The sequence below is a fragment of the Crocodylus siamensis genome, chromosome 2 (genome assembly GCF_052110815.1).
Source record: "Crocodylus siamensis isolate JL-2025a chromosome 2, ASM5211081v1, whole genome shotgun sequence".
Classification (NCBI taxonomy): domain Eukaryota; kingdom Metazoa; phylum Chordata; order Crocodylia; family Crocodylidae; genus Crocodylus; species Crocodylus siamensis.
The window spans coordinates 265408837-265480925 of NC_143396.1; the positions used below are offsets into that span (position 1 = coordinate 265408837).

Consider the following 72089-nt stretch of genomic DNA (forward strand, 5'->3'; position numbering starts at 1 on the left):
AACCCAGAGACTTTCAACAGGCTTATTTTGAGTTTCAGACTAGAGCTCTGAGCAATCATATGGCTTTTACATAGTGCTCCTCTTCTCCTCTGCCTGTCTTTCCTGAAGTTTGTACCCATCCATGATAGTGCTCCAGTCATGTGAGCTATCAAATCTCTGTTATTCCAGTCATGTCATAGTTTCCTGTTTGACTGTGAGGACTTCCAATTCTTTCTGCTTGTTTCTCAGGCTCTATGCATTTGTGTACAGGCACCTGAAGTAAAGTAGTTAATTGGCCTGATTTCTCAGAAGTATGAAAACACCTTCCTGTTGCACCCTCCCGCTTCCCCACTTACCTCAGGGTTTGGTCTCCAACCCCTGGTGAACCTAATTTAAAGCTCTCTTCACTAGGTAAGCAAGCCTATCTACGAAGATGCTCTTCCTCCCTCTTCATTAGGTGGGCCCAACTCTTCCAAGCAATCATTCTTCTTGGCATCCCATAGTCAAAGAAGCTAAATCCTTGCTGGCGACAACACTTGTGCAGCCACGTTTCATAGTTGGTAGGGTTGGAAGGGACCTGAGCAGTTCATCGCGTCCGACACACTGCCATGGCAGGAAAGAGTATTGGGGTCATACGACCTCGGTGAGGTGTTCATCCAGCCTCCTCTTAAAGACCCCCAGAGTCCACTTCACTTGGAAGTTGGTTCCAGATCCTAGCCACCCTGACTGTGAAGTAGCGCCTCCTGATATCTAGCCTGAATCTACTCTGCCAGCTTGTGACCATTATTTCGTTGCTCCTGATAGTGCTCTGGGAAACAGGGACTTCCCCAGTGCCTGCTGGTCCCCCCGACCAGTTTGTAAATGGCCACTAGATCCCCCCTCAGCCTTCTCTTGTGGAGGCTGAACAGGTTCAGGCCCCTTAACCTCTCCTTGTAGGTCCTGCCCTGCTGCCCCCTGATCATGCGAGTGGCCCCCTCTGGACCCTCTCCATGTTGTCCGCATCCCTCCTGAAGCACGGAGCCCAGAACTGGACGCAGTACTACAACTGCAGCCTGACCAGTGCCGCAGAGGGGAAGGATCACCTCCTTGGACCTGCCTGAGACGCATCTCTGGATGCATGACAAGGTGTGGCTGGCCTTCCTGACTGCATCCCCACACTGCCAGCCCGTTCATCTTGGCATCAGTGATGACTCCAACATCCTTTTCTACCTCTGCACTGACAAGAAGGGAGTTCCCCAGCCTGTAGGTATGGTGCTGGATCTTTCTCCCCAAGTGCAGTACCTTGAACTTGTCAGTGTTGAAACCCATTCCTGTTCTCATCTACCCACCCCTGTAACCTGTCCAGATCCAATTGCAGCCTGCCCCTCCCATCTAGCATGCCTTCTCCCCACATCTTAGTGTCGTCTGCGAATTTGAACAGAATGCTTTTTACCCCCTTGTCCAAGTCACTGATGAAGATGTTGAACAATGCAGGCCCAAGGACCGAGCCCTGAGGAACCCCACTGCCCACATCCCTCCAGGTCGAAAATGACCCGTCCACCACCACTCTCTGGGTGCGGCCCTCCAGCCAGTTAGTGACCCATTTGACTGTGTAGGTGTTGACACCACAGTCCCCTAGTTTTTTAATGAGAATGGGGTGAGAGATCATGTTGAACGCCTTCCTAAAGTCCAGAAAGACTACATCCACTGCTACACCTGTATCTAAGGACTTTGTGACCTGGTCATAGAAGGCCACCAGGTTGGACTGACAGGACCTGCCTCTGATGAACTTGTCTTGGTTGCCCCCAAGCATGATCTCCCCTGCTGGCCCCTCACGGACATGCGCCAGGATAATTCCCTCAAAAAGCTTACCCAGGACCGAGGTAAGACTGACTGGCCTACAGTTTCCTGGGTCCTCCTTTCTCCCTTTTTTGAGGATGAGAACCACACTGGCCCTCTTCCAGTCCTCTGGCACCTTGCCAGAGCACCATGAGTGCTCGTAAATCCATGCCAGGAATCCCGCTATGACCTCTGCTAATTCCCTCAGCATTTTGGAGTGGAAATCGTCAGGACCTGCCAATTTAAATACGTCCAGTCCCTCCAGAAGTTCCCTGACTAGGTCCTCTCTGACCCTAGACCTGGGTGCGCCTCCCCTGGGACCTACACGGGTCTCAGTGGTGGGGGTGACCTGGTCCCTGCTCAGAAAAATGGAGACAAAGAAATTGTTAAAATAGGTTAGCTTTTCTGTCTGGTGTGATGACCAGATTTCCTAGTGTGTCCTGCAGAGGCCTCACATTACCTGGTACCTTCTTTTTACCCCTTATGTATTTAAAAAAGGACTTCTTATTGTCCTTGATCTGGGTAGCTAGTCCCAGTTCCACCTCTGCCTTGTCCTTCCTGACTGCCCCCCTACAGCCCCGAGCAACTGAGGTATAGACCTCCCTGGTGATGGCCCCTCCCTTCTATTGGATGCGCACCTCCTTTTTAGCTAGGAGACGTTCCCGTATGCTTTTGGTGAGCTATGGGGGCTTTTGCGCCCTCTTGCCCCCTTTGATCCGCGTTAGGATTACCTCCCTACGGACTTGGAGGATCGTCTCAAGGAATGACCACTTTTCCTGGACACCCGACTCCCCTCCCCTCCAGGACCTCAGTGCCTCCCAAACTATTCTCCTTACCTCATTGAAATCCGCCCTCTTGAAGTCCAGGGTTGCTGCAGGTCTTTGCCACCCTATGCTGGATGGTGAATTCCAGCTGGCGATGATCACTGTTGCCCAGGTGGTTGAGCACCTGCAGACCCCTCACCAGGTCATCACCTGTGGCAAGGACCAGATCCAAAGTGTTTTTCTGCAGGATGCCCCTCTTCCTGCCTGGGCCCTTTCTTCTGACTGGATTGAAGAGAACATAGCCTAAGCCCCAGATTCCTTCACCCTTGCACCCAGAGCCCTATAGTCACTTTTGATCTGCTCAGGGTCTCCCCTAGCAGTATTGCTGGTACTGAGCAGCATGGGGTAGTCAGAGAGCCAGCTGAGTCTCAGTAATCCCTCCATGACATCTCAGATCCAGGCAAGCAGCAGACTTCCCAAGACAACAGGTCAGGTAAACAGATGGCTCCTTCTGTCCCCCACAGAAGGGTCACTTCTTCTTGGTGGCAGTTGTTTCTATCCTTCCCACCTTGATGAGGCCTGGCCTGTCTTCCTCCACCAATGGAACATGCTCCTCCCTCTCTCCTGCTAGGGCCATGCATCTGTTCTCAAAATGAACTGCTGCAGGTGGAAGTGAAGATTCCTGCTTGCTGCCAGAGGTCACAAGCTTCCATCTTCCACCCCTTGGGAGTCCATGTCCTCTCTCTTCTCTAGCACTGCCTCTGGCAGTTCTTCCTCCAGTCCTGGAGGTCTTCAGCATTGAATCAATAAACTCCACCAGAGGATGCTGGGAAGCAGCAGACAATGGAAAGAGCAGGGCACAACTAAGTGAGGTCCTACCTTCACTTAGTTCTGCCCTTAACTTCTACCCTCCTGCCCTTAAGTGGCCACAGCTAGATGAGTGATCCTCTTCTTTTTTAGCCTCAAGGCCCCCATACCTTTTCTGAATTTAGATCTAGATCCGTAACTCTCAACAAGGGTGCTGCAAAATTCATAAAAGTTATGGAGAAGGGTCTTTAGACTAAAAAGATTAGAGAGAATCACTGATATGGAGACTAATTCTATGCTTACAGAAAGATATATTTGGTGTCATTCTTTTAAAAGTACATCTCACAGCACTGGTCTGATTTCCTCTGGCACGGAAATAAAATCGGTTGTTTTGAAACATGCACAGGCACACATACATACATGCCCTTTTTAGGCACAAGAGTGACGTGGACTCCCAGAAAAAAGTATACCCTGGGTATCAAAAGCTCAGGAACCACTGTTCAAGAAGCATCTTGCATATACCTGTTCTTGGACCAACGCAATTCAATCTCCTATCAATGAGGAAGGAAATATAAAATCGTTGCTTCTGAAGTTTGCAGATGACACAGAAGTTGGAACATAAGTTAAATAAGGACAGATAAGTTTCACAGAGCAATCTATATTTCATAGTAACCTGAGCTTATTTTAATAAGTGTTTTAATAATGTATCAATGCAAATATCTGCAGAAATGTGAAGAGCAAGCTAACACTAGCCACATTTACAACAAGAGGAACAGTATCCCAGAAAGCAACTGCATTGAAACTGCACTGAAAGTTCTATTGCTACATAGAACTTGTAGCAGTCAGTTGCATGTGACCTAGTACCGCAGTGCTATGGCTAAGAGGTCCAATCTGCCTGCAAAGCAGGAAGATATTAAGTAAGACTGAGTAAGTGGTTTTAAGTAGTTTTATCACTGTATACAACTCTGTTCAGTAAATATATGGAGACAACAAGATGAAAACACAGATCCTGACCACTTGCAGTCTGAAGGATGTTAAACTCAGCATCTTTTCATTGTTTAGTTCTTTCCACCTACCTAAGTTCCCTATTCACATTCACGTGAAATGAGTTTGCTTTTTTATTTCCCATCCTAAACAAATACGTATGTTGCACTATTGTTAATACTGAATGTAGCAACAATTTGTGCCAGTCTGTAAAGCACACTGTTATCCTTGGATAAGAGCTACTATCAAACAACCACACAGTCTTAACTTGACTATTCACCTTAGAGATAAACATCTTAAAACAGAACAGACCATTATGTCTGTGAACATACATGATTACACAATATGTATATGAGGCCAATGAGGCAAGATAATTAAAATAGCTTGTGTATTTTAAAAAAACTGTTAAAAAAGTGATATGTAATAACAGTGAAGTTGTATGTTCCATCACAGGTACCTTAAGAATCAAAAAGAATCCAAGGCCCAACCAAATTAAAAAGTGTCCAATATATTTTTCATGAATATTTACATTGGAACAGTCATTTATCAACATGTACAAATGCAAATCCAAAACTGTTTCATCAAACAAAGTTTCAGCTAATTGTTGTTTGAGTGGTGGTGGCAACTGCCACGTGAGCTCCCCCCCGCCACATCTAGCTAGCCAAAAATTCCAGTTAGCCGAGTGTACTGGTTACTAAAATGCTGATTAATACAGCCTTTACTGTACTGTATGTGGATCTTATATACATGCACATCATGTTGCTATTGACTGCTTGTTGACTGCACCAGATTGTAAAAGACATGTTCAGCAGATGTTACTTCCTGCGTTGCCTGGCAAGCTGCAGTAGGCATGTAGTGACTACTGAATTCTGGGAAATGTCATTTTAAACAGTAATGTAAGCAATGCAGAAGAACCCCAACAGCAAATTAGGTCTCAATAGTCTCATTTTCTGGATGCCACTGCACTTTGCAGAAAAACAGAAGTTTTTACATATGCAACAAAGAGCACCACAAGATACTTACAGCAGGATTACTGCACAGCAGCAGCAAAAGTTTAGCTAATTATTCTTACTGAAAAAGTATGTGCATAGTATATTAAAGACCCAGGTTCGAATTGGCCTCTCACATCTTTCCCATGTGTTTCACTGTTGTACAAATTTATTTTAAACTTCTAGTAGCAGCTCCAGCTCTTCTATTGGCACCCGGACCCTTAATTCTTTTTCAGTCATTAAGTCGAGCATCTCTTGCAGCTGATCTGAAAGATATTCTACCGCATCCATATACAGCACCTGTGAGAGCAAATTCAAAATGAACATTCATTCTGACATCCTTCTGTTATAGCAGGAAAAAAACTGGACAAAGAGAAACAGCCATCTAGTACATACAACCAACAAGGAATATTACTACAAAAAGTAAAAATGGGACCAGCATTCCTGTAGTGACAAGACTATGGACTATAAACGATTAACTATATCATTCCCATTAGCCTGACTTCTATCCTGGGGAAGATCTTAGAAAAGTTTATTAAGGAGGCCATCCTTGAGGGACTGGCCCAGGCTAACATCCTAAGGGATAGCCAGCACGGGTTTGTTGCGGGTAGGTCTTGTTTGACCAATCTCATTTCCTTCTATGACCAGGTGACCTATCACCTGGACAAGGGAGAAGAGATTGATGTCATATATCTTGACTTCAAAAAAGCCTTTGATCTGGTATCCCACGATCACCTCTTGGCCAAACTGGCCAGTTGTGGCCTTGGCTCCACCACGATCTGCTGGCTGGGAAACTGGCTCCGTGGTCGGACCCAGAGGGTTGTAATCAATGGCAGTCACTCATCATGGTGCCCTGTGACCAGTGGGGTCCCTCAAGGCTCTGTCCTGGGACCCATCCTGTTCAACCTCTTCATTAATGATGTGGACATTGGAGTCAGGAGTGGACGGCCAAGTTCACCGATGACACCAAACTTTGGGGCAAAGCATCTACGCCAGAAGACAGGCGGGTGATCCAGGCTGACCTGGACAAGCTCAGCAAATGAGCAGACGAGAACCTCATGGTGTTCAACACCGAAAAATGCAAGGTTCTCCACCGTGGGAGGAAAAACCTGCAGCACCCTTATAGGCTCGGCAGTGCTACGTTGGATAGCACTACAGAAGAAAGAGACTTGGGGGTCATCATTGACCACAAGATGAACATGAGCCTCCAATGCGATGCTGCGGCTAGTAAAGCGACCAAAATGATGGCTTGCATCCATAGATGCTTCTCGAGCAAATCCTGGGACGTCATTCTCCCCTTGTACTCGGCCTTGGTGAGGCCGCAGCTGGAGTACTGTGTCCAGTTTTGGGCTCCACAATTCAAAAAGGATGTGGAGAAGCTTGAGAGAGTCCAGAGGAGAGCGCATGATCAGAGTTCAGGAAAACAGATCTTACGACGACAGGCTGAGAGCCATGGGACTCTTTAGCCTGGAAAAGTGCAGGCTCAGGGGTGATCTGATGGTCACCTATAAGTTTATCAGGGTGACCACCAGGATCTGGGGGAACGTTTGTTCACCAGAGCGCCCCAAGGGATGACGAGGTCGAACGGTCACAGACTCCTGCAAGACCGTTTCAGGCTGGACATAAGGAAGAATTTCTTTACTGTCCGAGCCCCCAAGGTCTGGAACAGTCTGCCAGCGGAGGTGGTTCAAGCACCTACATTGAACACCTTCAAGAGTAAATTGGATGCTTATCTTGCTGGGATCCTATGACCCCAGCTGACTTCCTGCCCTTTGGGCAGGGGGCTGGACTTGATGATCTCCCGAGGTCCCTTCCAGCCCTAATGTCTATGAAATCTATGAATTCCACATCAACCTACAACCAAGTAGAGGGGCTGAAGATTGTTGGATCTCCTATCAACAGTGGGTGAGAGTTGCAGGTGCTCCCTAATTCATTTTTTCTAGTCTCTGAATTCCCTTTATTTCATCTATATATGTCTCTTACTGAAGTGATTACAGCATTCAAGGCAATATCACTCCAGGGCTACATAGAAGAAAAATTTCATTTCTCTCTCTTTTTTTTTTTTAAAACTTATTTGCCCTGAAAATTCATTTCTCATTTGCAGTTAACCTTGGAAACCTTTTCACAGTAAAGCTTCTCCTAATTTTGATTTCATTTCCACACAAGTAGTAACAGGACAACTTATATTCAAAGCTTCCCCAATATTCTATTTCTAAAAAAACATCATTCTTTATGACTGGTTTAATTTTTTAACCTACCTTTGCCCAAGGACAGTTTTGAATGGCTTTATAAAATACTCCTTTGCTTCTTTCTTTATTTCCTAGAGAAACCTGTGAAAGGATAAAAAACCATATTTCAAATAAATTGTGGGTCCTGAAGCTATAAAAATTATCTGCAATTTTTATTTTCCTTGAGGCAGAAAAGCTACCATTAAAAAGTTCACATCAATAGTTTCCTTGGTGAAGAGTCCTTATGACCAATCACTGTACCAGACATATAATTTAGTATCTTACACTGACAGTAGACTCTGTAGTACAATACCTTTAGAAGTTACACGGTAACCTTTTATAACTCGCAAGCAGCAGAGGAGCAATGACTGGCAAAAAGACCCTCTGTTTAACATTTCACTTGAAAAACAGCATCAGTCTAGTACTAAATGACACGACTGAACAAGAGCACAAATCAGAGTGCAGAACTGAAACCCACAATTCTGAAGCAAGTATACTATCATCTGAGCTATACTAACTTTGGCTATAAATCTCTTGGTTCAGGAGATTGTGGCTCTGCTTTCTCTTTAAAGAGTTATAAATACCTAGTCATTTCATTTCCACAGTTCCACCATTGGCAAATTTTTAGAAAAACTACTCTCCATTTGTGCATGCAGTTGCAGTATATCTAAAACATTACTGTATGTAATGTTTTATTTACAAGCATAAAACATTTTATTCTATAAAAGGTTTATATGCACGTTTTTTCACCTGTATACAATGCACAATATGGCACAAAAATTGTGTCCAAGCAATTGTGCACTTAAAAATTAAATATACAAAGGAAAGATGGGTGAGGGCTTTTGGAAACCTGCCTCCTTGTATCTCCATAAATCTACATAATTGAGTTAGTATATACCTGAAAGTAGTAAAATCTTCTTCCTACAAATGCCAGCTGGGATTTCTGATGACTGACGCAAGTACAGAACATTCCAGCTATAATGAGCTTTAAAATCAGGAGGATTAAACAGGTAAAGATTTTAATGATTTCTACTGAAAGAAATCTTTTAATTGGACAGGTTTAAAAAGAGCTCATGTGAAGGCAATTCTATGGCAAGCCTGACCTAAGCAGTGTCTTCATGCAGAACAGCAGTTCTGAAATGCCTTGCAGTGTTCTGGGAAGAGGAGATTCTTCAAAAGCAAGTGACTTCATGTTTTTTCTTGGTCTCACTGTATTAATATTGGGACTAAAATCAGCAGCACCCCTTGCTAAGTGCAGAACTACTTTGTTACATGGTGAAACATTACTTGTAAATACTTGTACCTCTTTGGCTTCACTGAATCCTTGGTATTTCATGATAAAATTATTTTCCATTGCTGAACAAAAACACATTTTGCTTAGTGGAATCCTCTCTCAGAACCAAGCACTAAAATGTATGCCTCTTCTGGTTCTTCAAAGAATTCTCAGTTTCACTGTCTAATAATTTCCTGAGGAATAACGGGATTTTAGGGGAAAGGGATTACTGATTAAAAAATATACATAACAAGATGGAGATGGGCTTTGTCCAAAATATTTAAGATCAAGTATCTAAAAATACATCATAATAAATGGTGGCAAGATCTACCAGCTTTTGGCCAGACATTAAAACATGGCAATCATGACTTCACATAAGTGTTTATTATCTATATATAGTGCTGCATGCTTTGGCCACTCTGCAGAAACTTTTCAGGGCTGTTGATGCTAGGGAAAACAATTTTTGTGTTTTATTCTTCTATGATATCTGCCTTCTCACCTTGGTGAAAATTAAGTTACTGACAATGGCAAATGTACTTGGAAGATTTTTGCTTTTGCATTTATGTGAAAATAAATCTCTCAGCTTGTACAATACAATGGTGATTAAATTTAGCTGTCGGCTGCTATATATCCAAAAAAACATTAAATAATTCTTTTATGAGCTAATGGTATGGTTATAAAGATTAATAGTCCTGGACAAGATGTCTTCTTACGTACAAGGGGCATTATTTATTTTTTCTACTAGTACTTCTACGAGTGGCTTTTCAAGACACTAACAGGATGTATAATGTGGTAGAAAAGGTTCCACTTTAGACAAATTCTAAGAATTATTCTGTGCTTTCATGCATCTGTTTTTTTTCCAGTCATGTTAACAGGGGTGTACCAGGTCTGGCTGTCTTGCAGTGCTTATGGAGTTGACTTTATGCATTTTTAAGGTAAGATACAGACCAGTAAACAACACAGCGATTTTTTTATTGACATTTTTGGATATTGTTATTTAGTATAACTTTTACAAATATCTGTGCATTAACATTTTCATGACAAAATTTCAAAGGGAAAAGCAGCTAATGTTTCATGGCAAGCTGCCAAATATACAGCTTTTTACATGTCTTCTCTTTTACTAACCCAGCTTTTTCTTCACCAAGTGAAATCTTGTTAGTCTCTCCACACCACCTGCACTTCTCATTTTGTCCGTTTCCTCTTCTACTTATCCGTGCACTTCCGATTGATACCAGGCTACCGTTTTTTTCCCAGCCTACTGTTTTTATTCCACTTAAGATGTCAATTCCCTTACTCTGTATTTCTTATTTAATATTGTGCCAGATACCTTGCTTCCCCTTCTACAGTATGGTTCATGTTTCATAACGTTGTAAAGGGAAACAATATAGAATACCAGACAGTAGTATAATGTGGGATGGACAAGTAGGGTACATGCCCTGGATACCACCTAAGGGGAGAGGAGCCAGAAGGGTTGAGGAGAGGTGGGGGGGAAAGATGATGAGAGAAAGGCACATATTTTCTATGCTGTAACTCTGGTGGGAAGGAACAGTAAAGAAGAAACTATTTGAGGAGAGCAGATCAGACAGTTCCAATGTTTGCAGTTTCTTATTCTACCACTAGCAATTCACCCACAAACAAATGCATCAAGGCTCTGTCCCTGTGTCACTCATAATCCAGACATGAGTGATCTAAATGCCAAACAGATACTTATATAGAGCAGACTGAATATTAACGTCACAATAAAAAATACACTCAAATATTTTCCTTTTCTGAATGATCTATAGAATGGATTTCCCAGCCCATTGTGGCTGCCATAGAATACATATCTATTTTGACTCTGCCCACATAAAATTCAACAATACCAAAGAGCACGTCCGATACCCAGTCAAGCAGCTGCAGTTAAATCTAAGTCGTCAGTGGACTCTCATCCACTGTATTGTCTAAAACAGGGGTGTCAAGCTCATCCAGCCCCATAGGTTGGATGAGGGTTGTGGGGTCAGCATACAGGGCCGGTCCAGCATGGGCTGCTCATGCAGCAAACACCCTGGATCAGTCTTCCGTGCCACATGCAGCACGCATGTCAGGTTCAAGCCATATGTGCCTCACAGCAGTATGGGGGCTTGTGCTACATGTGGCACATGGGGCCAGCATGGGGCACATACTGTATACACTGCCTGCACCAAACTATGTGCTGGCCCTATGAGCTGGCCCCAGAGCCAGACTGCACGGCTGGTCCACTGCAATCAGGGGCAGGGCCAGGGCCAGCACATGCTGCATGGGTCAGTCCAAGATCTACTGGTCAGATACTAGGGCTCTACAGGCTAGATCTGGCCACCCTGGTTTAAACTGAACAAAGTTGAATTGTGTATAAAAGTTTCTGTTTGCTTTCTGTCTTCTCTATCTGCCCCAATATCCTTATAACAAATGACTATCTACTTTAAGTTTTTCAGATACAGTGTATTTTTCCTCTACCTTTCATTCACCCACTGATAGTCTTTCTGGGATTCCATATTCTTGAACAAAGGAAACCTTAATATGGTTATAAAGCTTACTATGGAAGGGAATGAGGAATAACTAGGTAGTATAATTAATAATGAGAAGTATAGATTAGGGGTAAGCAATTAAATATTTATCCATTCCTGGATGCTTAAGAAGTGTTTACCACATGATGACCACTGCTATGTGAAGTCACTGTTTTCCCAAGAGAAACCACAATCATACAGATGTTCAGACTTTTTCTCTCAGAGTAAAAATGGCTGCTTCAGGAGAAAAATAACCAGGGAACAGCCAGGGTTAAATCACTAACCAGGAGAGTTTCTCCTGAGAGAACAAATGTCTGTACATGCTGTATGCTGCTAAGATATTACCAAACCTAACAATTAAAATCAACAATTCCAAATACAGTAAATATAAAGTCTGGTCTCATCTCACCAGAAAGTTCAAATACATTCTCCACAGCAATGGACAATGGGCACCATTTTCACTCTGAACTGCATGATCAAATAAAGCTATGATCCGATTTGTTAATCCAGTTTCAGGAATGGTTGAATATATTTCTCCAATATTTGCCCTGAAACAGAAAAGCAGACAATACAGACATCAGCTGAACAATTGTGTTCTGATGAAGAAAGCAGTTATTTCCCTGTTGATCTTCCCCAGAAAATAGCACAAATGTATTATAGGAGAAACACATAATTCTTTTTGTGAATATAAAAATCTCAGTGAGGAAACTAGAATGGAATATCTGCTTATCCAGTTAGTAATTTTTAAAACATAAATAAGTTAAAAAAAGGTCAATGAAATATTTATTTTTACTTGTGGAAATGATCTCTGGCAAACTGAAGAACTTATACTAAATAATGCAGAGCTGAGAAAGCAATTCCTTCTGGGTCATTCTTTCTGACTAGAATATAACCTGAAGACACTAGTCTTCAATCATGTTATAGTGCTATTTTTCTAACATTTTAGCTTCTGTATAGAACTAAATAAACAGAGCAAAATAAAAAAAGTTTTTAACTTGAACAAAAATCAAATACTCTCAAGACTGGGCAACACATTTAAATTGTCGAATGCACATGCTGTGCTCTACCCAGCAACAAACTAAAGAATGAATAACTTAACAATTCTGAATTTTCATAGGAAAAACAAAGTGCAAAGCCATCAGTGGTTAGAGAGAAAATATTTTGGGCATTTAAAGAAACACTGCTGTTTTCACCTTCTGTCAACTGTCACTACAGTCCCAAGAATGAATCCCAACAAAGTTTCCTTTGATAGCAGGCTTAGCCTTGGGAAAGAATATCCCATTTTACCTTTGATGGAGTCAGGCACTATCATCTTTAATCCTCTGAAAGTACGTCTGAAGCTGATTTATCTGAACCTTTGCTTTAACTTTTTCCATTTAGCTCATTAACAAGCTCTTACAGCCTACTTTAAAATTAACCACATGCATTCTGCCAGGCACTAATACAGAACTCAACAGGGACACTAAGCCACTCACAATATTCATAGAAGATTCTACACAGTTTCTCAGAAATATTTGTAATATTTTATACATGATTAATTAGCTATCTGTATATTTGTGCTGCAATAGTTTCATAAAGAATGGGCTATTTTCACATTTAAAATCAGTTACTAAAGATTAATTTAAGTATTTATGATAATTTGTCATCAAGCATTTTAGAATCATGTTCAAATATCAATAGTTAAAGTCTAAGTGTCAGGCTGTAGCCAAGAGCGAATCATAAATTACAATATGCCTGGCTCCCTATACATTTTGCGGCCCGCAGGATTTTCATTACAATCTATGACTGCATTATATTGACAAGGCACAGCTCATGGGCATCACTGTCACTAGTGTACCAAGATCTTGAGGAAAGAGAATGGGACGATAACCAGGACACCCACCTTCTATTCAGAACTCTGCAGCTGCTTCAATGGGTGGTCTTGAACAAAACCAGATAGTTTCCCTATCTATGCAATAAACATAATACAAGTACCCAGGCTCCTTTGTAAAGTGATTTGATAGCTACAGAGGAAGCCAGACAGTATTACTTCTCTCAGAAGTTGTAAGATATTATTACCTCTGGACATTCTCCACAAGCTTTTTTCTCATTTCCTCGGCTTGAATTGCAAATAGCCATGGCTCTAGCGACTCTGTGGATCTTGTGACAGCATGAAAAAATCTTCGTGCTTTGCTAGCATTGTGAGACTTCCTTTGGATTTGGACATATGACTGCCAAAGAGCCTGGTTGCTAGGATACAGCTTCAAAGCCTCTGTTAGTACCTCTCGCAGAGGATTCAAAGGGTAAACGCTAATTTTCATGTGATATTGGAGTAAATTTGTGTGCATCATTGTGACAGCCTCAAGAGGAGTGGCGAAATTCTGAATGCCAAGATTTTCTCCAACACGTTCACATTTCTGCAGACCAAGACCTTTCAGTTTTTCAGAAATCTGTTTATATATTAGTACAGCAGCATCGATTCCAACAGTCAAATACTGAAAGAGTGCATAGCAACCAACCAAACTAACCATTTGGCTACAACTATTGGCTTGACCCTGGCTAGAAATTGGTGTTATACTTAAACAGTCTTGTAGTGCATGCTCATATATCTTTCGAGCTTTCAAGATGTTCATAGATAATGCTTGCCCACTATATGGTACATATGGCCCACTTTCAACCAGTTTGGTTAATATATGAACAGCACGTGACATGGCCATTCCTTCTAGACTTTCCAGCAGCTCAACTTCCAGTTGAGCATAAAGAAGACTCAAATTACAGAGTTGGGAATCTCTCATCCCTTCAGTTCGTGCCATGCAAAGAGCTGCATCAAATACTTTTCTAGCGTCATCCGTGTTGCCAAGCAGCCACTCCAGGTAGGCATACAGTTTCCAGAGGGAAAGGTTGTTTCGGTTCTCAGATGCCTTAAGGAGATTCTTGGCTAGCCTTTTGCTCTTCTTTCCCTGTATCTTTAATTTCTTCTTGTTTTTTGCTTGGAGGCACTGAATGATCTACATGGAGATAGATGGAATAAAATTTGAAAAAAAAATTATTATGGCTATCTCCGCATTGTTCAGCTTCATTAACCCATTAATAATTTCTAAATCAACAGCACTTGTCACATGCCCAACTACTAAAGGAAAGAAGCCCTCATCCTCTTAGTTTCTCTTTTGCCCCAAATAAATTAATCCCCTCTCCTCTTCTCCTAACACTGTGCCATGAGAAACTGTATGTTATGTTCTTAATATAGCTAATGGACACATGGAAGAGAGCATCAACATGCATTAATTGTGGCCTGGTCCATACCATGATTTTTAGCTGCTAGTGCAGTTACAACAATGTAGCTGCACCACTGCAAATGCCAAGAATGTACTCAGTGTCCTACTTTTACTAGGCAGACAAGGTTCTTTGCATGACTGATATCTCTTATTAGACCAACTTAAATAAATGGAAAACAATTATTGATCAAGCAAGCTTTCAGGTTCAAAAACCCTTCATCAGGCTAAGGAAGTTTCAGCAGTTGGTGTGTGCTCTTCCTGGATGGAATGAAAAGTAAAGCCAGAGGCTGGGCTGGTACGCATACAAGACAGGTAGTTAGTGAAAATGTAGACTGAGTCAATGGGGGTGGGGGGGGAGGGAGAGCCACTCGGATACCGCATAAAGAACTGCTGCAGTAGAGAAGAAAAACCCCCACAAATCACACACCGCTGGTTATGACATAATCACCCCTCCCTCAAACCTGTACGGAAAATCCTCAAACAACTGCAACCCATACTAGAAAGAGACCCTACTCTAAAAAAGATCTTCCCAGAGCCACTCATCCTAGCCTTCAAACAAGCACCACACCTTGCGAACTTCATCACCAGAAGCAAACTTCCTCAAGCCCAGAACACACCAAAAGGATCCAGACCATGTCATGACAAGAAAGGCAAAACCTGCCAACACATCTCCACGCCCCCCCACAATTACTACACCCCACAACAGAGCCATCAGCATTCCTGGATCTTACAGCTGCACCTCCAGAAATGTAATGCATCTCATCCAATGCACCAAATGCCCCGATGGAAAATACATAGGAGAGACCAAACAACAACTGTGCACCAGAATAATTACTCACCGGAAATCTATCAAAGACAGGAATACCTAATTACCTGTGGGGGCACATTTCTCTCTCCAACCTCTCAGTCCTGATCCTCAAAGGAAACTTACAAAACACTTCCCAGAGATGAGCCCATGAACTCCACTTCATCGACTTCCTGGATACTAAAAATCGTGGACTAAATCTAGACACTGGATTTATGACACATTATAACCTGCCTGACAGCTGACTCCCTAGGTCTCTCTCCACTTTTCATCCCCCTTCTCTCTCTCCCCTCCCCCCCTCCTTTCTCTCACCCACTGACCCCTCAATCTACATTTTCACGCCTACCTGTCTTGTATGCATACCGGACCAGCCTCTGGCTTCTTTACTTTTCATTCCATCCAGGAAGAACACACACCAACTGCTGAAACTTCCTCAGCCTGACGAAGGGTTTTTGAACCCAAAAGCTTGCTTAATAATTAAGTTGGTCTAATAAAAGATATCAGATTCATGCAAAGAACCTTGTCTGCCTAGGTCCTTAGACCAACACGGCTACAACCTACACCCCTGTAGCTTTTTACTAATGCATTTTAATCTGGTTTGAAATTGGAACAAGATGCACCATGAAACATATCTATACCACCAGCTACACCAGTGCAGCTATACTAATGGGTAAACCCCTCTGTGTAAGCAAGGCATGAATAAGACTGAATTCTCCAATGGTCAGATCTCTTTGTCATAGCTGAGCACTTCTGCTTCCTGTGGTGCCTCCATATGCTTCCTCTATTTCCCCAACTTTGGTAACAACAGGCAGTGGGAGTGGATGTCTTAAAAGCGCTACAAACATGACAATCTAAAGCCGAGATCTCACTCCCCCTTCCAAAGCATTCTCTGTCACCGCCTTGAAATACACACAGATTACACCTGTTTACCATTGTTATCATTTATACTTTTACTATAAAAGTAAAAGAAAGAGCAAAACTGTAAGTGCAAAAAGATTTTTACTTTAAATAAGGAATTTGTCGGGCTGAAGAGTTTGAGCAACATTTTCCTGTAGAGCCAAACAGTGCTGGCAAACAGAATTAAACATCAAAGTAAGATTCCACAATGTAGAATATTTTGACAGAGAAATGTGAGGGTTGGGTGGGAAAGCCATATTGGGACTTCTTACCTGGGTCCCACTGCCTGTTCTTACTAAGGTTAGGGAGAGTCTGGGTAGGAGAGGGAGGGGGGCTTACAGGTACTGTGCTGCATAAAGAAAATAAAACACTGACAAGCTGAGCTCTCAAGTTCAAGAAATGACAAAGTTAGAACTGGGTATGCATTACAATAGTCTTTACTTAAATAATCAGTTTGTACGTATCAAATTATAGCACACTATACTGTTCAATAGTATTATAGTTGCATGTTGTAAAATACACCAAAAGTTTCCTTGCAAGGTCCTCATATATCACAGTGATGAGCCTTTTATGTACTGCCTTAGTTGTTTAGATTTGGATTCACTCCACATGGGCTCATTCATTGCATCTCATGTAAAAATTATTTTCGAAGACTATCCAGCCTTCACAACAGTGGATGGTATTAACATGCATCTGAAACTGTATGCAAAAGATTGCATGAAATATTTTATTGTTGGAAAAACATATTACAGAACCAGAAATTACTGCGATGCACATAGCCTGCACTAGTATTTTCCAACTTTAAAGTGTTTCAGCCATACAAATGTTAATTTGGTTTAATGAAATACAAAACACAAATAGCCAACAGAACGAAAACCACATACGTAAAAGAGAATATACAAATCCTTATTTACCTTTGAGATTTCATATAGCAACCAACACTCAGAAAGGTTAATCTTCTCTTTTCCTGAAAACAATGGCAGTATTACGTGAAACAGATTCTGTATGAACTCCTCCCCCTCCTTACAATGACCAATGTGCTGTCTCCTCCTGATCATTGTGTCCATGTGGCCAATGCTGCTAACTCCAGCAAGTGATGAATAAAAGGAGGTCAATGGCCTTTCATCCAGCTGCCCACTGTCAAATATATTGTTTTCATCCATAGCTACATAAAGACTTGAAGGAAAGAGACTGCACCCACAGGGAACTCCCAAAAATTGCAGAAATGAGTACAACAGCTGAATCTGAAGATCTGGATTAGAAAGTTTGATTAATGATGGCCCAAGATCATCAGATAATACCTAAAAAAAAGAACGAAACATTTATTTAAATTACAATTCAATCAAATAGCTTAGCAAGTTCAGTAATCAAAGAAGCTTTCCAAATTCAATAAAGATTTTTGTGAATGGGTATGAAATGGTGATGGAATTTGACTGAAATTAAGATGACAAAATAGATAAGTAATGGCCCCCTTACAGTAAGACTGCAGGTTTGACTTGATGATAATGGATTTAAATTTTCCAGTTCTACACTACTAAATGTGTGTAGCATCAGCAATGGTAATCTCTTCCAGAAACTTATAAACCAGGAGTCTAAAAGAAATAGTTAAAAAATGATGCCTCTGGCTGTTTTACTCACCAACTTTCACATTGATGCTAATGTTGGAGCACTTACTATCACTGTATTCCAACTGCCTCTCTCCTCATTTGCATGGGTTTAGTTTACTTATCTGTCCAAATTCCAGGACAGCATTTTTATTATTTATATTATAGTAGCACTTAAAGAGGTCAGAACCCTGCTATGCTAGTCAATGCACAAGTAGTTAATCACCACCCACGGTCTTATTGAGTCACAGTGACCTGTCTTTCTGGGTCTTCACAATCTTCTTCAGTCTGCTTCTTTGTTTTGTCAGGCCGCCAAGGGACCCAATGCCTGGCTTCACGGGAACCTTCAACATCCAGCCAAATTTCCCATTTGGGTAGAGTTTTATCCTTTATTTCTTGATCTTCTTCTATATCTTCCTCATCATCATCATCTTGGGGGGGAAAAATGCACCAGAATTTATAGGAACCCCACCAAAGACTGAAATTTGTTAAATGTAAAATGCTTTAAATATATAAACAAATGCCACATTACTAGACCAGACACTTCTAGGTTCTAATATGCCTAATACACAAATATATAATCCTGGTTCTGATACCAACATTCTCGTGCAGCCTAGAGTAAACTATTGCTTGCCGATATACCTCATTTGTATGTTGTGATAATTAGCATAAGTAATGTGTTTTAAAAATGAAAAGCCATACAAGTACACAAAGTATTATTATGGTATTAAATGTCACAAGTTACACTTGCTACTGCTGCTTTAAATGGGCTGATATTTTCACTAACTAAATTTACGTGCAAAGGATCACAGCAATGTAGTTAAATGCTCATAAAATAACCACGTGTTGAAACTAGATTACGATTTACAACCTGATTTGTATGTTAGAAGCATAATACTATTTATTAATTACCTAACCACAAACACCTGCACTGCTACTGTTTTCTAAATTCAAGGAAAGAGAATCACTGCTTGCCTGAACTTCTGGTCTTTGGGCCAGATCTACTTTATCAAATAAGCATCTAAAAACGGTCAAGAAATACCACAATTTGCACAGAACAATGAAAACAAACATAGAACTATTTTTAAAAACATTTTCTAGGGGACCAACCCTTGTGCTTTATTCCAAAGGGGATGTTCTGCCATTATCCTGATAACGGAAACACCTGCCTCAAGTACAGGCTGGGCCTATCATACACTCGAAAACTGCAGCATATCATGTTTAAATTCATACATTCCACCCGGCAGGCTTTACTTAAAATGTGCAACAGTGAGGTGTATCATGGCAAATGGATCAGGATCCAGGACTGGACTGAAAACTGGTACTGAAATATTAATAAAAAAAGTTTCCTGAGCTCCTGAGTTTTCAGTTGTTCTAATTGTTAAGTATTATTAAAAGGGGAATGTGTTTCAGCTTTAACTCCATCTTGGTACAGATTTTTGGGAGCAGCTTTAATTGTAGTTTGCAGTTGATTTTCCTTCTCCTACATGATTTATCTAAGACACTTCAGTATTTATGATGTCCCCTAAGGTTTTCAGGATCTGGCAGGAGGCAGGAAAGCAAAAACATGTAAAACAAAATAAATAAAAAGTTAAAGTAACAATGTGCTTACCAGGCTTACTGACAACAATCCAGCCACCCTTTTCTTGTTGATGCATCCATGCTTTCCAGCCTTTTGCTCCTTTTTCTCCAATCCGAGGCTCTCCACTGTCCCAAAATGGTTCAAAGAACTCCACCTATTATTGAGGATAAAAAACCCACCACATAATCTTGACTTCACCATTGTACAATCTTTTAAAAACAACTAAGTGGTCAGTCATTTTGAGTTATATGGAAACATAAGAAGTTTTAAAGGTGCACTTTTAACAGGAATCAGTAGGCTGTAAGCTGTGCAAGAGTAGGAGGTTTTTGGAAACCTAAAACCTGGTGGAAGAGGGACAGCTTATTTAGTCACCATCCATCTTTTGACAGACAAACATTTTGTAAAACATCTGTGTGGTAATAACAGTTCTAGAAATAAATACAAAGTGGGTCACTGTACTATTCCAGCATAATTTTGATGGGAACCTGGAAACTGATCAGCCGTTTCAAATAATTCTGAGTTGCATATCCTGAATCCTTATTTTGGTGTTACACAGGTATATCCATATACCATAGACTTCATAGACGTAAGAGCTGGAAGGGATCTCAGAAGATTGAGTACAGCCCCCCGCCCAAAGGGCAGGAAGTCAGCTGGGGTCATAGGATCCCAGCAAGATAAGCATCCAATTTGTTCTTGAAGGTGTTCAATGTAGGTGTTCAAACCACCTCTGATGGCAGGCTGTTCCAGACCTTGGGGGCTCAGAGAGTAAAGAAATTCTTCCTTACGTCCAGCCTGAAACCGTCTTGCAGTAGTTTATGACCATTAGACCTAATCATCCCTTGGGATGCTATGGTGAACAAATGTTCCCCCAGATCCTGGTGGTCATCTCTGATAAACTCATAGGTGGCCATCAGATCACCCCTGAGCCTGTGCTTTTCCAGGCTGAAGAGCCCCATGGCTCTCAGCCTGTCATCGTACGGTCTGTTTTCCTGACCTCTGATCATGCCTGTGGCTCTTTTCTGGACTCTCTCAAGCTCCTCCGCATCCTTTTTGAATTGTGGAGCCCAAAACTGGACGCAGTACTCCAGCTGCGGCCTCACCAAGGCCGAGTACAAGGGGAGAATGATGTCCTGGGATTTGTTGGAGAAGCATCTATGGATGAAAGCCAGCGTTTTGGTCGCTTTACTAGCTGCAGCATCACAGTGCAGGCTCATGTTCATCTTGTGGTCAATGACGACCCCCATCCATATCCATATACTAAAAACCTCTTTAATTAGCAGATCTCACAACTCAATAGAATTCGGTAGTTTCACAATTCTTCTTACTGTATGACAGAGGTAGGCATGAATGGTTCAGTTCATATGGATGGAGGAAATAGCCTCACGCTACCATTCAAAGGCACAGAGGGAAGAAGAGTCAGAGCCCTCACAAGGTGAAGCTTAGGGCAGCAGCAAATACCAAAGTGCTGTGATGCTCTTTTCACAAAGTTCATTTTTAAATTAAGTTGAATAGGACTTTAAACAAAAGAAAAAAGTAAAAGCAACTTGTGTATGCAATGGTAGCATCACTCCCTCACCAAATTTGCATTCTCATTATCTTAGTAGACTTCCAGTGCCATAACAGAGGCTGCTACCATTTAAGCTACGGGATTTACTGTAGCAGTTGGCATCTGCAAAAGCCTGTTATCCCAGAGAAAGGGAACAAAATGCTGGGGACTGAGATCAACTGTTGGGATGGTGTGGGTGAGATGGAGAGTGAAAGCAGAGAACCTGGCCCAGTTTTTGTCCCACACAATGGCCTTAGGGGAGGCGTAAACCACGTGTACAACAGGCTCCACTCCCACTACAGAATTTTCTGTCAACTCCCTAAAGCACTTCTGGAGCATGAAGGCATTCCTACTACTGAATATCAAAGGTGTGTTAAAATAATGGAGGTACAAGGACTTCTCAATAAAGACTGTAAAAATGGGAAGTGTCTATGATCACTGCCAGCTCCCTATGTAAATAATATGTAATAAACGTCATAGCACTATTCAAACTAGGAAAAAGGATACAGAAAGTTCTAACAACAGGTCTGGAAAACTAGACCTTAGTTAGTTAACTACTTTTGTTGACACACTTCCTATTTTAACTGGGGAGAAGCAGGACCTGCTACAGCTGGGGACAGAACTTCTACATAAGCTAAAGCAACAAAGCTGAAAAAAGGGGGTAGTTGCATAATTCTATTGCATTTGTATATGCTTGTAGCAGCAAGACAGCCTTTTCTAACTGTGGGAAATGGCAGGGCAACTTTGAAGAACTAAAAAATAAATAGGCAATGCAAAATCCAAGTAACATCTTTAAATTCACATATATTTTCACATACATTTAAGTCATGATGCTGAAGTTCCAGTGTTCACACATCACATAAGATAAAGTAAAAAAAAAAAAAAAAATCTAAATGGAAGTTGCTACCTGTCCTCTTGTTGGGAGACCTTTTACACTGTCAGGTTTAAAGAAGGTGAAGTCAATCAGAGCCTGGAACAAAGACACAGCTTTCTCCGAATGACCTGCCTGTCTTAGAAAATGGCACTGCTGAAGAAAAATAGCTGGAAAACAAAACGGGAAAAATGCATAATGATTATTTAAATAGTGTTTACTACCAAATACTGGATTCTAGAACACAGCTATAAAAAGACCTATCTCCTGTGCCTTCCAGAGCTCTGGAGATTTATCCCAAACAAGGACATTTCTGAAAAATACTGAACTGAAATTTTTTTGGCAAGTCATAGATTTACATCAAAATTAGCATAGTTTAGTTACGCTAAAGATATCCTTTCTAGATGTGCATTGAATGCATGTTCCCTTGAGATCAGCACATACAGTTACTGTATTCACCAGCTGGCACTCCATTTATAATTAAAACCATTACCTATTTAAGGCAAGGATTGCTTCTGCATTATGTGTTTATATAGTAGCTAACACAACGAGACTATGGGCAACTTACAACACAAACAGTATAAGAATTTGGTTGTTGGTCTCTTATTTTTTATCATGTATTATCGTCAAACACATTCACATACTTTTCTTTGCATACTGGCAAATAGCTTTTTCTATGTTATCTTGCCTTAAGCAATGGGTTAAATGTGAAAAAACAGACTTTCACAGACTTCTTTCATAAATCACAAGGAAGTGACTTAAATACTCTCTGCCTCAGGTCCAAACCTGAAAACAGGGCTGTACATTTCCTTTTCTCAATCAATGTATCTATAAAATTCTGAGATCCTTACAAGTGAAGTGGTGAAGAAACGCTAAATTGTATCACCAGTATATCCACTACCATAACATTTTCAGAAAGATTCCATTTATTATTGCAAACTAGATGAATATCAGCCTGGTTTGATTTAAAAATAAAATTGATTTACTGATTTTTAACTGACAGAAAAAAGACATACGGATTTAAATAGCAAAGTTTAATTTTATTTTACACCTGTACCTTTTAGTTATTTTCATAAAGAAAGGTTCTTAACAGTTGATATAACCATTAAATGTTTTTATTGGCAACTAAATACAAGCTCTACTTTTAATTTGATACTTCTCTTCACTAACCAGGAAGGCAAACTATATACATGTCTTTAAGCAACTGCTAGTAAACATACATTGATTTAGATTACTTATATTTTTATTCTGTTATAGTGAATGATTTATTCATCACTAACTAGGTTTTCTTAATTGGGATTTGTGTCATTCTGGTTTTTCATGGAAATTAGAATTCAATCAAAAGTGTACAGTTACAGCATAACTAGGGCAAATGTAAATCATCATAAATGGGCTGGATACATAATGAGCGGACTAACTGATCATGTTTTACTTTCAAAACAAACTGATTTTACAAACAAAGAAACCAAGCTTTGTTGGTGAATTAACAGACCGTTTCTGGTCATCATAGATGGCCCAGATTGTCAAGGACAATTAGGCCTAAAAGAAGCATGTCAGAATTTAGAAGGATTTTCAGAATGTCTTTAGTAAGGCACCTATCTCCCATTAATTTCAGTACCTGGCTGCTAAAGCAGGATTTATGCCTTACCAAGTCTTTTTCAGTGCTTGTTTAGGAAACTGACTTGAACAAATGCAAGAGATGAAAGATCTCTACAGCAAATGGTAATCCAGCACTGAAATCTTGAAATCAAGACTAGGTGCCGAATATACTTGAGCACTTTTGAAAATATGACTTGATATTTATCATATTTACCTGAATTCAAGATAATCCCCCCCAGTAATTAAATTCAATACATGGAAAATTTATAAATGTTATAATTTACCAAGTACAGAATCTAATTATTGGAGGGTTGTCTTAAATTTGTCTCAACTGCCCCCACCACTGCAACAGGGAAAGCAGTGCCAGGAGGGCAGGTGGTGGGGAAGCAGGCAGGTCAAGCAGCTTGACAGCTGCCACTTGCCCCCCACACACACACGCTGCCTACCACCTGTCATGCCTACCACTTGCGCACCCCCACTGCCTCCTGTGACTCAACTCCCCATCTCTGCCTCCCTTGCAGCCTCTGCATCCCCACCTGATCCCCCTATCCCACCCCCACCCAGCACTTACCCTTGCTCCAGCTCCAGCAGGCTATGGCCCCACTCTAGTCTGAAGCATGCGCTTGTTCCAGCCCCAGCCCTACTGCAGCCTAGTAGCAGGAGCAATGTCATAACAGCTCCAGTCCTGAGGCTGTTGGGAAATGGGGACAGAGGGAGGGAAGGAGGGAATAGGGACCAACACTAGGCTGGGGCCAAAGCTGGAGCTGCAGCAGCTGCCTGACTCCTCAAACACCTTGTACTCAAATCCAAAGACAAGGAGGTTTTTTCCCCACAATATATGGACAATGGGGGAAATCTTGGCGTGGATTTGAGTCAACACAGTATCTGCATCTTTTGGCATACTTTTGAAGAACTGGCTCCATATTTTTCATCTGTTGCATCCATATCAGACTATATTTTATTCATAGACTAGAAAAACAGGATTAAGATAGGCTGCCATTTAAAATTCAAAACCAGTTTATTATTAAAAGGAAAATGGAAAAAAGGAAAACGTACATAATAAAAAATATTTCAATGACTTATATTTTAATAGCAATTAATATCTATCCTGACAAAAATCATTACTAACCTTTTAAAATTCCTACCTATATCCAAGAAGCAAGGGTGGTGGTTTAAGGAGGTTTTTTTGTGTGTGTTTTTACTCGATCAACTGTATAATTGGCGAGATGGTAGACAAAGCATTTGCGCGCAATGTGCCCTTTTTAAGTACAAGCTCTTTGTGCCTGAAAGCTTTGTCTGCCATCTCTCCCAACTATACAGTGTATCCAATAAAAGATATCACCAAAAAATCCTTGCAGCTCACATATGAAATCTGGAGCATCACAGCAATGATATTACTTTCAATAAGCCAGCAATATAGTCAAGTGAACACTGGGTGGCATAATTCACCAGCGTTTTTGCTCTATTCCTCTACTATATTTGTCACTGAAAATGATGAAGGTCAAGGGCTGAAGACAAGTGTCTGGCATACATCTATAGTATTTGCTACATCTTAAAAATCAGGTTATATGAAAAGTTGGGTTTATTCATCATGATTGACATTTAGTAATTTTTCCTAATAAGCAAAAAAGACATCTCCCAGTCAAATTTAGCCCAAGATACAGGCCTGGTTATAAGAAGCATTCACAAAAACTGATATCAATAAAATCATGCTAACAGAAGAATTTCCAAGTATAACATAAACAACATTTTTCTTCAGTGTTTGCCACCAAAAACTATATTGTGCTCACAGACAATAACTATAAACTTAAAGTGACCAGAAACAAAAGGACATTTGATTTCACTTTCATTATCAATAAACAAAAAAACCATAGCAAGTTTAGCAGTATCCACTGAAGTATCGCAAAGTATCTGGAGAAGAACTGATGCCCAGCAAACTGCCAACAAGATTCAGAATACTGAAATGTATTCGGCAAGAAAAAAAGAAAAAGGATTTGAAGGTTAAAAAATAAGAAACGTGCGTTTAAACGCAGAGAAACAACACCCCCTGCAATGGGTGTAGGAGGTGGCTAAAGTGTCAGACATCGGAGATGAAAATGCTAGTAGAGGCTATCAGGTGGTCCAATACACACCTGCCAAGGCAAAATTTGTTCCAGCTATTTTCCAGCACTGCAGCCAAGCTAATTTAAACAAACAATGTAAAAGAATCAAGTATGCAAAGCTAATTGGTAATCCTGCACCAAAGTCTTTAAATCAAGGCTGGGTATCTTTCTTTATGTTTTTATTATTATAAGACTATATTGTACACATAATTCGCATCTTTATTATTATAAGACTATATATTTCAGCATCATATTAAATGAACTTGGGTTTGTGAAAGCTTTGCCTTAAGAGATATATTTTACCAAGTCTATCAAGGTGCATATCTATGCTGCCTTCTATATATAAAGACATCATTACAGCTCAAACAAAAATGAAAGGGCTTGATGCAAAAATAACCAGGTGAGGTTCCACAGACAGTGCCACACATGCAGAAGGTCAGACTAGATGAAGAAAATGGTCTTTTTTGTCTTTAAAAGTCATTAACCCAGAAGGTTGCTCTGTTAAAGACCAAGATTATTTTCTCCCTGTTTTTCCACCCCCCCCCGGTGTTTATGGATTTATCCCTACAATATCTAAGCTAGGTAAGGAAGTATTTCTACCTCCATTTTGTAAATGAGGAGCTGAAAGAGGCACACAGAAAGACTGTGTTAGATTTGGGAACTGAACCCAATATTCTGTATCAAATCCAGTGTCCAGATTATGTGAGCATCCTTCCTCCCAGTGTGTATCCCAAGAGTCTCAAACTAAAAATCCTGCTCCTTAGATTTCCTATTATCCTTCTCTTTTCCCCAGGAATTAGAAGTTTTTCAAAAGTTTCACCCTTAACTAATAATATACTAGTAACCACTATTTGTTGCACAAGGCAGAATTGTTATAAAGGCCATGCCACACCTATTTTCTGTTTGCTATGGTTCTCTTTACTTGAAATTTACACTCTAAACGTTTTAGTACATCAGGAATGTACTAGATCTTACATCACATGCTCTCTCAGCAGATGCTTTCCTTTCCTGTATTCATACTGAGTTAATATTTGCTTTTACTATCACCTGGAGAGACAGCACACCAGGTATGGTCACTCAGCTGTTTATAAAAGAACAAACAAATTGTCATAGTACAGAGTAAAATCCCTTTTTTGGAATAGACATATTCAATCATTGTGTAACTTTTAATGGCTATAAAATGAAGTACAAAGACAGTGCCTTCTTACCTAACATAGTTTCCTCCGTGCCAGGCAGTATAGGATGCGATACCATGCTGCCATCCTGTACAGCTGCCAAAGTGCTCAAGCATTTGCCATATAAACCATGGACTTTTGAAACTGAAAAGGTGCTGAACTGGCTTTGACAGAACAAGAGATATTTTTGCCACAGCCCTGGATTATTGGGATGCAAAAAAACCAATTTTTGCCATTCTTTGATGAGGGTTGATGGTTCCCAGAATTCTGTACATAGCTTCAGTTTCGCAAGTTTCAGATCAACAATATTTGGATTGCTTTCAATAGCTCTTTCTAAAATGGCCAGTTTCTTTTCAAGGATTAGCTTGAGTGATTTCCTCCTTACTTCCTGCTCTCCCTCATTGACAGAATAAGGGCTGGATCCTCTCATTAGTTCATCCTTAAAAACAAAAGGGAAAAAATCAACTTACAATTATAAATCAGAAATGCCTCAGGATCTCTAAAAGCATTAAGGAGCATATTGAGATAAGTGATAATGAATTACTACATATATCTTACTAAAATGAGTGGGGGGGTTTTTTTTTTTTTGGGTTAAAAATCACCTGGGAATATTCCATGAACTATAAGAAGATAAACATTCTAATATAATAAAAGCCTTAGTCTGTCTGTCTGTAACACTTTATTTGCACTCTGGTTGTCTCGGCAACCAGAGTGCTCTAAACAGACAGCTACACATGGTGGAGTGCTGCCATGACAGTGGGGACTGACAGGCTGAAGCAGGAGTGGGGAGGGATGAAGCCAGCGATGCTGGCCTTGGCTCCCCCTGCCCCCAGCCCTGTTCCAGGGAGGCAGCAGTGGCATGGGGGGGGGGGAGGGGCAGCAAGGCCAGTGGCACTGCTCCTTGGAGGTAGCGGTAGCACGGGATGGAGCAGCAGCAGGTGGGGGGGTCCCCACAGGGCCAGACACTGAGGATGGGGCCAGCACACGTCAATGGACGCAGGGGGTGGGGTGCACGAAACCAGAGGCGGAGCAGCAGCACTGTGGGGCACTGGGTGGCAGCGCTCCATCCCCGCCTGCACCCTCCCCACCCTCATCATTCGAGACAGTCAATTTGCTAGTACTTGTGATAATGTCTTTACATATACCTGAAAAGCAAGATGTTCATTAGGTAAGTATTTGTTATCCACAAATTAAATATGGTATCATTTTACTGCAACCAAGAGAATCAGAATACATACCTGAAAAGAAACAAATTCCATCCAAGCATGAACATCTCTTGGGTTCTCTCTGACCTTCTTGTTATAGTCTTCCACTTTTGCCATTAAAATCGAATTAACGTTGTCTTTGGTCCCTTGGGATGCCTGCTGCTGTAAAGCTTCATTATCTGAGGGACCTTTGCCTTGTAGCCACAGTGTAGTCATTGGATCATAAATACCAAGAGGATTTACTCCAGATGGAGCTGAAGGTGCATCACTCTCCAGTTGTAAAACTGGTATAAAAGAGCTTGGGCTAGATGGGGAAGTTTGGCTTTTACTGTGAACAGGAATGCCATCTGTGCTCAACAACTGCAAGCTACTCTTTGAAAAGTAGCGATTAGGTTGTTTCTGGGATTGCTTCTTTTTTGCTGTCGAATTATCCCAAGTTATGCATTGCTTCTTTAGGTCAATGCCAAGGCAGGAATCACCTTTCCTTTTATACCTTAAAAGGAAAAATGAAATTATACTTAATATATTTGTTAAAATTTTATTTTTTGATGAGAAATATTAAAAAAGGCCAATTTAAAAAATAACTGAATTATAAGTTTTTATAGATCTTTCAGAGGTAGGAAATACTCAGTATTTATTTCTTAATTGGTAAAGCTCTTATTTAATTTTTCAGTACTATCCGAACTTCTCTTACATAGTTAGAAGCCATGCAACCATTAAACAGCTGTCCCTACACTTAAAAGTGGCGGCAAGGGGGTGCTTGAACTAAAACTTACTGAATGAGCTTTAGTTCAAGCACTCCCTTCATTTTTAAGCATGGGGACACTGATACACAAGATGTGATGGCATTTTTATTGGAATGGCTCTCAGAGTCACTCTAGTTAAAGCACCACCCCTGCACTCCTGGAGCACAGGTAAAAGTACGCTCCATTGTGAGGTACTAGAAAAAGGCGCATTAGTAAAAGTGCAGTTTTTTTTGTTGACGCTTTAATGCGCATTAAAATAGGCTACTGCGCATTAAAGCCCACGTGTAGATACACCCAGTGAAAGATCAACTGTTTTCTTCTCCTTTTAGCAGGAGAAGCCACTCTACTCAAGTAGGTAAACTGGGGACAACAGAATCAAGATACAACTACACATGTAGACTTCTGGTTTAAAACTGAGTTATTTTAAGACAGAAACGTTAAACATCAGTAGTCTATTCTTGTGTGTGTCTAGGCCTCCATCCCTTTTATGTCACTCGGTAAAAATTTCACAAAACTGAAAAGCAAGTTCACTAGACAAGACCATATATATTAGATACACAGGAAAGCATACCATAAATAACCAGGGCGGAAAAAAAAACAATATAGGTATGTAATATGGAGGGAAAGTGTTAGATGAACTGGGAATATTTTTTGCAGCAGAACAGTACAGCAGAAATTATACATGCATTACCCAGCTCTGTATGCAAAGCATCACAGATACATTTCAAAGAACAAAAAGGCAATGTTTCTAAGGTATTAAATAACATTGGTTCTAGGAGTCAGGCATTGCATTCTATTTCAGCATCTGCCCAGAATTTGTTCTGTGACCTTTTCCTGTGCCTACAAAAATACTTCCCTTAAAAGCTGGTTTCTTCTCTAGTTAAATTATTTTAAATGAAATGAAAATGGGAAGGGCTTAAAATTCTCATTGTGTTTACCTGAAACTCAAGTTCAGCAGACTGAGCAACAGAAAAGCATTCCAGGGATTCTCAAATTAAAACATTATCTCAGATTGCAACACCCCAACCCATTCTATAACCCACAATTTGCAACACAAGATGGAGTCAAAGACCTAGAATTATAGATGATATAGGATTCTAACATCCTGAGTTGGCAAAAAGCTGGCAAAGGATTGTCATCTGGCCTCTTGATTTAAAAAGACCTGTGGTGCTACCGCAAATCCCATCAGAAAAAAAACCAAATCCAGCATGGGAAATGAATTATTCTGCCCAAGAACATCAGGAACCAAAGGGAGTACAAACAGTACATAGGCTCAATGTGGACTCTACATTAGAGTATTTCACCTTCTGGAAATGGTTTTCCCTCAGATACAGTCCTGATGTCCCAGCAAGGATCAAGAAAGCTAGATACGGAATTTACCTTTGTTTGGTATAAATATGGAAACTTATACGAGTAAGACTGTATATGCTAGTTATTAGTCCATCACAGGTACAGTCTCTCCTTGTTAATTTGCATTTTTCTAATATCTCTCATTCAAGGATGTCAAAGCACTTTACCAGCAGCGTTAGAACAGTGAGGCAGTGGAACAGACTTTCTAAGGAAGTTATGGACTCTCCACCATTGGAAGTATTCAAGAAGAGGTTGGACAGGCATCGGTCAGGGATGTGATCTAGGGGGAGCAATGCCTATATTCTGCTATGGGTATTTCCCATGCTTATGGGCTGTACTAGTTGCCACATGGTGATTGGAGGGAATTTTTTTCCCCTCCTGCTGCTACATTTCAGGAGTTTCTTTTTAGTTTTTAAAGCCTTCCTCAGGATCACTGGGTGTTGGCTGCAGCCAAGACTAGGGATTTTGATTGGAGTGGGGGAGGGCTCCCACTAGAGTTTCCCAGCTAGTGGGCCTTGCCCTTCTGCTCGGGATCAGACAACACTATATTTTGGGTCCTGAAGGGATTTTACCTCGTGGTCAGATTGATATGGGCTGTGGGGGATTTTGCCTTCCTCTGTAGTGGGGGGCATGGCCATTCTTAATTAGATCTCCCAAGCAACAGGATGCTGGCTGCTATAGTCCCCCAGAAGATTAGGGTATTAATCTCAGTTGTGTCAGGGTGGACTCTGTAATTTTGCTAATAGTTTAGACAATGGATTTGTATAGGATGGTTTAGATAAGGACAACTGCCTCAGGCAGGGGGTTGAACTAGAACAGGGGTTCCCAACCTTTTTGTGCTGAGGACCGGCAAGCTGTGGACCGGAAGCGACCAGCAGACAGATAGCCAACCCTTTTTATACTCAGTATAAAAAAGGGTTGGTTGCCAGTCCACAGTATGCCAGTCACTTCCAGTCCAGTTTATTAGTTCGCAGTCACTTCCAGCCCTCTTGCAAACTGGCAGCCAACTCTTCACGGCCCAGCACCAGGTCGCAGCCTGGGAGTTGGGAACTCCTCAACTAGAGGACCTCTGGAGGTCCCTTCCAGCCCGACTTCTCTATGATTAAATCAAATCTCAAATCATCCATATGGTATAAGAATGATCCCCACTTTAAAGATGGAGAAGCAGACAGCAGTTAAAGACCCAAAAAATGACAACAGATCTTGCCTCCTGTGTACACATCTACACTGCACTGCTACCCTTAAATATCATTTCTCCAAGTGTGGCAAATTGGGACCATGCACAAAACATCATGATATGGCCTTATCCTGATTATTCCAGGCACTGTTTATCTTACAAGGCATTTCAAAGTGACACACGAGTTTAACGTGCAAGATTGTGAGTAGGATCACAAAAGTCTGAACAGAATGATTTCACATTTGAGGAATAAAAACATTATTGTTAAGCTTTTAATAACCTCAACATTCATGTGTTGAGACATACTGTGAGCATTAATAAAAAATGGCATATTGTATGTACCTGGCTATGTCCCCTCGATATAGTGACTTGTATTCCCAATTTGCAGGATCTTGTTTCTTGTCTATTCTGAAGGTTTCTGCTGTCAATGCCTGGATATCATCCAGCCAAACGAAGTGGCTGTTTTGAAAATTTGATAACGCTGTGCCTTCTAGACTGAAGAAGAGAAGATGCATTTTTTTTAAATATTTGTGTTACACATTTAGAATTTACAAATGCTGGAAATGTAGTACTTCTACATCCCATAATAAATTACACACACTCAAGGCTAGGGTACATGCATTATAGTAACAGGTCATGTGTGTGTGGAAGAGCATGCAAAAACGCTACAGGAAATATACTACTGAAGCTATTAAAACAGGGAACTTTAAAGAGAAAAATAATTTCCTACGTTTCCAGAAAGAACTTTCTGGATCACGGAAAGTGTTCAACAGGACTTAATACATTGAAAAATCTACAGAAGAAAAATTGTTTCAGCTTTTTTCCAATTTAGGAAGTTTCAGATCATTTACAGAGGAAAATGTGTTGGTGGATTGTGCTGTTTTATTACAACAGTAGCAGTGCACTTTACATTTTATTAAAGTGTACTGCAGAACGTTATGGATTAGTCATGTAAGCTACTTTAAGAGATAGCTAGTCATTTCTCAGAGCTGTGGAATGTGGTGAATTCTAATTTATAGTACCATTATGAATCTCAAAAAAGGAGTTTCAGAGCTCTTAAAAGTTCTCAAACATATATACCTGTGTATAGCATACTCAAGAAATCTCATGGGCTGTATTTCAGATGGAAATGCTGAATGGGAATAATTTTGCACAAAGGTCTCAACTTACAAAAGGGAACCTTACAAAGACACTTTAAGATATACTTTGTAAGTATCTGCCTGAGAATTCAATCATGCTTAAATACAAACAACCTGTGAGGACAAGAAGGGGAACACAAATACCCTATAAAAAGCTACAATCATTTTATCTGGACACCTGAAATAGATCCAAGGGCAATGTCTATGTGAAATAAAGGGCAAAGTTCTAAAGCTAGAATATCTAAAATGCTAATACAAATTATTTTTCTTATCTGTTCACCACAATGATTATTTGAAATCACAGTCAAACTTCTTGCTGCATACACAGTGATTCCTGTATCCATTTCTGGGTATTTTGGAGCCACTGCCTGTGGCAAACAAGATTATATAACAAAACCATTCAAAATCTCAGTTCAGTTATACAAAAAAAAAAAGTGTATAAAACATTTTGTATTACTAATAGATGGACACTGGGTCTAAAATTAAAAATGTTAATACAAATATCAGTATGCCTCAAAATGAATGCTGATTTCTGAAGGGGAAAAACAACAACAGACAATATAGTAGAGCATTTACCTAAGGAAAAACTTGTTTTGCTGGATTATTCAATGTCCAGAATTTTTTGCAGTGTATAGGAACAACATTTTATACACAACAGATTATTCAAGGATTTACAAAAGAAAAGATTTATAATATTTCTAAGTAAGCATAAAAGGATTTTTTAAAGGCCAAATTTACTTTGCTCTGGTATTTTGTTCAGCTCTGAAAAAGATGTCATAAAATAGCCCTGGGCATTTTTTTCAAAAGTGACAAACTGAAAAAGCATGAGCAGATCAGTAAAGATGAAAAGTTAACCTTAACAAGAGTTAGGGGGGAAAAAAGAGAGACCCACAGGTAGCAGTCCAACAAGTGTAAGTAACAGCTACATGAACACAACTAATTTGCATCTATTGTTAAATAAAATGTATGTACTTCAATGATGATGCTCCTCTTTCACAGTTTCTTTCACCTCCTACAGGTCTGTCTTTCCCATATTCAGCATCTGAGTCAGACTCACTGAAACTTGAGTCCTCTCTGGTCTTCTTTTTTACTTTCTTGCGATGATGATGATGCTTTTTCTTTTTCTCTTTTTTCTTCCTAGTAGTTTTTTTTAGACCTTCATTTATATCACTTCCTCCTGACAGCTCTGATCTTGAAACACTTCTGCTTGGAAACAAATAAATATTTAGGCAATAGAAATCTAACAGTGTCTCACAAGCGAGAAATTTCATAATGAGCTTTCCACCTCCTCATCATTAGAGTGTAAATGGGGGACAAGCAAATGGTAGAAAGGTGTGCAACAAAAATGAAATAAATTTGAGTAAGAATAACAATCTTTAATTTTCAGCTTCTTCTATTTCTTGAAACCTGTCTTACAAAGTTCTACTTCCTCACAGCAAACTGTATTTTTCTTGCCTATCAGAGTGATACAGTTCTTTCCATTATTATCACTAAAGTAAAAGAAGCTACATTGATTTTTCTATTTTTTTAAAAATAATCTGCTCTTTCAGATTAGAAATTCCTTAGCTGCTCACCCCATAATACTGTATTTTCTCACATACTACCTGCTCCCAAATATGACACGCACCTCCTTTTTTGGAAAGAAAAATGTATAAAAACAAGTTTTAAAGAATCATGGCTGACTGTGTGACAGAGTACATATCCCTGGGAACAAAGAGTGTCTAGGAAGACAGTACGAGTGAGGTAGCAGGAACTCCTGATGTGGCAGGACATCAACAAGGCTAGGCCCCAGGCCCTTGCAAGTACAGCAGCAAGACTGTTAGTTCCCTACTGTAAATAGTTCTTTATACAAGTTCCAGTAAATAATAAAGTATTGCTTCTACAAGCCTCATCCAGATACTATAGACTGCATGCAAGCTCAGGCGCTCTTCAGCCAAAACCTACTGCCTCATGAAAGGGTTAACACCGGACTCTGCTGCTGCTTGCTACCCCAAGGAGAAATGGCAGTCATGTTACCAGTGTCTGCTTGCTTCTTTTCATATCTCCTCACTTAAGCCACGCACCCCAATTTTTGGGGGGATGCTGCATGTGGTATACAAGTAAAGACAGTAATATATGGTGTCTAGAGAACTAAAGTATGGTAGTACAAACAACTGAAACCAAGCAAATACAAAGTTAAGGAAGTTAGTTACTGATGACAAAAAGGTCTATAATTAGAGAGGCACCAGTCTAATACTTCAGTCTGATAGCAGATCGCCACTGATATAAAGAAAAATTTCTGCATCAGAAATCAACCCGATGCAGCTGATAATTTGTCCAGTAAGTGCCCATACATGCTTGCAGCTGCAGCGCAGCACACAGGCAGTGAGGAGCACAGCCTGGCAGCACGGAGTGCCGTGTGAAGCTGGAAAGTCTGGGGTGGTGGAAGAGGAAAGGAAGGCAGGGCAGATCAACACTCCCTGTGGTGAAAGAAGGGGTGGAGATCGGGCTTGGACAAGGGCTGCCCAGCCAGAGTGAGCATGGGACTGAGGCATGGCTTGTCCGGGGGGGCGGGGGCTTCCGCCACTGCACGCAGCTCATCCAGTGCTCATCTGGCGGCTCCCATTACTGCTCCGGGAGGGCACAGGGGGAGGGGAAACATGCGAGGTGCGGCAGGGCAGGGCTGTTTCCGGCTGGGCAGATCTGGGGGCACAAGCCCCCCGCACATGCCCTCCCAGACGAGCAGCGGGAACCACCAAATGATCACTGGACAAGCCGCGCGCAGTGGTGAGAGACCGCCTCTCACTTCCTTGCCCCCGCCCCCTGAAGAGCCACACCTCTGTCCCATACCTGCCCTGACCCCAGCCAGCAGCTGCAGACCACCCTGAGCTATACAGATCCAGGGGGCCTATACTGCCCTTTCCCCGAACGAGTCACTTGTGGCTGTCCCGCGCCCCTCCCTGCTCCAGCTGGTCACTGCCTGCCCCTGCCCCAGCCCCATTCCCTCACTCACTGCAGGGTCCTTGATTTGCCCCCCCCCCCACTTCCATCATACCAGGAGCTGTATGCAGCTCTTCAAGCTGAAGAGCTGCATATTAGAAATCAGATCCATATTGGCCAATATGCCTCCTTAAAAACTGACTATTGGTATCGGCCCCAAAAAACTCTATCAATGCACCCCTATCTATAATTGTTCTTAACACTTCACTCTAAAGCCTACCAAACAACTGGAAAACTGAATACCTGTATCAAAAATGCACCATCCTCCCCTTCTCGTTGATAATAATTCTGAGATTTCCAAGAAATCTTTCAGCAAACACATGAAGTATCATAGTTGGTATTTTTTCATATTTCCAAGATAAAGTAACTAAATAAAAGTAATGCTACTGCAGCAAAATAGTACTGAACCTACTTCACCCGTTATTACAAGGGTGCCAAAAATAAATACATGGCAAAAAAAAAGCAATCTTTAAAATGTATTTACAGACTACCATTTAGGGAGGGAAAAAAGAGCAGAGGTTAAAAATAAATCCACAACTGTAAACTGGGAAAATACCCTACTAATGAACCAGAAGATAATAAATTCCTTGTCGTGCTTTCACCTTAGCAGTTTAATATAAAATATAAAATAACATATTTTAAATAAAACTATATCATAGGCAAAAAGAATTTTAGAATTCCTTTGCTTTATCAAATGATAAATCTATAAGGAACTGAAAAGGATAATATACATATAAAATGTCACAGCAATTTTTAAAGTCATATGTATAATGATGATACATATCATTTTTTGCTGCACAGGTTGCATACTGCAAATAACTTGGCAAATAAAGAGGTGTCTTCAACTGAATTAAGGAACACATGTTCTGTTACTACCGTAAGTAATCAAACATATGACCCTTGTCCCCACATTGGACATGAAACTCTGCAGCTCCAACTGGACTCCATTTTTATTGGGGGCTACAGTATAGCTGAGATTTAAATAAATATGTTCAGCATTGCATCACTCAGGTAGTAAGATTAAAAATCAACAAAACCAATTTTATGAACTTCATTTTAATAAAATAATGTAATCAACCATTAAAAGATCTATAGCAATGCACTGCAGATGCACAACTTCACAGAGGCAATCAATCATTCATTAATTCACATCTCCACACATTTTGTCATTTTTATCCTTTTCTATATTTTACTGTAACAGGGGAAGTAGCTATTTGAAAAACTGGCTCTTTAAAAAAAGGGGGGAAAAAAAATCACAAAGATTTGAGACGTAACATTCTTTCAAGCATTGCACGAGACCATCCAAAGTTAATGAAGAATCAAAGATCACTAAGTTCCCTTCCCCTGCCCAAAGCAGGAGTGATTAAAATGAAGCAGTGGAGAAAAAAAATAAGGGAAAGTTACAAAAGAATGATTTTAAATGATAATAAATTATATTATCAAATGATAAAAAATATTATCAAATATTATAAGCAACTCTGCTCGGGCCCTCTATAAATAGAAAAGCGTAAAGTGAAAAGTGACACCGAACCTGCCTGGTTTTGGTCACACTTGTAGCAAAAGATAAGCAGAACTTAAGAAAGACGCTACTCAGAAAATGGCTAAGGAACATGTTACCTTATGAGTGGTGATCTCTCTGGGGTTAAATTTGTATCCTCTATGGAGCGCTGATGCAGTTTAAGCGCATCTTCGGTAGAGAAGCTTGGATTACTAAGCCAGTTCAATTCTGCACGTAAAGAAAAATGTGATAAATAAAAATTAGCTCGCTGGGTTTTTTCAAACCAGGGATTCATGTAGTCATCAGACAGCCCAGTTCACAGAAAATGTCACTAAGTTACTTATAATAGTGAAGCAAACTGAAAAGTAGTCAATGAAATTTTCATTTAGCAAAGCACTACATTTTAGCACATTGTAAAATATTTAGGAGCTGGAATTCTCCCATGACATCTATGTAGGAGTTAAGTAAAATACTATAAAATAGTATTAAAAAGTAAACTGAAAAATACAAACTTTCGTATACAGTAGTAGTGCTTCAGAGACTGAATGTCAGAGCTACCGGATTTTAGGATTTAATGACCCAAACTATTTATACAGGTTTCTTCACATTAAATACGTTTGGCCACTTCTATATGCGACGGGGGTTTACTCCCCTAAATTAAAAAGGTGGGTTTTTAATTGCGATGATTAAAAACCCATTGTTTCAATTTAGAGGCTTCCATCACTGTTACGGTGAGGGGCCTAATCCTTTTTCTTTCTCCCTATGAAGCCTACTCGCTTCTCCCTCAGCCGGCAGGCGAGCTGCTGGTGGGCCAAGTGGCCCCTGAGCCACAGGGGGCCCCGGTCCTTGCCTCCACGGCGGCAGTACCCCCTGGGGCCACCCTGGCATGGTGCTAGCTGCACAGGTGCTCCCCCAACTTGTAGGCAGCACCCGCTGGATCCAACTCTTCCCTGAGCCCACATGCCACAAGCCCGCTGGGCTCTGCTGCCCCCACAGGCTCAGGAAAGAGTTGAATCTGGCAGGTGCTGCCTGCCAACTGGGCAGCCGCAGGGGAGCGCTGCTGCAGAGGGAAGGACCAGGACTTCCTGCAGCTCAGGGGCTGTGCAGCCCAGTGGCAGCTCACGCAGGCAGGCTCTGCTGGGAGGGTGGGAGGGGGGCCTGATCTTTTTCCTCCCTGTCAGAGCCTGACCACCTCTCCCGCAGCCAGAGGGCTAGCTGCTGGCGGGGGCCCCAGACCTTCCCTCCATGGCAGTGATGCCCCCAGGGGCCACCCAGGCAAATGGCTAGCAGGCAGGTGTTGCCCTAGCTTGCAGGCAGCACCCAAACAATCCAACTGCTCCCTGAGCCCAAGCTGGGGCAGCACTCGCCTGCTAGCAGCCCATCCAGGTGGCCCCAAGAAGCACCGTCACCATGGAAGGAAGGACTGGGGCCCTCAGCAGCTCAAGGGGTGCTCAGGTCACCAGCAGCTCGCCTCCTGGCCATGAGAAATACAGGCAGGCTCCATGAATAAAAAAAGGAAATCGGGCCCCTCACCACTTCTGCCTTCAGCCTGCCTCTCCCGTGGCAGGGGGGCAAGCTGTCAAATGCTGCAATGTTATAAATAGCTACGTTGCAAACTACACTACATACAGATGCTGTTTAGTTTGCAACATAGCAAAGTCATTTAAATCGTAAAAAACTCCCACGCATGTACAGAGTGATGCAACTAAATTGTAAAAACAGATAATTTTCATCATGTGAACAAGCACCCTATGTTACCATAGATAAATGCTAGTACTACAAAACAGAGCATGCCCTAGGCAATATTTCAATACAAGACAGTCTTAGTATAATTCCCACAGAGAAATTATTTTATTATTGATAAAATTCTGAGTCATACTGTCAATCACTAAATAAATGAAGGTCTGTATTTATTCCAATTTAAAGACCTCTAAACACCTCAAACCCATTAACTTACTACATCTTACAACACTGCTAGTAACAAAGGTGTTTTCAAACTCATTTTACAGACAAGGACAGTCAGAAAGTTTAAGCAACTTATAAGGCCACAGACCACAACCAGGTTTTGAAGCCCAAAGCCTATACTTCCAGTCTTCTGGCAACTACGAATACCACTATTCCTGTATAAAATGAAAGCAAGGTCACCTGCAGTTAATCCTGATACACTGAGACATACATAATGTTTTACATTTTCTAGATAAATACAACTTCTGTCTGAAGTCCCATTTTCTGGCTGGTTATAGGCTGTGAAAATAAGGGGATCTCATCCTATGTACTTCATTTCTGGAGATCTCTCTATGAACACAAATTCTTTGTTTTAAAAAAATATTACACTAAATCTCATTTGTAATCTTGGTCTGTACCCTTATAGAGAGGATTTTTGTTCTTTTATTTTCCAAACCATTCAGGAACAAAACTCCTATTTGGTCAGATACGATGGTCCTTTGTGGTCCCTTCTGACTTTACAATCTATGAATTTTTCATAAACATTCACAACAAATAAAATGGAGAAAAGCACTATAGAAAGTATCTGAACTGCTTTCACAATCATCAGGAAAATAGTTAATAGAGTCACAAAAATTTATCCCAGACTCATTGTGCTGAATATAAAAACAAGAGCAAAATAATAAAATCCTTCTAATGAACCAAAATACCAGTACAAAGAATCAAATTAATTAAAAAATCCTGTTTCCTTCCTTACAAATGTAGTTTTCTTGCTCCTCATCCTCTTTTTAATCCTCTTCACCTTGCTGTTCTTTTTGTCATTGTTATCCTGACCCTTTAAGATTTAGTGATCTTTAAATAGCCTCATACTCAATGTGCTGAGCCACATCACTCTACTTCAAAATACACTTTTCTTTCTTACCTCTCCTCTCCCTCACTTCCCTAAAGCCCAATCTCCCACTTCCTAGAAAGTGCTCTAAGCATTAAGATATTATGCAGAAAATGACCACAGGGATGCCATGACAGTGAGTGTCTTCAAGAAAGGTGGCAGGTCCAACTGTGGAAATTACAGAGGGATTGCCTTGCTGTCCACCACAGGAAAGATCCCTGAGAGAGCCCTCTTGAATTGCCTCCTTCCATTCCTCCCAGAGTCTCAGTGTGGGTTTGAGGCATCAAGAGGCACAACTGATATGATCTTCATAGCTCATCGGCTGCAGGAAAAATCCCAGGAACACCAAAGATGGCCATGCAGAGAGGTTTGTGACCGCACAAAAACCTTTGGCTCGGTCAACTGAAAAGCACTGTGGAAGATCCTTCTAAAGTATGGATGCCCACCAAAATTCATTGCCATTCTTTGCCTGCTCCATGATATGCAAGTGGTGGCTCTTAATAACAGATCTATCACAGATCTTTTAAGGTTAAGACGGGAGATAAGCAAGGCTGTGTCATCAGTCCAACACTCTTCTCAATATTCCTTACAATGATGCTACGTCTGACCAACAACAATCTTCCATTTGGAGAAGAGCTAAACTACAGAATGGATGGTAAATTGTTTAATGTCAGTCAACACCAAGCCAAAACCAAGACCACCCAACCTCAATCATCAAGCTCCAACATAATACTGATAATGCTGCAGTCTGTGCCCAATTGGAAGCAGACCTTCAACAATCATCAACATCTTTACTGAGGCATACAAGATAATGGGACTGACATTTAACATTCAGAAGACTAAGGATCTCTATCAACAAATTCTTAATAAGCAGTTCCCAGCTCCAGTAATTCAGATTCACAGTGAGACTCTGGAGAAGGCCAAGTAGTTCTTGTACCTTGTTAGATGGCTTCCAACATCACCTCAAATGTGCAAGTGCAGCCTTCGGACACCTGAGGAAATGGGTGTTTGAAGATTGTGAATCAGAACTGAAATCAAGCTCATGGTTTATCAAGCAATTGTGACCTCCACCACCTTGCTGTTCGGAGCTAAGATGTGAACAATGTACAGGGAATGCTTTGAGTTGTTGGAAAAGTACCATCAATGCTGCCTGCAGAAGAGCCTTCAAATCCAGTGGGAAGACAAATGCATCGGCATCCTCTAGCAAGCAAACACCATGAGCATCGAGGTGATGATTATCTGACATCAAGTTAGCTGGGCCGGCCACATCATCCAGGTGCCCGATTCCGGATGCCTAAAGCAAGTTTTATTCTCCCAGCTCAGTCAAGGCATATATGCTCAAGAGGAGGGCAGAGAAAGTACCTTAAGGCCAACTTGAAAAAAATGCAGCATTGACATCATCTTGTGGGAAACTATCGCCCAGGACTGCCCCAATAATCTCAGTACTTTGAAACCATCCTCTCTGGAACCACCTGTCAGGTAGTTAAAGGCTGCTATCAAATCCCTTCTGTTTTCTCTTCTACAGACTAAATAAGACCAGTTCCCTCAGCCTCTCCTCATAAGTCACATGCCCCAGCCCCCTCACCATTTTTGTTGTCCTCTGCTGGACTCTCTCTAATTTCTCCACATCCTTTCTATAGTGAGGGCCCAAAACTGGACACAGTACTCCAGATGTGGCCTCACCAGTGCAGAATAGAAGGGAATAATTACTTCCCTCAATCTGCTGGCAACACTCCTACTAAGGCAGCCTGGTATGCCATTAGCCTTCTTGGCAACAAAGGCACACTGCTGGCTCATATCTAGTTTATTGTTCACTGTAACCCCCAGGTCCTTTTCTGCAGAGCTACTGCTTAGCCAGTTGGTCCCAAGACTGCTTAATTCAATTGGTCCCAAGTGCATGGGATTGTTCCATCCCAACTGAAGGATGTGAGGCTGGCCAGTCTGTAGTTCTCTGGATCCTCCTCCTTCCCTTTCTTAAAGATGGGCACTATATTTTGCCTTCTTCCAATCGCCCAGGACCCTCCACAATCACCATGAGTTTTCAAAGATGATGGCCAGCAGCTCTGCAATCACATCAGCCAACTCCCTCAGCTGCATCACACCTGCCCCCATGGACTTGTCCAGCTTTTCTAAATAGTCCCTAACCTGTTCTTTGACCACTGAGGGCTGCTCAACTTCTCCCAAAACTATGCTGCCCAGTGCAGTAGTCTGGGAGCTGATCTTGCCTGTGAAAACTGAGGTAAAAAAGGCACTGAGTAGTTTAGCCTCTCCATCATCTATCACTAGGTTGCCTCCCCCATTCAGTAAGCGACCCACACTTTCCCTGACCTTCCTCTTGTTGCCAACGTACTTGTAGAAACCCTTCTTGTTACCCTTCATGTCCCTTGGTAGCTGCAACTCCAGTTGCGCTTTGACCTTCCTGATTTCCTGAATTTGCCTGAGCAATATTCTTCTACTCCTCCCTAATTGTGTGTCCAAGCTTCCACTTCTTGTCAGCTCCATTTTTGTGTTTAAGCTAACCAAAGAGTTCTCTGCTAAGCCAAGCCGGTTGCCTGTCATATTTGCTATTCTTGCTGCACAATGGGATGGTTTCTTTCTGGACACTCAGCAAGATTTCTTTACAATATAAATGAATTACCACAATCTAAAATCAGTGAAATGCCACATACATTATTGGAGAAAGTTAAGCTTACTTTTTAATTTTTTTCATTGAAGTGCATATTATTAAGAGTATTCATATCTAATAGCTATTCTTTATCAAATTCTGCCGTACATGAATGTTCGTTATAGTTTACCATGGGGGAGGGTGAAGTGGGGAAGTGAGGAATATCCAAAAATCTGATTCCTTGGTCATATCTGGATCTCATTTACACTTACGTAAATTTGGAATAATTACGTGGGCTTCAATTACCCTGGAGTTTTAGAAATATAATGGGGGCAGCATTTGTTCATATGGTCTTCATTATTTATTTGTTTGCACAGACATATAAGGGAATTTTAACTGCCTGAGAAAAACTCACTCTTTATTTTGGCTGGTGTAATATTACCCAGATGGATGTAATGGGAAAAAAGTGACTACCTGGCAAAGATTCTAATTGTGACGGTATGTCATATAACAGGACAAGACTGGAATTTGTGATTCAGTTAGCTATCCTTAAAATATTTACACCTGTCCCACGAATATATTAAACACATTTAATATGCCCTTGGCCATATGCCTAAGAACGTACATAAAACATGCAACTATTCTTTGTAGCCACATAACCTCTTTTATTAATTGTATTGCTGCATACTGTTGAGTAACATGCTTATTTTGGCAGAAATACTTGCTCATAAAAGATTATATGAAAAAGACTTACGGAGCAGTAAAATCATATACATTTCGTGACAAATTTTAACGTTCAGTATGAACAAACAATAATGTTGATGATTACTATAGATTCTAATAAAGTATCGGCTTTGTTTTTCAAATGGATAAATGAAGGCATAGCGATGCGGGCAGCAAAATCCGTAGATGGACATTAAGCTCCTAAATCCAAAATTGCAATCTAAAAAAGTGGCTGTCCAGCAACTGCCTAATCTTGGAGATGTCCAAAACACTAGGTGCCCCTATTTTTGACCTGGAAATCTTGGGGTATGGTCACTGTTCTCAGGGTTGGGGCTATATTTTATCCAATAGCTGTTCAGTATAAAATGCATGAGAATCTTGGGAGCAAGCACGTGAATTTTGAACTCCCACTGCTCAACTCTAATCACCAAGTCACAGACTCATACTCCTCCTGGCTTCAAGTCCCATCAATCTTACATTCTTTGCCCAACAGTAGCACAGATTCAACAGAAGATGTATAAAGTGTCCCCACCTTGCCTACATTAGAGTTTGGTGATAAGGGCATTCATCTAGGAGGTGAGAACTAAAAAAACATTCGGTGGGAAGGGACTTCAGGAGGTCATCTAGTCCAGCACCCTGCTCAAGGCAAGATCATCTGTGTCTAAACTATCCTGACCACATGTTTATCTAACCCAAGGGTGCTCAACCATCAGCCCCTAGGGCTATGGCATCTGCCCTGTAATGCTCCTTACAGGTTGGGAAATTTGGGAGAGGGAATCAGCGGCTAATAGTCACTTCTCCTTAACTGCAAAGACTCCTCCCCCTGTGCAGCACAGATTTTCCCTGCAGATCAGATTGCCCCCAACCTCCCTGTGTGTGGCCAGTTCAGACTCTGCTGCACCTGGCCCATAAGTTGGAGGAGGCCCATTCGCCAGATCCAGCACTGCCCATCTGGCCTACAGGGCAAAAAGGTTGGGCACCACTCATCTAACATCTTCTTAAAAACTTTCAAGAATAGAGATACCACAGCCTATCCAAGTAGCCTAAGCATGCTCATAGTTAGGAAGTTCTGCCCAATAACTAACCTAAATCTCCCTTCTCTCAATTTAAGACCATTGCTTCTTCTCATCACTGCAACAACAGGGAATAGCCTATTGTCATCCTCTTCATGTATTTGAAGACTATTATCAACTGTCCCCTCAGTCTTCCTTTCTCCACACGAAACACATCCAGTTCTTCCAAACTTCTCAATAGTCATGATTTTTAGACCTCTAATCATTTTTGTTACTCTCCATTGGACTTTTGCTATTCCTACACATCTCTAAGTGATCAAACTTGGACACGTGCTCTAGGCAAGGCCTCACAGCTGATGATTTGCATAGGGAAGTTGCTTAACATGACTTGCATGCAACCAGTTATTACATCCCAGTATGCTGCTGGCTCTTCTTGCAACAATAGCACACTGTTAACTCATATTCAACTTGCAGCCCACTATAATCCCTAGGTCTTTTATGAAGTACTACAGTCTAGATAGTTCCCCAATTTGTATGTATACCTTGCCTGTTCTGTCCTTTGCATTCCTCTGTATTTCATTTCATCTGATTAATTTAAGAGCACTTTTCCAATTTACAAAGGTCATTTGAATCCTAATCCTATCTTCTAAAGTGTCTGCTACCCAAGCCAGCTCACTGTCATCTACAAATTTGCTAGGTATACACTGAATTGCATCCTCCAAGTCATTAATGAAGATATTAAACAGTAGTGGACCCAGGCCAAGTCCCTACAGAACACTGCTTGATACCTCTGCTCAATAAGACATCAAACCTTTAAAGACCTTTGCCACTGATCATGAGAAAGATAGGCTTTAACATTCCAGCTAACATTCTAAGGGATAGCCAGCACGGGTTTGTTGTGGGTAGGTCTTGTTTGACCAATCTCATTTCCTTCTATGACCAGGTGACCTATCACCTGGACAAGGGAGAAGAGATTGATGTCATATATCTTGACTTCAAAAAAGCCTTTGATCTGGTATCCCACGATCACTTCTTGGCCAAACTGGCCAGTTGCGGCCTCGGCTCCACCACAATCCGCTGGCTGGGAAACTGGCTCCGTGGTTGGACCCAGAGGGTTGTAATCAATGGCAGTCACTCATCGTGGTGCCCTGTGACCAGTGGGGTCCATCAAGGCTCTGTCCTGGGACCCATCCTGTTCAACATCTTCATTAATGATGTGGACATTGGAGTCAGGAGTGGACTGGCCAAGTTCGCCAATGACACCAAACTTTGGGGCAAAGCATCCACGCCAGAAGATAGGCGGGTGATCCAGGCTGACCTGGACAGGCTCAGGAAATGGGCAGGTGAGAACCTTATGGTGTTTAACACCGAAAAATGCAAGGTTCTCCACCGTGGGAGGAAAAACCTGCAGCATCCTTATAGGCTCGGCAGTGCTACGTTGGATAGCGCTACAGAAGAAAGAGACTTGGGGGTCATCATTGACCACAAGATGAACATGAGCCTGCAATGCGATGCTGCAGCTAGTAAAGCGACCAAAACGCTGGCTTGCAACCATAAATGCTTCTCGAGCAAATCCCGGGACGTCATTCTCCCCTTGTACTCGGCCTTGGTGAGGCCACAGCTGGAGTACTGCATCCAGTTTTGGGCTCCACAATTCAAAAAGGATGTGGAGAAGCTTGAGAGTCCAGAGGAGAGCCACACGCATGATCAGAGGTCAGGAAAACAGATCTTACGATGACAGGCTGAGAGCCATGGGACTCTTTAGCCTGGAAAAGCGTAGGCTCAGGGGTGATCTGATGGCCACCTATAAGTCTATCAGGGGTGACCACCAGGATCTGGGGGAATGTTTGTTCACCAGAGCGCCCCAAGGGGTGACGAGGTCGAACGGTCACAAACTCCTGCAAGACCATTTCAGGCTGGACATAAGGAAGAATTTCTTTACTGTCCGAGCCTCCAAGGTCTGGAACAGTCTGCCAGTGGTGGTTCAAGCACCTACATTGAACACCTTCAAGAGTAAATTGGATGCTTATCTTGCTGGGATCCTATGACCCCAGCTGACTTCCTGCCCTTTGGGCAGGGGGCTGGACTCGATGATCTCCCGAGGTCCCTTCCAGCCCTAATGTCTATGAAATCCATGAAAATCTATGAAATCTTAATCCCCTGAAGCTGAGGAGGGCATCAAACCCAAGTCTCCCACTTCCTGGAGAAGTGCTCGAATGGTTAGACTGGTATACGAAAGGGACATTACACAACCAGAACCCTGTTTTAAGGGTGAATCATGCCTCATGCGTCACAGCTGCCACAAGAGGGGAGCACCCCCCGCCTTGCAACCCATGGACCACCTGGAGAGGCAGGTAAGTCAGCAGGGTGCGTACACTACATGGGGGTTTAATCAGCCCCAAACTGAAGTAGTGTTTGTTTTTTTTAAACTCACCGCTTCAACTTAGGGCCCCTGTTTCATCTACACATGCCCTTTGACCCTATTCACACAATGTACTTAAGGTGCCATTAAACAGTTAGTTATGCCTTAAGGGGTCACCCAGCCGCATGTGCAATCAAACTGTGTGATTAAAAAAAGGAATAAGCTATAAAATTACTCCACAAGATGTATGTAATGATAACTGTATGGCAGCTTCCTACCATACCATTAATTGAGCACACGGCTGGCAAGAGGCACCACCGTGCGGCTGGCGCATCTGGCACACCCTCCCACCCCTGCACTGCAGACGGGCCCGTGACAGAGCAGTTCTAAGACGCGCTGGGAGCGGAACCATACCACGGCCATGGCAGTGGCAGTGCCTGGGAGACCTGCGCTGAACCCGCCCCTGCGGCGTTACCTCGCCTGGAGCCCTCGTCGCCAGCTAGCGCGGCCGCAACCCCGGCTCCGGCTCCAGCTCCGACCCCGGCGAACGCCGGGAAAAGCGCCATACCACCCCGGCCGCACTCCCAGGCCCCACTCGGCGCGGCAAGATGGCGCCGCGCCCCGCCGCGTCCCGCGGGGCATGCTGGGAAACGGAGTCCGGCCCCCAGCGCTCCCAACATGGGGATAAGGGCCGCATCAGGGGTCCCCTCCCCCCCGCAGGCGGGCGCCTCCTTGTGGCGCGCGGAGCTCAGCGCTGGGGAAACGGGCGCGCGGGGCGCGGCTGTTGCTCCAGTGTCACGACAGGACAGAGGCGGGAGGGGAGGATCGCGGCGGGGACGTGCGTCCTCCGCGCCGGGGTTGTGATTCCCCAAGAACTTGTCTGAATCTGAGTCTTGGCATTGGTATAATAAAAGGACTCGCCCACAGAAATCTCTTCTCTTGTGGGGAGACTATGCTGCTTATCCCTGCTCCATTTCCCCCCCCCCCCTTCCTTGGGAGAAAAAAAGACTCCTTCCCTTGTTCACCTCAGCCTCTTTCCCTGGGTTTTCTAGGGACAAGCTGCTTTTGACCCTCTCCAAGTCTTTTCCCGGGGAGGGGGGAAGAGGGCGAAGGGAAGCCTCTGCCAACCTGCGCCTCCCCTGTAAGTCTTGGGAAGGAGACTAAGGCTTCCTCGTTCACACCTGACGTCAAGTCTGCCTTTGGGAGGGGGAAAGACTTTCACGCTCACTCCGTGCGCTCCACGGAGAGGGGAAGATGCCTCTACCCTATGCTGGGATCCTTGTAAATGAAGCTGATTCCCGCGCTGCTTTTAATTGGTCCCGCTGAAAACATGTTCCAACAGCTCTTAATACCACAGAGCCAAACATACATATCACTTACTCTAGATGTAAATTATGTTTATTTCTTAATGATTTTTTTAATATCAGATTTTCAAATCCTTTTAAACTCTATCACAGATATGCTGATCTCTCTATATTTGTAACTCAGGGTAGACTGTTTTCAAGTTCCAGCTCCATAAAACTACCTCGGCCCCAATTCTTTATATATGCCCATTGAATTCATTGCAAGTGGTCAAATGCACCAAATTATCTCAGGCATAAAAACATGACTGGAGCCATAACTCTTTGTTGGAAACTTCCCACCATCTGTGCACCAGTTGTAATCTCCACATTCAAAACTTTTTTGGAACACAGGCTTCTTCCATGAAGAATTCTAACAATAATGGAAACAAAAACACTGGACTAACAAAATTGAAAGCGTTGCTGGTAAGCAACAAGACTCAGATCCTGTAAAGCAGAATCCAGAATCTAAACGTAATCCTAAAAGCACAAGAGAAGTCCATTCCGGCCTCTAGGAAAGGTAGCAAAAGGGCTGGGAGACCCCCCCACCCGGGCTCAGTAGGGACCTCATGGACCTCCTGAATCTGAAAAGAGAAGCTTCTAACGGATGGAAGTCAGGAAGTACCACTAAGGAGGATTATGCAGCACTGGTCCACACCTGTAGGGAGCAGACCAGAAAAGCCAAGGCAGAAACCAAACTCACACTGGCTACAGGAATCAAGGACAATAAAAAGTCCTTCAAATACATAGGAAGTCAGAAAAACAAACAAACAAGGGCAACCAAATGGGGCAGTCTATAACCAACTCCCAGGAGAAAACTACTCTCCTCAGTGATTACTTTGCATTGGTTTTCCATCAGTATAAGGCATCCTGCCTGACAGGATGCAGGACTACCAGGGTAAGGGTGATCATATGCCTTTAATTGGCAAAGATCTTATGAGGAAACAGATTAAAAGGCTGAACATCCACAAGTCAGCTGGCCCAGACAGAATGCACACACGGGTGCTAAAAGAGTTGGCTGATATCATAGCATGACCAATGGCAAGGCTGTTTGAGAACTTGTAGCACTCAGGAGAGGTTCCTGAAGATTGGAAAGACTCAACATGGTGCCTATCTTTAAGAAAGGAAGGAAGGAAGATCCAGGGAACTATAGGCCAATCAGTTTGACCTCAATCCCTGGAAAGATCTTGGAAAAAATCACAAAAGAAACCATCAACAACAGGCTAATGGAAGGCAACATTCTGAGAGAGAGCCAACATGGCTTTGTTGCAGGTAGGTCTTGCCTGACCAACCTCATTTCCTCCTATGACCAGGTGATGCATCACCTGGACAAAGGAGAAGAGATTGATGTCATATATTTAGATTTCAAAAAAGCTTTTGATTTGGTCTCCCATGATGTCCTCATGGTAAAATTGGGAAACTGCAGCTTCGACAAACTTATGGTCCGGACCGATGGCTGGGGGACTGGCTCTGTGATCAGAGCCAGAAAGTGATAGTCGATGGAACTGTGTCAACATGGTGCATGGTGACCAGTGGCATCCTCCAGGGCTCAGTACTCAGACCAGTACTCTTTAATATATTCATACATGATCTGGATTTGGGTGTCAGAAATGGACTGGCTAAGTTCGCAGATAACACCAAATAATGGGGAAGTGCAGTCATGCTAGAGGATAACTGGTAATTCAGGCCCAACTGGACAGGTTCGCAATGTAGACAGATCAAAAGCTGATGACATTCAACCCCGAGAAATGCAAGGTGCTCCACCTTGGGAGAAAAAAACATAGGTGGCAGAAGTGGGGCTAATAGGGCTTAGCCCCCTCAAATGTGGGGCAGCAGGAGGGCTGCAAGGGACCCTGGTTGTGGGCTTCTGATGGCTACAGCAGGGGTGGAGTGGGGTGGGGCACGCACACAGTGGTGAAGGAGGGAGTGGGGCTGGGGTTGGGGAGGAGAAGAGCCCAATGCAGCACCGGCCTTGGCCTGCAGCAGCAGCCTGCTTTGCCTTGCACAGGTCCAGGAGCACTCGCCCCCATGCACTCCCAGGGCACATGCAGCAGCAGGAGCCATCACCTCCTTCCCAGGCGAGCTGCAGCTCCATCCTGCACCCTGCCCCCAACCCCAGCTGTGCAGGGCCTGTCCCAGCTCAGGCCCCACTCCCTCCCCACCACAGTCCTTTCTCCTCCTCCAGCCTCTTCCCCTGCAGACTTTATTGCTGGGGGAGTGCATGCACCCACCTGCACTCAACTCCCCACCAATTTTTTTCTCCCTCCACCTATGGAAAAAACCCACATCATACTTATGGGCTCAGCAGTGGTACACATTCAATACAGAACAAGCAAAAGAGATTTGGGGGTCTTGATTGACCACAATATGAACATGAACCAACCAATGCATCCAGCAAAGCAAATTAAACTCTGGCTTGCATCTACTGATGCATCTCAACCAAGATCCAAGAAGTCATCCTTCCACTTTACTCAGCCTTGTGAGGCTGCAGCTGGAGTACTGCATCCAGTTCTGAGCTCTACGCTTTAGAAAGGATATGGAGAATCTTAAGAAGAGTCCAGAGGAGAGCCACACACAATTGGAGTTCAATAGAACAAGCCTTATGAGAAGAGGCTGAGAGGCATGGGACTTTTCAGCCTGGAGAGGCGAAGGCTCTGGGGTTATTTGGCGGCAGCCTCTAAGTACATAAGGAGTGTGCGTTAGTAACTGGGAAAACGTCTGTTCACCAGGGCACCCCAAGGGAAGACAAGGTCTAACAGTCACAAACTGCTGGATGACCATTTTAGACTGGATGTAAGGAAAAACTTCTTTACCGTCTGAGTGTCCAGAGTCTGGAACAGACTTCCCCCAGAAGTGGGGCAAGCACCTACTCTGGATAGCTTTAAGAAATGCTTGGATGCTTATCTTGCTGGGGTCATCTGATCCCAGCTGACTTTCTGCCCCCTAGGCAGGGGGCTGAACTCAATGATCTTGCGAGGTCCCTTCTAGCCCTACTGTCTATGAAATCTATTAAATAATCCAGCTGAAAGTAAATGAGTCATACACACATGTATAAAAGATGTTTTTATGTTGTTTATTTATATTATCAGCATTGAGAGCCTCATATGGCAGGTGTTGGATAAGTACAGGAGAAAAACAGTGATACTGAACACACAAAATTACAACTGAAGTATGAAACGAGACAGCAGATGAATACAAAAGATAAAGAAGTGCAAAGTGGAAATGATACAATATTAGTCAGTATGACAGTGGACTAAGGCTACCACCAGGAAAGCCATTGCTAAGTTTTACTATGCATCAAAATAGGGAAATTTTAGGGAGAGATTTGTAAAAGAACAATTAATTAGCTTTGAAAATTTTTATAGCTAGCTCCTCACAAGTATGAGGAACATAATGAAAGGAAGGGCATAGGTGCATAGTTGAAAATATGGCAAGTTGGCAATAAAGGGTGGCACCTGGAGGCCATCAGAAGAGACACCTCATCTCCCAACACAAAAGGTGAGATAATAAGGGATGGTAGCTAATATTTCATGTAATAAAGAGGGAGCAGATGGCATCACAGTAACAATGGACTAGCTGAATGATTCTCAACCAGGATGCCACAGTACTCTAGGGTGCCTGGAGATCCTTTTGTGGGTGCTATGCTATGTTAGCACTGTTAGGTGTACAAACACGATTCACAAGATAAACCCAGAGACTTAAAAAAGGCATTCATTGTGTTAAAAACATTCTGACCATGGTCTTTCTGAGTTCTTTACAATGGAAGAATTGCTGTATTATTTTTCTGTAGTCAAAAAACAAATAAAAAAAGTAAGAACTGGCATTTTCTGAGGGGTGCCTCAAGTTGAACAAGGGGTGCTTTGAATCTAAAAAAGATTGAGTATCACTGTACTCATCAGTGGAGGCCAACCTTTTTTGGCAGGTGTGCTACAAGGTAAGCCAGCCTTGCACCCTCCCCAAGTTATGAACAATGCATGCCCCCAAAAGGCTGGGTGGGCATGGCGAGCACCCACAGCTGGTGGCAACGGTGGCGGCAGCAGGGGCATGGCAGCAGCAAGTGGGGACTGCCTGCAGGCAGCTGTGGTGGCGTTGGCAGTGAGGGCAGGCCAAGCGGGAAATGCAGCAGTCTCGGCAGTAGGAGGAATGGTGAGTAGCAGGTAGGGACCGCCCGCAATCGCCATCCACACTGTCAGCTGGAGGTCGCATCTGCAGCAAGCAGGAGGACGGTGGGAAGCAGCCACTTCCTGCAGAAGCCGGCGGCAGCCAACCTCAGGAGGGGCATTGCCTATGCCCCAAGTACGACTCCTTTCCTCTTCACCTGCCAAATCTGTGCTCTGCCCTATCTGCTGCTGTTCCTTGTTCCCTCCCAAATCTGCCAAGTGACATACACAGAGGCTGCCAGTGCCACATGTACCAAAGGTTGCCTAGTTCAGGGGTGGCTAAGCTTTGCACCAACACTAAGTGGATCTGAATGGGGTAAGAGTACATTTTTCAAGGTCAGAGACAAAGAATATTGAACCAACTGAGACATGATTTGATCAGAGCCTGGAAAAACTTGTAGCTGTGTAGGAAAGGAAACACCATATATTAGAAATATTATATAGGGAGAATCTGCAATACTTAGACATAGCCTGGATATGAGGAACTAAAGCCAAAGATGATGCCAGGTTATAGGCCTGGGGAATAGTGTGGTAGTATACAGTATTTGAAAAAGATGGGTACCAGGGAAGGGTTGAAGGTTGGAAATTACATATTCTGTTTTAGCCTTCTTGAGCTTGGAGCTCACAACTAGATGTCCACAAAGAGGTGTCAGAAAGACAAGCTAAGATGTTAGTATGTATAGGAGGCTGGTCTGGAGTAGCAAGTTAGATTGTGTATCATCTTCATAGGGTCGGTAATGGCATCTGAGAGATAAGACCGCCCTGAGATAAGTGTAGAGGGGGAAGAAAAGGACAGAGCTCTAGGGAATTTTAACCAAAAGTTGGTGGACAGACAAAGAGAATCCTCTGAAGAATCTGCTGAAAGAACTAGGAGAAAGGTGAAGGTGAATCATGGAAGCCAAGAGAAGTCAAGATTTCAAGAACAGAGTGTAGTTAACTGCGTTAAAGTTAACTGACAGCTCAAGAAGCGTTAAGGATGGAGTCCTGCTTCAGCAATTTGGTTGGAAGGGGTTATTAGAGTGAATGCCAGGTATAGAAGCTAGATTGAAGCATGTGTCGGATGGAAATGCAGAAGGGAAACAAGAAAGCAATTGTGAACAATGCATTTTGTGAACTTAGAATGAAGAGGAAGAATGGAAAGAAGAGCTAGTTGGGGAGGCAAGTAGGATAAGGTCAGTTTCCCCCCACTTTTGAAAAATGGGAGATACTAAAGCCTATTTGTATTGTGAGAGAAAGGAGTCAAGGGAGAGTGAGCTACTAAAGGAAAGAGTAAGTTTGGTAATGAGAGAGGGCACAGGGGAGGTCAGAAGATAGAATGGAATGAAGTCAGTGGCAAGTTGACAGCTTTGACGAGAACAGATCGAAGAATGCTTGTGTCTGTAGCTGAAGGAAGTGTTTTAGAAGAGTTTATCTTCCCTTCTAAGCTGAAGGAAAGGTAAAGCAAGGACATGTTCTGTTTTGTCAGTTTTGGAAGGAACTGGCAAAATCCTATGCAAAGAAGTAATTGACTACAAAACGCTGGCTTGCATCCATAGATGCTTCTCAAGCAAATCCTGGGATGTCGTTCTCCCCTTGTACTCGGCCTTGGTGAGGCTGCAGCTGGAGTACTGCATCCAGTTTTGGGCTCCATGATTCAAAGAGGATGTGGAGAAGCTAGAGAGTCCAGAGAAGAGCCATGCGCATGATGAGAGGTCAGGAAAACAGACCTTACAATGACAGGCTGAGAGCTATGGGGGTCTTCAGCCTGGAAAAATGCAGGCTCAGGGGTGATCTGATGGCCACCTATAAGTTTATCAGGGGTGACCACCAGGATCTGGGGGAATGTTTGTTCACCAGAGTGCCCCAAGGGGTGACGAGGTTGAACGGTCACAAACTCCTGCAAGACCATTTCAGGCTGGACATAAGGAAGAATTTCTTTACTGTCCGAGCCTCCAAGGTCTGGAACAGCCTGCCATGAGAGGTGGTTCAAGCACCTACATTGAACACCTTCAAGAGCAAATTGGATGCTTATCTTGCTGGGATCCTATGACCCCAGCTGACTTCCTGCCTTCAGGTGGGGGGCTGGACTTGATGATCTTCTGAGGTCCCTTCCAGCCCTAATATCTATGGATCTATGAACCTATGAAACTTCAATAGGAACTAATTTGGGCTTCTTTCTATTGCCACGTTTTCCTTGTCTAATCAGTAGCTACTGGCCAAGATGGAGCATAGATTTGTTCTTGTTTTATACTGCTTGTGCTAGATTATGTCCTTAATAATATTACTCCTCTTATTCCAAATGGAGTAACATTTATTAACTCCATTTTAACTCACCATAACATTTATTCCAAAGGGGTAAGTGATATTTAAGGTTTTAGAGTTATTTCAGTTCAGAAGAGAAACTGATGGAGTGTGATATCTCTTTATTTAGACACAATGTCTGTCAATTCTTATTCCTCTAAATGTGGGAGGAATTGAACAGCAGGAGACACTTTTTTGCTTGCAGTTCTCAGCTTCCTTCTAGCCAACACTATACTTAAAATCTCTCCTACCTTTCTTTCAAGGCCATGTACTGTACTTCCCACAACAGACAGCTGCTCAGGGTGTCTGTTATGCTTCCTTGGTGCCCTTTTTGTGCACAGCCGTAGTATTTCTACTGGTTCTCAAATGCACATACACTGAGACACAACTACAATTGATTCAGTCCCCCACCTCTATCTTTTACATTATATCCGCAGGAAATCTCTTGACCTGAATAGCTTAGTAGCTGCTCAGGCTTGTGTGGGGCTTAGTCATTGACTTGGACAATAGTTTTCCAGTTTCAGCTATCACTAAATCGAAGGACCATTTCACAGTTCCCATGTTGATGTAACAGACTGCCAATGCAGGCTCACCAGATTGGCTTGAGATACTTACCCTGGGCTAGAAACAGTGCTGGTGAACTCTGAGCAACCCCAAGGGTGGAGCAGGAGAGCCCTACCTTGTGGAAAAGGAGAAGCCAATCGAAAGAAGGGTTTTCAATCCCTTCATTCGGATGGAAGGGGGATGGCCGGGGTTGGGGACCTGCCACCTTGAGCCCTGGTTGGCTGGTTTGCAAGCCAGGGGGGAATTGTTGAAGGGGATAAAAGCAGCAGTCAAACTGGCATGTGGTTGGGGGCTGTTGACAGTGACTTTAGCGAGGAGTTAGTTAGGGTACTTCTGGAGAAGCTGGACGTGTTCAAGTCCGCTGGTCCGGACGATCTTCACCCTAGGGTTCTACAGGAACTGGCTGAGGTCATTGCGGGACCCCTGGCACGGCTCTATGAGCACTCGTGGTGTTCTGGCAAGGTGCCGGAGGACTGGAAGAGGGCCAATGTGGTCCCTATCTTCAAAAAGGGAAAAAAAGAGGACCCGGGAAATTACAGGCCAGTTAGTCTGACCTCAATCCCGGGTAAGCTCTTTGAAAAAATTATCCTGGCACACATCCAGGAGGGCCTTGCGGGGGAATGCATGCTCAGGGGCAACCAACATGGGTTTATCAGTGGCAGGTCTTGTCAGACCAACCTGGTGGCCTTTTACGATCAGGTCACCAAATCATTAGACGTAGGGGTTGCTGTGGATGTAGTCTTTTTGGACTTCCGGAAGGCTTTCGACACTGTCTCTCACCCTGTCCTCATCAAAAAGCTGGGAGACTGTGGTGTCGATGCCCACACGGTCAAATGGGTCGCCAACTGGTTGGAGGGCCGCACCCAGAGGGTGGTAGTGGATGGGTTCTTCTCGACCTGGAAGGATGTGGGCAGTGGGGTTCCGCAGGGCTCGGTCCTCGGGCCCGCACTGTTCAACATCTTCATCAGTGACTTGGATGAGGGGGTAGAAAGCACCCTGTTCAAGTTTGCTGATGACACTAAGATGTGGGGGGATGTGGGTGCACTAGAAGGGTGCAATAGGCTACAAGCTGACCTTGACAGGTTGCAACGGTGGGCGGATGAGAATAGGATGGGGTTTAACACTGATAAGTGCAAGGTGTTGCACATGGGGAGGAAGAACCGGCACCACACTTACAGGTTGGGGAACTCTCCTCTTGCCAGCACGGAGACGGAAAAGGATCTTGGAGTCGTCATTGACTCCACGATGAACATGGGCCGGCAGTGTGGGGAGGCAGTCAAGAAGGCCAATCGTACCCTATCATGCATCCACAGATGCATCTCGAGCAGGTCCAGGGAGGTGATCCTCCCCCTCTATGCGGCACTGGTCAGGCCGCAGCTGGAGTACTGCGTCCAGTTCTGGGCGCCACACTTCAAGAGGGACGTGGACAATATGGAAAGAGTTCAGAGGAGGGCCACTCGTATGATCAGGGGTCAGCAGGGCAGGCCTTATGAGGATAGGCTACGGGACCTGAACCTGTTTAGCCTCCACAAGAGAAGGCTAAGGGGGGACCTTGTGGCCTGCTACAAACTGGTCAGGGGGGATCAGCAGGTATTGGGGGAGTCCCTGTTCCCCCGTGCGCTGCCAGGAGTGACCAGGAATAACGGTCACAAACTGGCGGAGGGTAAGTTTAGATTAGATATTAGGAGGCGCTACTTCACAGTCAGGGTGGCTAGGGCCTGGAACCAGCTTCCAGGGGAAGTGGTGCAGGCTCCTAGCCTGGGGATTTTTAAAAGGAAGTTAGATGAGCACCTTGCCGGGGTCATCTGACCCCGGTGCTCTTTCCTGCTAAGGCAGGGGGTCGGACTAGATGATCTACCTAGGTCCCTTCCGACTCTAGCTACTATGAAACTATGAAACTATGAATAGCACAGGAGGCCTAAGAAGAGCTGGGGTGAGCTGACCCAGCAGAAGGAGCAGAGAGACTGCTCTGAAGAGCCTCGAAGGCCCTGGGAGCAGAAGGCAGTGGCAGTTGGCCGTGCCTCGAGCCCTGCAGCAGAGAGGGAGCAGCAGCCAGGGCTTGAGGCAGAGCTGGTGCCCCAAGGCCCCACTGCAGTGTGCTGTATGTACCAGGTGTGCTGGAGGCTAGGGGTGGCAGTCAGCCCCCCACTCCACTGTGGAGAAGAGGCAGCAGCCAGGAGTGCAGGTGGCGTCCTTATCCAGAGCAGGGAGCTGGCCCGGTGAGTTGAGGAAACCCCATACCTTCCCTGGGGAAGTGGAACAGCAGCAGGCAAGGCATTGGGATCCTGAGGAGCAGCAGAGCGCCAGGATGAGGGTCCCTGGAAGCTCGGGGTGCAGGCTGATGCTGTGAGCTGTGAGGCATGTGGGGTGCCTGGCCAGTCATCTGGATCAGAGGGTTGGAGCAACGACCCCTGGGAGCTGCCTGTGCTGCTGACCGTCTGCCACTGACTGCCTCAGAGAGGACTCAGTCCTGTCCCTTATTCTGCAGCTGATTGTCATCAGATGGAGTCCCTGAGCTTTGCTTGGGTCATGCTGATTGCTGCAGGAGCCTACTCTGTTGCTTGTTGCTTGCCTTTTTGGTTGCCACGGAGGGTCACCCTTCAGCCTCTTTGGGGGAGGGGGGTTGATACAACTTGATTGCTGCAGACCAGAAGAGCTTAACCTGTTGTAGTCTGTCTCTTATTGGGAAGCTGGTTGGAACTGCTGGGAGTCACCACCTTGCTTCCTTGTGGTAGCATCTCAGCAGTGGCTGAAAGCTGCCAGTTACCTGACCTGTGGTTCTTGAGTCAAGGGTTGACTTATGCATTCTGGTTTGTTTTGTGATTCTGGTTATGCCACTTAAGTTCACTTCTACATAACCTTTCCTATTATTTTTGTTTTGTAAATAAAGTGTAAATAGTTACATCAGTTAAGTGTTAGACCTTCCTGGGACCATGGGTTGCTCTGTGGGGAGCAGGGGTTGGCTGAAAAGTAAATTGGTGCTGGCCAAAAGCCCTACCCCACTCTCACCACACTATCCCTGATTTTGGGCAGGGGCGGCAACTATTGGGCCGCCACCCCGGTTACGTTTATTTTCAATGAAAGGTGTCATGTTCAACAGTTTCAGCAAGGTGGTCTGAGTGCTCAACTCCCAGCATAACATGCTTGTAAGAGGCAGCTGGGGACTCCCTGTTGTTTACAAGTAGCCAACAACTGCAGTGAGCCCCAGGTGCAGGGAATTGCTTACCAGGAGCCAGGAGAGGCTGGTCAGTAGCGAACTGATAGGCTACAGACACCCAGTACAGAACTAGAGGCTCAACAGTAAGGCAATAGGGCAGGGTGGTCCTGGGTGGCAAAGCAATAGTACTGTAGCTAAGAATTCAGCCTGGAAAAGAGGGAAACTGCTACCACAGTTTGGCCCATCTCTGGACTTAACAGAGGACACCTACAGCAGGCCAAAGGAAGGCACATGACTCCCAAGGGCATGGATTTATAGCCCAGGCTGTGTCTGGAGAGGCAGACTGGCTGCTTGAGCTGCAAGGGATGGTGTTGCATAGCGGTGCCTAGGCTTGAGAGACTGCTAGGGAAACCCCACTGCCCTGCTGACTGCAAGTAAGGAGCGGGGTGTCTACCAAGAGCCGAATTGCGTTGGGTAGTCATGGTGCTTCTCAGTTAGAGCTGGAGAGTTTACCCTAGGTATGACCAGTGGACCAGACTGGGACTAGCAAGGGGAGGCAGAGATTCCAATATTGCCAGGAAGGCATGAGGAGGCTGGGCAAGGCACAAGCAACTGTTTAGCCCAGGGGCGGGCAATTATTTCAGGTGGAGGGATGCTTAATGAGTTTTGGTGAGCTGTCAAGGGCTGCAAGGGTAGCACTGTCCCTTAACAGGAGCTCTGCCCCCTGGACACCATCTTGGGACCAGAAGTCCCACCCCTACCCCTGACCTTTACCACCAGAAGTCCCTCCCCTCGCCCCCCAGAAATACTCCTTTTAGGAGGGTTGCCATCATGGAACCAGAAACACCCCCCCCCATACACTAAAAGTCAAACAGCTATTATAACATATTTTAATTTTATTACAAAAAAAAAATTTTTGTTGTGATTTGTATTTGTGTCGTGTATATAGAGGTGACTGAGTAATAACTAAAAAATAAAGTCTTACTCTTGTATGTTGCATGTGTGGGGTGTGGTTGGGGGGGTGTATGGTATGTGTGTTGCCGTATGTGGCAGGGGCAATAGGGTATATTGCAGGGCGTATATATGTGGGGGCAGGGTGTAGGGACCCCTCACACATTTCCCCCTGTGGCACACAGCCCCCACCACCGGTACTAGCAAGTGGGTGCTTGCGTCCAGTGCAGGTGATGCCACTGGCGGCGGGTGTCTCCAGCCAGCGCCGCACATGGTTCCAAAGAGCACAGCCAGGCTAACCTGCCTTTATCTGTACGGCACACATGCAGCTCCTGGCACATGTGCACCACTAGGGGAAGCCCTTCGTGATGAAGCAGGCTGCTTTCTCTGCTCTCTGCCACATAAATCCCAGGACTCTATCAGAAGTAATGGGGAGCCCCGCCCTCTATTTCTTCACCGTGTCCCAGGACCTGCATAACAGGGAGAAATGAAGGCAGCCAGCTCCATCATGCAGGGCTTCCCTCAGTGGGAGGCAAGTGCAGGAGCTGCACATGCACTACGGAGAACCTTGCATGATTAGAGGCATGTTGGCCTGGCTGCGCTCCTCACCCCTATATGCAGCACTGGCCAGAGCCGTGGGCCACTGGAAGCAATGCCTGCACTGGGCACAAGCACCCTGAGTTGCCTCTGCTTGCTGCTGCCACTGGCAGCTGGGGATGTGCGTTCCCCCCCCCCCGCCCCCCCACACCCATGCCCTGCCCACTCAAGCTCTGTGCTCCCACTACAGCCCTGGGGGCAAGCTCCACGCTGCTGCTAGTCCGAGTCCCAGCCCCTGCTCTCCCACCCAGCTGCAGCTTTCCCATCCCAAGCCCAATCCTGCTGCTTTCCTACTTGGTGTTTGAAGCAGAATATGAGGGAAGATGAGCACACCCCTCAGCAGTCGTAGCCCCACCCAGAAGCTGTGTGGTGGCTGGGCTGGGCCCTTCCATGCACAGGGGTAGGAGTGAGGTACAACAGGCCATGTTGGAGGGGGAAGGGGTATATATATGGGCACCTTGCTCCCACTCTCATGGGCAGAAGGGCTGGGTAGAGTACAATTAGTTGGTAGGCATCTATGGGCTAGATGAAGTTGCCTGGCAGGCCAGATCTGGCCAACAGGCCATATTTTGCCCGCCCCTGCTTTTAGTCCATGAGAGGCAGAGGCCAGAGAAGACCACATCTTGAGTCCACTGAGACTCTTACAGACAGAGACTGGAGATGGCCATATATTGAACTGGGGCTGTGAGCCTGATGAGAACCTTGAAGAGAGCCTTAAAAAAGGGTCAAATATTGGCCTGGGGTAAGAGCCCACTGGGACACTTAAACACAGAGGCTGGAGAGAGCCCTGTATTGAACTAGGGCCCGTTTGAACATTAATGGATAACATCTGGGTGCATGGATGTAGCTAGAGGGGAGGTTGGAGGCCATAAAATTGTCCCAAAAGGCTAATGTTGCTAGTGTAATGACCAGCAGTGGACCAGAAGTCACTCTGGGACCTGGGCAGCCTCTCTTTTCCCAAATTAAATAATTCCAGAAAGGCATGGCGGGTAAGAGAATGGAGGGGAGATTAAGGAACAAGAGTGGAACAGGAGCTACTCAGTTGACAAGGGGTGCTACCACTGCACCTGAGGACACAGCCTGTTACCATGCTACACAAACTTTAATATTCAAAATATCAAAGAGCTATCTCTAGAGTCACTCTGGATTTATTGGCAGTGAGTAGAGAGATAGTCATGTTTGTCTGAAGTCAAATAGAAAGCAGGGTAGACTTGCACCTTATAGACTAACTAAATCAGAATATAAGTGGCATAAATAAATATAAAGCAGTATACTTAATACAACAATAAATGTGATATATCTGATTTAGTTAATCTAAGGTGCAAATCTACTATACTTTCTATAATAAGCCAGATATTACAGGCCATGGAGCACCCAGTGAGGTCAATAGAACTCCCTCAAGCATGAATCTGGCATTAGAGCTTTTTGGACTGAGTTCCCCTAAGGCAAAAATGCAGAGCTTGTACAAATGTATCAATGTGACTGTGTATGAAGGGTTCTGTTTCCTAGCCATCTGTGCTGCTAACTGTTGTTAAACAAGAGCAGAGAAATCTGGACAAACTGATATGTTTGTCTATATTGGCCATGGTTAGACACAGGACACAGGACCAGATGGATGGGTCTGAGGTCCAATCTAGTGTGACAGGGCATGTCTACATGAGCGTAGTCATGCACATCTAAAGGTGCCCACTCTTACTGCACAGTAAAAACCCCTGATTGTGAGTAAATTTGATACCTGCAAATGCAGGTATTAAATTTACTCATGACTAGTTACTGCGAAGTAATGCACATGTAGATGCGAGCTGGGAGCAAATCTGCTCCCAAGTCAGCCCTGCCACTAGGGGGCCAGCCTGAGGCTAGCCTCCAGGCTCCAGGCTGGGAGCCTCTCCTGTCTCAGGGCTAGGCTGCTTGCAGGCATTTTGAGCCTTGGGCACACCAGCAGGCAGTCTGAGATGACTCCAGGCCCTGTGTCCCTCATGGCCGAGCCCCAGGCTAGTCTGTCCAGACTGTCTGCACCCCGGCACTGCACTGCCACACAACTGCCAGGCCTATGCCTTCCAGCCCCCAGGCCCAGCTGCAGGCAGCTTCTGGTTGCAGAGGCCAGCTCCACCTGTCCACAACCCACCCCGAGCAGCCTGCCCTGAGCCTGCAGGTGCTACAGGGCATTGCCTCTGCCACATGGCTGTCAGTCTCTCACTGGCCCATGTGCTGAGTGCTGCAGGCAGCTACCCAGGCCCAGCAGCAAAGGGACAGCTGCGCAGAGGCCAAGAGACCTGCTGTGGGACCCACAATGACCTCGTCCCCACCGACACCTGGAATTCTTAAGTCAGCTCACGGAGGTCAAAGGATGTGGCCATCATGGATGACCTGAACTTTTCAGACATCTGCAGAGAAGAGAGTCAGCCAGGTCTGACTGCTCACATAGGTTCCTAGCCAAAATGCAGGGCCTCCATCTAACCCAGGAGGTGCACAGCCCCACCAGGGGAGACGCCTTGTTGGACCTGGTGCTGGCCACAGGTGACAACCTGGTGAGGGGGCTGCAGGTGCTCGACCAACTAGGCGGCAGTGATCATCGCCTCCTGGAATACACCATCCAGCGCAACGTGGCGAAGGCCCGCAGCAAGGCAACAGCCCTAGGTTTCAGGAGGGCGGACTTCAATGAGCTAAGGAGAATAGTTGGGGAAGCACTGAGATCCTGGAGGGGAGGGGAGCCAGGTGTCCAAGAAGAGTGGCCACTCCTCAAGGAGACGATCTTCCAAGCCCAAAGAGAGGTAATCCCAACACAGATCAAAGGGAGCAGGAGGGTGCAAAAGCCCCCATGCATCACCAAAAGCATTCAGGAATGTCTCCTTGCTAAAAAGGAGGCTTACACCCAATGGAAAGAAGGGGTCATCACCAGAGAGGGCTATACTGCAGTTGCTCAGGGATACAGGGGGGCAGCCAAGGTGGAGATTGAACTGGGACTAGCTACCCGGACCAAGGACAACAAGAAGTCCTTTTTTAAATACACAGGCGGCAAAAAGAAGGTACCGGCTAACATGGGGCCCCTGCAAGTCACGCTAGGAAATTTGGTCAGGGACAACCAACACAGGTTCATTAGAGGCAGATCCTGTCAGACCAACCTGGTGGCCTTCTATGACCAGGTTACAAAATCCTTGGATGCAGGGGTAGCAGCTGACAGTCTTTCGGGACTTTAGGAAGGCCTTCAACACTGTCTCTCACCCCGTTCTCATTAAAAAACTGGGGGACTGTGGCTTCGACAGTCAAATGGGTCACTAAATGGCTGGCGGGCCACACTCAGGGAGTGGTGGCGGACGGGTCATTTTCGACTTGGACGGATGTGGGCAGTGGGGTCCCCCAGGGCTCGGTCCTTGGGCCCGCACTGTTCAACATCTTCATCAGCAACTTGGACAAGGGGGTAAATAGCACCCTGTTCAAATTCGCAGATGACACTAAGATGTGGGGGGAAGTGGACACTCTGGAAGGGAGGAATAGGCTGCAATCAGACCTAGACAGGTTACAGGGGTGGGCAGGTGAGAACAGGATGGGTTTCAACACTGACATGTGCAAGGTGATACACCTGGGGAGGAAGAACCAGCAGCAGACCTACAGCCTGGGGAACTCCCTTCTCATCAGTACAGAGGCAGAAAAGGATCTTGGAGTCATCATTGATGCCAAAATGACATGGGCCAATAGTGCGGGGACGTGGTCAGGAAGGCCAACCGCACCTTGTCATGCACCCACGGATGCACCTCAAGCAGGTCCAAGGAGGTGATCCTCCCCCTCTATGCGACATTGGTCAGGCCGCAGTTCAAGAGGGATGTGGACAACATGGAGAGGGTCCAGAGGAGGGCCACTTGCATGATTGGGGGCAGCAGAGCAGGCCCTATGAGGACAGACTAAGGGACCTGAACCTGTTCAGCCTCCCCAAGAGAAGGCTGAGGGGGGATCTAGTAGCCTGTTACAAACTAGTCAGGGGGGATCAGGAGGCATTGGGGGAGTCCCTGTTCCCCTGAGCACTGCCAGGAGTGACTAGAAATAACGGTCACAAGCTGGCAGAGGGTAGATTCAGGCTAGACATCAGGAGGCGCTACTTCATGGTCAGGGCGGCTAGGATCAGGAACCAACTTCCAAGAGAAGTGGTGTTGGCTCCTACCCTGGGGGTCTTTAAGAGGAGGCTAGATGAACACCTTGCTGGGGTCATTTGAGCCCAGTACTCTTTCCTGCCATGGCAGGGGTTCGGACTTGATGACCTGCTCAGGTCTCTTCCGACCCTACAAACCATGAAACTATGAAGAGCTTGTGACCGTTATTCCTGGTCACTCCTGGCGGTGCTCGGGGGAACAGTGACTCCCTCAATGCCTGCTGATCCCCCTGACTAGTTTATAACAGGCCACAAGATCCCCGCTCAGCCTTCTCTTTTGGAGGCTGAACAGATTCAGGTCCCGTAGCCTCTCCTCATAGGGCCTGCCCTGTTGTCCCCTGATCATACGAGTGGCCCTCCTCTGGACCCTCTCCATGCTGTCGACATACCTCTTGAAGTGCGGCGCCCAGAACTGGACGCAATACTCCAGCTGCGGCCTGACCACTGCCGCATAGAGGGGGAGAATCACCTCTTTGGACCTGTTCGAGAGCATCTGTGGATACATGCCAAGGTGCGGTTGGCCTTCCTAACTGCCTCTCCACACTGCCGGCCCATGTTCATCTTGGAGTCAATGGTGACCCCCAGATCCCTTTCCACCTCCGTGCTGACAAGAGGGGAGTTCCCCAACCTGTAGGTATGGTGCCGGTTGTTCCTCCCGAGGTGCATCACCTTGCACTTGTCTGTGTTGAAACAAATCCTATTCTCATCCGCCCACCCTTGTAACCTGTCTAGGTCTGATTGTAGCCTGTTGCATCCTTCCAGTGTGCCCACGTCCCCCCCACATCTTCGTGTCATCAGCAAATTTGAACAGGGTGCTTTTTACCCCCTCATCCAAATCACTGATGAAGATGTTGAACAGTGCGGGCCTGAGGACTGAGCCCTGCGGAACCCCACTGCCCACGTCCTTCCAGGTTCAGAAGGACCCATCCACTACCACCCTCTGGGTGCAGCCCTCCAGCCAGTTGGCGACCCATTTGACTGTGTGGGTGTCTTCATCACAGCCCCCCAGTTTCTTAATGAGAACGGAGTGAGAGACAGTGTCAAAAGCCTTCCGGAAGTCCAGGAAGACTATATCCACTGCTACCCCTGCATCTAAAGATCTGGTGATCTGATCGTAAAAGGCCACCAGGTTGGTCTGACAGGACCTGCCACTGATGAACCCATGTTGGTTTCCCCTAAGCATGCAGTCCCCTGCTGGCCCCTCCTGGATGTGTGCCAGCATAATTTTCTCAAACAGCTTGCCTATGATTGAGGTAAGACTAACCGACCTATAGTTTCCCGGGTCCTCCTTCCTGCCTTTTCTGAAGATGGGGACCACGTTGGCCCTCTTGCAGTCCTCCGGTACCTCACCAGAGCACCACGAGTGCTCGTAAAGCCGTGCCAGGGGACTTGCAATGACCTCAGCCGGTTCCTTTAGAACTCTAGGGTGGAAATCATGCGGGCTGGCTGACTTGAATACGTCCAACACCTTGAGAAGCTCCCTAACTAAATCCTCGCTAACCCGTGGCCCAGGTGTGCCTCTCCCTGGGCCCGAGGGGGGCCCAGCAAGGAGGTGGCTGTTCTGGTCCCTACTTAGGAAGACAGAGGCAAAGAAATCGTTAAACGTGTTAGCTTTGCCATCTGGTGTGATGACCAAGTTTCCCATGGCGTCCTGCAAGGGCCCCATATTACCCGGGACCTTCTTTTTATCCCCTATGTATTTAAAAAAGGACTTCTTATTGTCCTTAATCTGAGAAGCTAGCCTGAGTTCCATCTCTGCCTTGGCCTTCCTAACTACCCCCCTACATCCCCGAGCAACTACAGAATAGTCCTCCCTGGTGATGACCCCTTCTTTCCATTGGGTGTAAGCATCCTTTTTAGCAAGGAGACATTCCCGGATGCTTTTGGTGAGCCACAGAGGCTTGTGTGCTCTCCTGCTCCCTTTGATCCTCGTTGGGATTACCTTCCTTTGGGCTTGGAGGATCGTCTCCTTAAGGAGCGACCACTCTCCTTGGACACCTGACTCCCCTCCCCTTCAGTTCTTGGGCTCCTCGAGATTCATGGGCCCACTGATCCAGGTCAGCAGCTAATTAGTAGTTCCTTTTACAGAGCTTTATCTTCCTTCTAAATGATTTCTGGATATGCCAGCCAATTTATAACTTTTGAGCTATGCTTATAACTTACAGCCGTCCAGATTCTCCCATTATAATTATTCTTAGGACTGACCAATAGCAGTACAAGCCTGGCATTCTTCTGATAAGGTTCATTTTTACTATGCCACAGGGCTTACTACTTCAAGACTTTGTTAAATTTACTAGGTCTTACTGTATACAAGGCCTTGCTACATCTTTGACTTTAATTAGGCTTTTAACAACATGTAACTTAATATCTGAACAAATGACAGAAAAACACTTGGTCTAATCTTCACAGAGTTCAGCAAGCACCTTAAACACAATTTTTAGCTGTTACAAAAGACTTGTAGGCACAGTGGATAGCCATCACCAGTCTCAATCATTGGTCAGGGAGTGCCCATAAGCTCAAGCCCTTTATATGGCAACTGACAGACATCCTTGCACCCTGGGACCCAGGCTGTAGCCATGCTTTATACATGCACAGGCTGTCTTCCCAAGTCCCTGCCCCAGTCTGGCACCCATGGTGAGACGTGACTGGGGGAGAGCCCCTCAGGCATCCAGCAGCCTTTCCTACCAAACTCTCGAAATGCACCCCCAACCAGCAGCTCAGGGAACCTGGAACAGTGCCCACCATGTCAGCTCTGCAGCCCCAGCCCCCCAAGGTGCAGCTGACCATGACACTGGCAGCCACGCCAACTCCTCCCTGGGGGCCCCTAGCTGAGTGCCTGCTTGCCAGACTCCACCATCTGAGGACATTGCCTGAAGCCATACGCTGTTGTCAACAGTTGTGACTGTGGAGCTGCCAGCCACACCAGTCCCGGCCATGTGCTAAGTCCCACCCAGCCCAGCTGCACTCCCCTGGCCCCAGGTCCTCCCCACACCCTCCCAGCATGCAGGGAGATGGGAGATAGTACAAAACTTCATTGGGCAGCCTGTGTCCCACAGTTGGGTTAGCACAGGCATCTTACATGCCGAGGAATGTATTGATGCCAGTGGCAATGTCCTCCTTGGCTGAAAGGGGCAGGAACAAGTAGCACAGCTGCAAGTAGCCCTCCAGGCTCACAGTGGTATGGGAGCCTGCAGGAAATACCAGGCCAGTTACCACCCCAGTGAAAGGCAGGTTGGGGTGCCTTAATAAGCCCAGCTTCTAAACACGGGTGGAGTTACACCTAGTCAGGCCAAGAAGGCAGACCCAGGAGAGAGAGTGGGGCTAGAGACTCAGAGGCCTGACTCTCAACTGGTCAGTGCTGGGGTCAGGACCAGAATGATCAAAAGGGCCAGGGGCCCACCACGAGGGACACCCAGAGATGAGGGCCTGGGGTTTCCGACTGGGTTTGGAGGTGAGGCTAGGCCCTGTGTGGGCAAAGGTCCCGGGGGACCATGCCTGAGAGGGGAAACAGCTCAGGGAGCTAGGCATCCCCAAATGAAGGCACAGTATGATATCACATTTACCCAAAGAATGCTGTTTGTCTACTGTCAAATACCTTCAAGTCTGAAAAATCTGTATGGTGGATCTCTGAATGTCCAGTTCTGCTGATGACCCATGTGAATATCCATACAATGCAACGTGGTACAATTTCATTGTTGCCTTTTTGGTTCTTTTCAGTCTGTTTTTAGAGGGAAGGAAACCTAGGACCCTGTGCATGTAATCTCTGGGACTGAAGCCTTAACAGATCAGGGAACTTGCTGTTGATGCAAAACCAGATGGACAAAATCCCATAGGAGTGAGTGGGAACCCTCTGCTAGCACCTGTTTGTGAGCAAGGTGAAATGACTGAATGAGCCAGGCCTCATTTTATGATATTTAGGGTATTGTAACAAAAATACTGTTAAGATTTGAAGTTGGGATGAATGAAAAGTTATCCTGCCTGTTGGATTATAAAAATAAAGATTTGTCTCCAGTATGCTGGGGATAAGTGCTTACCTGAACTGGCCAGAGCTGATGGTCACTATGAGTGCTCTCATTTTCCAGGTGTTTGACTTGATGCCTTCTTTTAGACTAACTAGATTTTTGCGGGGGGTGGGGAATTAATTGCAAGCTTTTGGGTGCAAACACCCTTAATCAGGCATCAGAGAAAAGATTGTAAAAGTTCTCCTGGGTAGAAATGAAAGTTCGTATTTCACAGAGGAGTCAATAGATGGAAGGCTTCTCTGGGCTGACAGTTTTCAGCTGGTAAAGAGTCTCTCAACTCTTGTTATAACTCTGTTATGATGCAAATGACCTTGAACCAAGGCAGGAGCAGTATCTCAGGTTTCAGGTGGTCACAGTTTCTTCCTGCTTGGGAAATTTATAAAGATATCCGTGCCCACCTGGCTTTCTCTATCCACGTGGACGTGGCTCTGATGTTCCAGCCAGGTGTCACTCCGCTCCTGGACCCTTTAGAAGCAGAGGCAGTTCTCCCTCCCGCGTCAACGATTCCGCTCTCTCCTGCCACGTCTTGATATTCTGCAATGGGCGGGCTCGCCTGGCGGGTCCCTCGATGCCCGGGTCCGACCTGGCAGTTGTTCACAGGGCTTCACCACCCCTGCACCCCGGCCTCACACCACCTTTGCCGGGCCGCCTCAGCGATGTCTTGAGGCCGACCTAGCGGATCCAGCCTATCCCGCTTGCGTACTGACGCCTCGTGGGGTCAGGGCACGTACACTCCTAGCAAGGCTCGCTGCTAACCCCGCTCCCCGAGAGGCTATCTCTGGGACCAGTTCTCTGGTCTCTCTATGCCTAGTACCCCAAGTGTTTTCCCCAGACTTCCCCAATGTGGGGCCAATCACCTGTAGCCCTGACAACAGTGGTACTCCACCGCTCCCTGTGTATTTTACTTAACCTAGTCCCCTAAGCACAAGCCCATTCACGCTTAGCCTCCAGGGCTTAGACAGCGACCCCGCCCCGATCACGACCCTTCGTCTGGGTCCTCCCGCGCTCTTGCCTCCTGGCGTGCCGTCCTCCACTCCCCACCAGTCCGACCCTCCGCCTGTGTCTTGCGAGGTCCTCGTGGCTGCCTCTGCTCTCCGTTCTCCAGGCCAATGCTCGCTTCCCCGGAGCCCGATGCCGATGGGGTACTTCTCTCCAACTCTCCTTGCTCCCGCTCTCCAGCCCCCTCGGGATGCTCCTCTGGGACCTGCTTCTCCTGCGGTGCCTGTAGCAGCTCATCCCTAGGGCCATCCGCCCCCTCTGCCGCAGCTGCCGCCATTTTTATCTTAGCCGGCCGGTGTCTGGTGCTGACATCACCTGCCGGCTGTAGCTGCACAGAGGCGGCTCACGAGCCGCGCAGTTTCCCGGGGAGCGTCGTTCTGGGCTGTGGGTGAGTAGTCAGCATCGCCCCACTCCCCGGGACAATGTCATAAAAAAAAAAAAAATCTATTGGCTAAAATTTGGTATCTCCCGTGTGTTGGGTATCCAGGTTGTAGCCATATCCTAAGAGAGCTGAAAAACTCCTTACAAGCTAAGAACTACCTGTCCAAAGGAGCCTTCCATCTATTGACTCCTCTGTGAAATTCTATGAAATATGAACTTTCATTTCTACCCAGAACTTTTACAATCTTTTCTCCAATGCCTGATGAAGGGTATTTGTGCCTGAAAGTTTACAATTATTTTTTTTTTGCCAAAAAACAAAACAAAACAAAAACCTTGTTGGTCTAATAAAAGATCTCTACCATGAGCCCTGATTGTAGCTGTATTGGTCTAGAGGAAAAAGGAACCTGGATACCTGACATGGTGTCCTACATTTGCAGATGTGTCAAGTACTTAACTGAAGTCAGTGAGAGCTGTGCTTTGAACAAAGAAAGTGCTATCCAATGCTAAGTCTTTGAAAAATCAGGTTATAGGCATCTCAGATTGGACATTCAGTATTTTTATCTTTTTAACCTTAATCTTCTCCTCAGTTCTCCATTTATAGAGTGCGGAATTTTCTTTGTGTGTGCATTCTGTGAAAATGCATCTTCTTTGTGAAAATGCAAATGTGTGACCTCATCTCCACTTCACAGTGCTGTTTGGGAAAGAAATTCATTAGTATCTGTGAAGCATTTGGATTCTCTAGGGATGAGTGTCATTTGCTTGAGATCTTTTAATTAATCATTTTCTGTCTTCAGAGCAGGGTTTGAATGCTATGCAGTAAATAAGGCATAAGGCCATATATTGAAGATGAAAACAAAAATGTAAATAGCCACTCATTAAATAAGCAACAACCATTCTGGGAACTGAATGAAGCAGGAGTCAAGCGGAAAAAATACTGTGATCCTATTGTTAAAGACAGTCACATAATGCTTTCGCACAGGGTTGTGGAATTAAGGTCCTACAGATAACCAAAGTTGGGAAGTGTCAGAATAAGAGTTGTTTAACATTGCACTTAACATTACTTTTTTCAGTCTTGTGTGTTCACACATATACAATATATTTATATGCATGTAAACAATATGATATGAGCAAATAATTAGTCTGCATGCCGGGGCAAATTCCAATGGGAAAAAAAGGCATTATCTGAGAAGTGAAAAATGTAAACAAAAGTATTCCCCTAACGCTAATAAAGCAATTCTGAATCCTACGTTTCGGCAGTACCATTCAGGCTCCATAAGATGGCAGACCTGCATATATTTAATAGATTTTTTCAATATAATGACATTATAGTCAATATACTGCTTGAAAATGGTCTGTTTAAGTGGATGGTACCTGTTTGCCTATGCAGCAGCTATAATAATCACTTTATTTAAGAAAAGGTTTAACTTAAATCAAAATGTTTTTAATGTGATACATTTAGAAATACAGCAATATTTAAACAAGAGTCTTTGCTGGTGGTATTTCTAAAGCTTAAACTGCTTTGGGAGATAAACTGCATCGAGTTTTGGGGTTAGGGGGATTGAATAACTGAGCCACATAACACACCGTCTTAATAAACTAATAAATGATAAATCATTCCAATAAAATGATAACTGTAAATTATTCCAATTACTTACTTTAGAAACTGCTAAATCAAGTAAATTAGCTCTTGCATTATATGCATTACCACAAAAGAAAAGCTTTCATTTGTTAATGACCAGAACATTGTTTTCCTTTGAAACAAATATTTGAGTTCTGTCTAGTACATAATTTTTGCAGTATCTGTTCAAGAGGGTCTTGTGTTCATTGCACCAATAATAATTGGCTTTTACCCTAGAAATTAATGCAACTATTTTTGTCAACAAAATGATATCGTTAACTTAAAACATTCTTTTTCAGATTCAAGCTAGCCTTCATGTTGCATTTAGCTCAACATAACTACTTTTTATTGAAAAGTGTATTTTTTATTTCTGCTACACAAATAATTTCTAGCATAGAGTCTTTCTGGAAGAAAGTGAATACCAACTATGTTGTTTTATTTTATGCCTAGTTTTTAGATTGCTTTGCTGCAAGCCTGTAGTTTTCTAACCTAAGGTTTTTCAAGTTTGAGATTGGAGCAGGAAAGCATTGCTTGTCAAATGATTAAGATGTGGAAGAAGCTCAGAATCTTGCTTGTGTATTTTAATTTTAACAAACCCTCACTCATAAATGTCATAATTACACAGGCATATACTTTTCCCATAAAGACTTCATGCTGTTTAAACTTGGCCAGGGCCTACAAGTAAACGTAGCTAGGTAATTTTAATATTTTTGCAAGAATTCTTTTGGGGGGGAAAAACCCCGTAAAAACTCCTTTCAGCAAAAAAGCAATTTCTATTTGGCAAGCCTGTGAAAGGGAAATCATTTATACTTTCTATTTTTTAAATTATTTCTCAGCAACCAAAGGAATAAAGACAATCAATTCTAATTTATTTAACCTTAATAGCCTCTCAGTGGAGCACTACCACTTTCATCTTCAGACTTGATTCAGGCAAAACTTCCATTAAAGTCAAGAAACTGGGTAGGCAGGATCCATACTCATATTCAAAGTTGCAAAGTTTCATATGTTAACATAGGATTTTTAAAAAGGCATTTTGTAGTAAATAAAGTATAGCTCTGTCTTGTGTTCAGAGACTTGTTGCCAACTCACGCTTTAAGAACAGGCTTCTAAAAACGAGCAAAGTCAAAACTGATTCAATAGAAACCACGTATTGTATCACTAAAACACACACCAACTAAAACCAGTGAAATACTAGAATAAGACAGTACAGTCTGGAAATGACTTCTGTGTTTCGATTTTCTCTTTCTCTTTTGTGCCCTCCTCTCTTATGACAGTTATCTTCGACTGGTCAGGATTTAAATAAATAAACATTAAAAAAAAATCATCTTATTCTGCATCCCCCCTAATTGGCAAATTCATAAAACCCCTTCCTCTCACGAGAGCATCTGCTTGAATGTTGAGCCACATATGTGGTCATTTCTAAGCAGACACGAAGGCCCGCGGTGGC

The 72089-nt window shown here is 44.2% G+C and overlaps 1 protein-coding gene across 1 annotated transcript; it reads right to left on the reverse strand.

Moving 5' to 3' along the window:
- Nucleotides 1–3829: 3829 nt before the first annotated feature.
- Nucleotides 3830–47047, reverse strand: NRDE2 (NRDE-2, necessary for RNA interference, domain containing). The gene is made up of 14 exons (XM_090033895.1): nt 46905–47047; nt 37013–37121; nt 33389–33619; nt 31620–31772; nt 28038–28497; nt 26833–27238; nt 21960–22093; nt 19537–19660; nt 18180–18355; nt 17235–17621; nt 13423–14351; nt 11774–11912; nt 7600–7671; nt 3830–5641 (listed from the first exon to the last, which is right to left on the reverse strand). Exons 1-14 carry the CDS (start codon nt 46993–46995, stop codon nt 5516–5518), a joined length of 3537 nt encoding a protein of 1178 aa, XP_089890021.1. The 5' UTR covers nt 46996–47047; the 3' UTR covers nt 3830–5515.
- Nucleotides 47048–72089: the final 25042 nt, after the last annotated feature.

Excerpts from the sequence above, each read along its gene's own strand:
- NRDE2 (XM_090033895.1), bottom strand. The coding sequence starts at position 46,995 with ATGGCGCTTTTCCCGGCGTTCGCCGGGGTCGGAGCTGGAGCCGGAGCC. Across the intron at positions 22,094-26,832 it reads CACGGAGGAAACTATGTTAG|CTATTTTTCTTCAGCAGTGC; the intron begins GTAAGAAGGCAC and ends TTTGTTTTCCAG. Across the intron at positions 18,356-19,536 it reads GATTGTTGTCAGTAAGCCTG|ATGATGATGATGAGGAAGAT; the intron begins GTAAGCACATTG and ends TTCCCCCCCAAG.